At 43.0% G+C, this 72,089-nt stretch overlaps 2 protein-coding genes across 2 annotated transcripts; both read right to left on the reverse strand.

Annotated features, from left to right (window-relative positions):
- Positions 1-3,338: 3,338 nt before the first annotated feature.
- Positions 3,339-26,643, reverse strand: LOC143935761 (keratin, type I cytoskeletal 17-like). Its single transcript, XM_077459868.1, has 8 exons — positions 26,240-26,643; positions 21,724-21,806; positions 16,405-16,561; positions 12,343-12,501; positions 12,124-12,249; positions 9,326-9,540; positions 6,666-6,700; positions 3,339-3,581 (listed from the first exon to the last, which is right to left on the reverse strand). Exons 1-8 carry the CDS (start codon positions 26,576-26,578, stop codon positions 3,484-3,486), a joined length of 1,212 nt encoding a protein of 403 aa, XP_077315994.1. The 5' UTR covers positions 26,579-26,643; the 3' UTR covers positions 3,339-3,483.
- Positions 26,644-65,492: 38,849 nt separating this feature from the next.
- LOC143935762 (keratin, type I cytoskeletal 12-like) lies at positions 65,493-70,829 on the reverse strand. The gene is made up of 8 exons (XM_077459869.1): positions 70,345-70,829; positions 70,006-70,088; positions 69,753-69,909; positions 69,432-69,590; positions 69,215-69,340; positions 67,809-68,026; positions 67,621-67,658; positions 65,493-65,730 (listed from the first exon to the last, which is right to left on the reverse strand). Exons 1-8 carry the CDS (start codon positions 70,792-70,794, stop codon positions 65,633-65,635), a joined length of 1,329 nt encoding a protein of 442 aa, XP_077315995.1. The 5' UTR covers positions 70,795-70,829; the 3' UTR covers positions 65,493-65,632.
- Between the last annotated feature and the right edge of the window lie 1,260 nt (positions 70,830-72,089).

Raw genomic sequence — 72,089 nt, forward strand, 5'->3', positions numbered from 1 at the left:
TTTCCCCAATTTTGAAATTTTTGAATTTCCGAATCTTCAGATTTTCAAATTTTAGAATGTTCGGATTTTCGAATTTCGGACAAATACGTTAAACAGGTTTTTCGTTAATTCTAATATTTCCAAATTAATGAATTTGTTGAAAAACTAATTTGGAACAAAACAAATTGCACGCCTACCCCTTAGAGCAGTGATTCTCAACCAGGGTTCTGTGGAACCCTAGGGTTCCTCCAGAGGTTGCAAATGTTATGGTGATTTCAAGGCAACAACTGCTATTGAGATTAGCACTGTGGCCTTGTGAGATATGACATTTTGTTCTACTGTATGTCCTCACATGTAGTAGAGGGACAATTAAGCTTGACTTGACTTGACTACTGCAGAGGGAGATGCAACAGGTCTTGGGTCTTTAGGTATAACAGCAGTTCCACTATTATGAATCCAGGGAGCTAGGGAGGAAAAGAAGAATTAAGGAACATACACTTTACACTTTAGAGCTAGTGGTCATTTAGTGGATCCTCCACCAATTAATAATAAATGTATGCACATTTACAAAGTGTGAGATTGCAGTAAAGATTACAGTAAAAAAAACTTTATTAGCAGAACATAAAATAGGGGGGAAGGTTGGTTTGTGGCTTAACACAGTTTCAATGACCATTTCAGTTAACAGCTTCCTGACCGCGGGTCCCTGCAGACTCAATGTCCGCCGGGTGCCCGCAATTGTGTCACAGAGAGGTAGAACGGGGAGATGCCTTTGTAAACAAAGCATTTCCCAGTTCTGCCTTGTGTCATGACAGAGATCACTGCTCCCTGTCATCGAGAGCAGTGATCGCTGTCATGTGTATTGAACCCCAAACAGTTAGAATCTCTCCCTAGGGCACACTTAACCACTTCATTGCCCTCAAGTGGTTATCCACTTCACTGCCAGTGTCATTTACACAGTAATCAATGTATTTTTATAGCACTGATCGCTGTATAAATGACAATGGTCCCAAAATAGTGTCAAAAGTGTCCGATTTGTCCGCCATAATGTCGCAGTCACGATAAAAATCACAGTTCGCTGACATTACTAATAAAAAAAAAATTATAATAAAAATGTTTTTGTAGACTCTATAAATTTTGCGCAAACCAATCAATATACACTTATTGCAATTTTTTTTTTTTTTACCAAAAATATGTAGAAGATTAAATCGGCCTAAACTGAAGAAAAAAACATTTTTTTTATATATTTTTGTGGTATATTTATTATAGCAGAAAGTAAAAAGTTTTGCTTCTTTTTTCAAAATTGTCACTCTTTTTTTGTTTATAGAGCAAAAAATAAAAACGGCACCAAAAAAAAGCTCTGTCTGTGGGGAAAAAAGGATATCAATTTTGTTTGGGTACAATGTCGCACGACCGCGCAATTGTCAGTTAAAGCAACGCAGTGCCAAATCTCAAAAACTGCTCTGGTCAGGAAGGGAGCAGATCCTTCCCGGGCTGAATTAAAGGATACATTTTAGGCTAAATCCTTTATGTTCCTTTGCCCCTGCAAATACTCAGTGGGATTTGTTACCTGTGTCAAAACAAACATTGTGTTTCTCACAACATGACCTGTACCTTTCCCATTGTTCTGTGATAGCTGCTCCTGACAGTGCTGGGGGGCATACTGTGTACTGCAGGCATGTCCAAAGTCCGGCCCGCGGGCCAATCGCGGCCCGCGGCCCGGTTTTGAACGGCCCGCCTCGTAATCTAAACATATATATCTTTTGTGGCCCCCGGCGATCTCCCAGCGCCGGGGCCACAAAAGATATATAGTCTGGTTGCATTGGAGATAGGAGGCTGTACGAGCGCCGTGCACACAGGTGTATTTCCTGTTTACACGGCAGCCTCTGTAATAGGAAGTCCCATCTCCGCTATTGGACGTCTGTTCTGTCCATCAAAGGAGGCGGGACTTTCTCTTAAAGAAGCCGCTGTGTAAACAGGAGATTCTCCTGTTCTTTGGCGCTCGTTCAGCCCCCTCCATGTCCCCTCCAAGGCTGCACTGATGGCAATGGTAAGTACATTCCTGGCTAATGGTGGCTGCATTCCTGGCTAATAGTGAGTGAAATCTTGGCAATGGTGGCTGCATTCCTGGCAATAGTATGTGAAATCCTGGCTAATGGTGGCTGCATTCCTGGCTAATAGTGAGTGAAATCCTGGCTAATGGTGGCTGCATTCCTGGCTAATGGTGGCTGCATTCCTGGCTAATGGTTGCTGCATTCCTGGCTAATATTGGCTGCATTCCTGGCAATGGTGGGTGCATTCCTGGCAATAGTAAGTGAAATCCTGGCTAATGATGGCTGCATTCCTGGCTAATGGTGGCTGCATTCCTGGCAATAGTATGTGAAATTCTGGCTAATGGTGGCTGCATTCCTGGTTAATGGTGAGTGAAATCCTGGCTAATGGTGGCTGCATTCCTGGCTAATGGTGAGTGAAATCCTGGCAATGGTGGCTGCATTCCTGGCTAATGGTGAGTGAAATCCTGGCTAATGGTGAGTACATTCCTGGCTAATGGTGGCTGCATTCCTGGCTAATGGTGAGTGAAATCCTGGCTAATGGTGGCTGCATTCCTGGCTAATGGTGAGTGAAATCCTGGCTAATGGTGGCTGCATTCCTGGCTAATGGTGAGTGAAATCCTGGCTAATGGTGGCTGCATTCCTGGCTAATGGTGGCTGCATTCCTGGCAATAGTATGTGAAATCCTGGCTAATGGTGGCTGCATTCCTGGCTAATAGTGAGTGAAATCCTGGCAATGGTGGCTGCATTCCTGGCTAATGGTGGCTGCATTCCTGGTAATGGTGGCTGCATTCCTGGTAATGGTGGCTGCATTCCTGGCAATGGTGGGGGCTGCATTCCCAGCAATGGTGGGCGCGCAGATGGGCACTGACCCTTATTTTGCTTTACAGTTTTTTATTTAAAATTTTAAGGTTTTTTCCTGAAACTTCTCTCTTATTCGCCAATAAATACGGTATATCCAAATAACACGCCCGAGCTCATCTCTTTAACACACACAGCCACAAAGGCAAGAGAATTCTTGTTGGGCCGTGTATTAGTGTTCGAACTAACACACTTAGACCGAATTTTAATGGTTCAAAGAATGTCAGAAAAATGGTCGGCCCTCGTGCATGTTCACTTCATCAAATCTGGCCCTCTTTGAAAAAAGTTTGGACACCCCTGGTGTACTGTGTACTGGGGCCTACCTATAGGTGAAATATGAGTTCTGATAGGCTACTTCTAATTTTCTTTTGTGGAAAAAAAGTCAAACAATCCTTATTTGTGTTTACAGAATTTGTTTTACTCTTTTAAGCAATGAAAAATTACTACAAATTGTACTGCACAATAAAGTTTATTGAATATAAAAGAACATAGATGCACCCAGTTCCCTGTTGCATTGCATATAATATAATATAAAAGCATACACATATATATCTTTGACGAATAAGCACAACAGTGCTGTGAATGACGTTTGTGGTTAGACCTTCTCTTCGGTTTCATTCACTTTTTGTGATACGACTTTGCCGTTTACCACTTCCTCCACAATTGTAGTGACTTTCCTGGTTTTATTTGGTTCTGATGAAAACATGAAAAGGAAAGCGTGTTAAGCTCTTTATAATGTGTTGATGACGTTAAACTAATTTATTTGACTTTATTTCAACCCAGCAAAATCAGACAAGCGCAAACCTAAGGGTGATGTAAGGTTGATGCTGGGGGCAATTAAACAGCCTCAGGATTGCTAAGTGACCAGCCTCTAGCGGGTCCAGCAACATGTCGGTCCCCTGCTGCCCCCTTATTAGGGTCTCCCATGTTACTTGGTTTAATCACCCTTATGATATTAGTATAAATATGTAGTTAATCCATGCCTTAGTGCTTAAGATATATGCATATATAAATATATGTCTGAGGCCGCATACACACGGGCGGACTGTCCGCCCAACTAGGTTCGTCAAACAGTTTGACAAACAGTCCGTTCAAAATTAGCATGAACGGACTTGACCACACACGACGAACGAACAGTCCGCTGAAAACTTGCGCGATGACGTGAACAGCACGTACGACGGGACGAGAAATTCGAAGTCCAATACACTGCAATGCAACCTTCGCCGTGTAAATTCTTTCTGAGCATGCGCGAGACTTAGTTTATCGAACAAGCCTACACACGAGCGGACTGTCCTCTCAAACCAAGTTTCAGCGGACAGTCTTACGGAAATTCTGAAAAACTTTGTTCGCCAGACTGTCCGCTGAAACTGTCCGCTGAAGCCCACACACGAGCGGACTGTCCGCTGAAACACTGTTCAGCGGACAAAGTTGGGCGAACAGTCCGCCCGTGTGTACGCGGCCTGAGATATGCCTAAGCTTGCTGCTTGCCAAGCTTCTAAATACACAGTTGAAATGCATACTGGTGAACCGTTTTATGTCCCACAATATTTGTAACTTTACTCACATAACCTAGGAGGTGAAATCACTACTATTAGTATAGTTAAATAAAAATGCTGTTGCCTATCCCCAGCCTGTTGATTGGAAAATTAAGGAGCATCAACAAACTTATATAATTTGTATGCTATCCCCTCCTGTAAACATATTCACTATGTTAAGCCTCATACACACGATCAGACTTGTACAAACTTTCCTGTGGATTTTTGTACAAAGAGCTTTGGCTGTGAACTTGTATTGCATACACACAGCAGGACTTTTTCAGCCAACTTTCACCAAATCACGTGTTTTTTCTACTCTTTACCGCCACCTTTGGTCAACTTCTGTATTGTTGTCTGATCTTTTGCATTGGTTCTGAAAATGCGTATTTGTACTTTGTACAAAATTCCTATGGTTTTCTGTACAAACGATCAGACTTTGCTCCATCAGACTTTTGTTGCAGGAAAGTTTGTCCGTTCGCGCAGCCAACAAAAGTCCGATGAAAACCGATAAAGTTTGTTCGATGGAGCGCACACATGTTGCCTTAAAACAGCTAATTTGCATGTTTGTTGTCAAAAAGTCAGATCGTGTGTATGGGCCTTTAGACTGACAGCATTGTGCAATGCTCTGTTTGACTTACACCGCTGCCTATCACAGTCCTCAAGTAGAGGAAAACACAGGAAGCTGAAGCAGAGGCGATTTAGGAACTTATATTAGCTCTGTGTATAATAAATGTATGGACTTTTCTAATAAATACCTAACTGGGTCAAAATGGGTTTAATATTTGGCTTAAGTTCAGTTTTAGGCTGGGTTCACACCGCTGCGGCTAGGAGACCCGGATGTGATTCGCACCGCACTGCAGTGCAAATCACATCCGATTTCTGTAGCGATGCGAGTTCAGCCATACAGATAGTATGGCTGAATTTGCATCGCACCCGCCGCAAACTCGCACAGGACCCTTTCTTTGGTCCGCAGCCGAATCGGATCGCATGGGTGTTCACACCATGCGATCCGATTCCTGTCCGAGTTTGCAGATCGCACTGCGATATGCGGACTGATCTGGGGGTGTCATTAACCACTTCAATACAGGGCACTTTCACCCCCTTCCTTCCCAGCCCAATTTTCAGCTTTCATCGCTCTAGCGCTTTCAGTGACAATTGCGCGGTCATGCTACACTGTACCCAAATGAAATTGTTATCATTTTGTTCGCACAAATAGAGCTTTATTTTGGTGTTATTTATTCACGACTCCGTTTTTTTTTTTTGCGATATAAGCGCAAAAAAAGCGGAAATTTGGGAAAAAAACAATATTTTCTTTTTTCTATTTGAAAAGAAATCCAATAAAATCAAATTTTGTCATAAATTTAAGCCAAAATGTATTCTGCTACATGTTTTTGGTAAAAAAAATTCCGTTAAGTGTATAATAATTGGTTTGTGTGATCACGGACATATGTACGCAAATGATCATGTACATATGTGTGCAGGTGATCACGTACATATGTGTGCAGATAATCATTGGGACATGTGATTTTAGTGGGACATATGTGGGGGACATGTTTTTATTATTAGGGACATGTGTTTTTATTATTTGGGGACATGTATGTTTTGGGGACATGTGTGTTTTGGGGACATATGTGGGGACTGTGTTTTCACTGTGTGGTGTGTTGTGTGTTTACACTACACTGATGATCAGTGAGTAAAAAGCTGTGAAAAGCAGCCCATACTCACTGATCATCAGCCGGCTGCAGCGTTCTGCTCTCCTCTTCTCAGCGGTGACTTCCGTGTGAGGAGAGGAGAGCCGATTGCCTAGCAACCGGCTGTTTGTTTACATCACATGACGGCCGTGATTGGACACGGCCGTCATGTGATCAGGAGGGCCAATCACAGAGCCCTCCTGCCGATCTGAGATGTGCCGTGTCCGGGTGACACGAGCACATCGGGATCGCGCCGCTGCGCGGGCGCGCGCGCGCGCGATCCCGCTGCTCCTGAATGACGTTCCTGAACGTCCTATCAGGAGCAGGCGGCTCCCACCCGCCGTATATATACATTGGCCGGGTGGGAAGTGGTTAAGATTTCATTGACACTTCCAGCAGTCCGCATAGGGCAGTGTGAACTGCCGGCGGGAGGCATGCGATGCGGGAAAACGCAGCGGATTCGCGGCGTTCCCGCATCGCTCCGGTGTGAACCTGGCCTTAAACAAATCTTGTTAAGGCAACCTGTTCTCGCAAAAGACGCAATTACTTACCTTTCACTGGAACTGGTTCAGGTTTGTATTGCCATCTAAAAAATAGACAAGATTTGATAAAATTACGTTAATTTAATTTTGAATATAAAAAGAATGTGCTTGGGAGAACTATCACATATGTCCCACCATATACCAAATTCAAAAATTTAGAAAATCAAAAAAGTATTTTGTGGGAATATACAGGTATGCAAACGACACAAAAATAAATATCAATCGCACAGGAATAAAATATAGAATTTTATTACGCCATTATATTGGAAATGTATAAAAAAGAAATAGTGAAAAGGGTTCAACCAGCACTACTGTATACATCAATGAACCATAAATGAAATGCTCAAATCTCTTCAAACAGGGTCTTGTTCAAGTTATACAAGATAAAATCTTTTTTTAAGCATTTTCTGTGATCACGTATCCAACATGTTTCCGGGAACAGTGTGTGCTTACATATATAACAATTTTCAAAATATATCTGTTCCATATACCCGCTAAAGGAGAAGTATGCCCAAAGCTCTTTTGGACCTACTTCTCCTCTAGGTCACAGGAGTGCACTTAGTTCTGCCCTCCTTTGACCCTTTTTCATAGAGCAAGTTCAGGCTCTGGAGAGATCCCAACTTTAATGTCGGGATTAAACCAGATGACTGGTCCAGCAGCTGGCTCAACCTCTCAGCACACCAAAAGCCAGAGCCAGGCTCTTCGTCCCCCTCCACAGCTCTCCCCAGTGAGTGCTGGATGGGGAGAACAGAGAACCGGTGACTGAGAGTCACCGGCTCTCTGCTCACTGAAGACCAAGAACTGAGTGATCAGCAGTCTTTGATTGTTCAATTCTTGGTATAGAGGTTACAGGAGACAGCTGTAGATGGGACCATTGCTACAGCCATTTAGGTGAGTATGATTGTTTGTTTGTTTTTTTGATTCCCACACTTTTTTTTAAAGCCTTTTAAAAATGTTAATTGTTGACAAGCTCTTTTGAGGCATCCCTGTGTCAAGGTGCATTCCCTCGATCTAAATAATGTGCAGGTATCTGAGGCCAAAGTGGACTGAGGCTACTGTGTACTTTAATGGTACCGTACAAAGGGTAAGTATACATTTTTTATTACAAAAACATATTAAAACATACATATATCATGCAAAAGACAAATTAATTTGTCTTTAACATTAGGCTCTATAAAGAGCAAATATCCTTATTAAATGATAAAAAGAAAAAAAGAGGAGAAAAGTTATAGCATTCAAAAAAATGCATAGATAATACCTAAATGTATTATCTATGCATTTTCTCCTCTTTTTTTCTTTTTCTCATTTATAGAATTAATAGTGATATTTTCTCTATAATAAAATATATAAAATCTCCTGAAGAAGTGGTGATTTACCCATGAAACATGTTGAGTGTTCATCGCAGAAGGTATACACCTACTGACAAAGGTTATTTTCTAATGTCACCCCATCTGTGGTTTTATAGAGCCTAATGTTAAAGACAAATTTAATTTTGTCTTTTTTATGATACATGTATGTTTTAATATGTTTTTGGAATATAAGAAATGTATACTTACCTTTTGTATGTCAAGCCTTTGTACAGTACCATGAAAGTCCACATTAGCCTCAGTCCACGTTCCTCTCTATACATTTGATAGGACGTAGGTACCTCTTCAATGTTCTATTATCACTGGCACTTTTTCTAAATATCTGAGGCCAAAGATGGTCCACACCGATGTACCCACCAATACATTGGGTCCACTCCCAATACAGATCTGGCCCAGGTTATTTAAATACATGGTAGGAAATAGTGATTATGGTAGGGAGATCACAACGTTGTAATATTCAAAACGTAAGAGGCCAGGTGCTGACTCAACCCACCAGGCTCTGCCTATAATTCAAATATCATTTTTATTTAAACTGGCCCTTTAACAGGGCTGTTACTCTTCACTGTTCTGTCTGAAGCACCCATAAAATGTATTCTCACTCTAACTTTAGGTTCTCAACCTTGTCCGTAACAATAAGTCACAACCACCACTGACCCTGACTATTCCTACTACTAAAGACACTAAGAAGATTGAAGAGCATATTCTGTATCCTTCTAGTGCTTTTTATTTTTTGGTTTCCTCAGAAGAAAGAAGGAACTAAGGTGCTATGAACCCTTGTCTTATGTTGCCTCTACAGTGCATCACCTGACACAGAAACGTCATCACGCTTCATGGTAAGAATTACCTTAATGAACTGTAGTTACTTGTATCCCCTGTACGTGATTTCATTATACTAACCAAGAAATAAATGTTTATAAATGCAAGTCTTGTAGTCTCAAAAAATTAGTAGTACAAATGGCAGAAATTAAGCTTCTTCATAGCTTTGGTATGATTATCTTCCACTGTAGAATACATAGGTCAGTTACCCAGGAGCTCCATGTAGCAGCACTAATAAAAAGTAAACTAGATAGAAGCCAGCATGTGTGGTTTGTACATAAAAAAACCCTTTGGTAGAAAAAACTTCCCTCCAAAACTCCCAGCTATTAAAAGCTTGTAAGTAGACCCTGAACTTGCTTGGTGGAATATACTTAACTAAGGATCGGAAAACATATTTCATCACACATTTTTTCCCTTGTTGCTCTTGCAACAGTCTCTAGACTGAAGATGAGAATTCCCACCAATGTTTTGCCACTTGAAACTTACGGCTCTCCATCAATCAGTCTACGGTATGTCTCAATTTCCATTTCCAGACGGGTCTTGATGTCCATCAAAAGTTTGTACTCTGCATTCTGACGTTCCATATCACCGCGGACCTGGCAGAGCTGCTCTTCAACGTTTCCTACACGTACTTGTAGCTGTGACAGCTGTGTGCTATAACAACACTCTGTTTCTTCCAATGAGCCCTCCAAGGAGCATTTCTGTTTTTGAAAAAATACAAACAATAAATGCAACACACAGTAAATTATTAATTCCATGTTGTTTTGTTTTTTTCTGTTTAATTAATAAGATGTCAAACTGTATCTGCTAGACTGTGCTGGGTTTTTAGTGATACTGAATTGACAAAACTATGAATAATGATGTAAATAAAAAGAAAGAAAACAACCGGGCAATATTTAGACATCACTCTGTCCCATGCATACCTAAATGATGGGGGGGGGGGGGGGGGTGTCAACATGCCATTTGTGCAGATTCTGCAGCTTTAAAATTACCATCTGGGACTTAGGGGCATTATATAAGGTGTGGGCCAAATGGGTACTGAGACCTCTCACCTTGTCACATAGACTTGTGTCATGAACAGGGGTTAGGCTCAGAGACCAGTTGCTATAGCAGTAGTGGGACTTCTCACCAACCAGCGGGATAGGTATACAAGCGGGTCACCCTGGTAGATGAAGTGGGCTCATCTCTGAGGTGCGGGGTCTAAGTACTAACTGATTTTCACCAGCACTCTTGATGATGGAGATGAATTTAGCTGCGTGTTAGTACCAGGTCACGATTGCCCCACTAGGAGGTGAGCAAGCCGGGGTCCAGTAGTGGATAAAGCAGATAAGGATCAAACAGAAGCATAGTCAGTAACTGGCCAAAGGCCAGTCGAGGAACAAGCCAAGAGTGGTAGCAAAGATATCGATGGCAGAAGGGAAGACATAGTGAGATATTGGCTGCAGAGAGCACAATAATCTGCCAACCTGGAAGTGCAGTGACAAGGCTTAAGTCAGGATGTTCATGGGAGGAACTAAGAGTTCAAGGTTCAAAACAAACTTGGTTCAAGTTAGGATCCTTTAAGGAATTGTTCATGGAACTGTCCAGCATTCTAGGTAGCTCAGAAAGATGAGCCGTTGCCTGACAGAGCAGAGGTTCCAGGTTCAAATCAAGGACCTAACAAACTGGACACTGCTCACCTCTATCTACAGTAGCTGCCAATTGATATACGATACTTAAGTATTTTAACATAGCCAGTAGCTGAATAGAAGGGAGGCAAAAAATGCACTTACACAGCGGCCTCTTAGTGGCACTGTCTACTACTAGATGATCTGTTATATGATTATTTTAGTAAGAACTATTACTAAGTATTGTAAACAGGTGATGCTTCCATGCCATCACTTAAAATAGTGTAACTTAACTGCCGCAAACACCGATTGGCAAATCCGTAGCTAAAAAGGTGCAATGAATGATGGAGTGATGGATTCAAAATGAATATGTGTAAATAAACATCCAATAGCATAAAATGTACATACACAGAAAAACAAATAACTACAAATAAATAAATAATAATAAGTAATAGCAGCTATGTGCAAAGTGGCCACACTTGTGCCAACCAAGTAAATGTGCAGTGGCTGATATACTGTATAACAAAGTATAGTCCTGGTGCAGACACAGCAGTGTCAAATGAGGTGAAGGGGTAGATAAACCATCTCTTCCAACCAAAAAATAGTTGACTGGCATCTATTTCCTTATATTTGTTGTGACAGCTCAGTGCTTTATAGCAGCTCACCTTACTGCGTATGTTCGTGCCCATTAAAAAACGGAATGTGCACACAAAAAACTAGTGTGAACGTGCCCTCAGTCAGACTGAAGTACCCCAGGATTGTGCACAGTCCTATTTGCTGCCTTGACTGAAAATAGGTTAAAAAACACTGCATTAACATGATGGTGATTGTGAAGAATGCTCCTTACAGTTGTGGTCAGTGGGAAGAATTCTCCCCTTAGCCCTTGTACACACGGTCGGACATTCCGATGGAAAATGTCCGATCGGACCGTGTTGTCGGATAATCCGACAGTGTGTGGGCTCCATCGGACTGTTTCCGTCGGAATATCCGACCGACAAAGTTTTAGAGCTAGACTATCAAATTTTCCAACAACATGGTCCGATCGGACTTTGTCCGATCGTTTGTAGAGAATTCCGATCAGACAAAGTGCCACGCATGCTCAGATCAAATTCCTAGACCAAAGCTATTGGCTACTAGACTGAACGTAGTCCCATTGTAAAGAAATAACGTCATCACGTTGTGAACGATCGGATTTTCCGACAACTTTGTCCGACCGTGTGTATGCAACACAAGTTTCTGACAAAATCCGACGGATTTTGTTGTCGGAATGTCTGACCATGTGTACAAGGGCTAACAGATACAATGGTTAAAAACATCATTGGCATCAGTGGTTAGTCATCTGAGAGGCAGATATTGCTTATTGCTAAAGAAACTCATAGAAACCTATGAAGGGACCTTAGGGTTTCATGGAAGCTTAGCTGAGAAAGGCTGATCAAAGGATGTTTTTTCCAAGTTTCTTAAACTATAAAGAGTCTTCTGACTCCTCTATACATCTCCTGTTTTCTAAAATCCACCTACAGTTCTCTGGCTAAATGTATCCAAAAATGTGCATGGGTGACCAGAGGAAGGAAACTAAGGAAAAATCAAGAATTTATAAATTCTTGGGCTTGGTTAATCACCCTATTTATGGCAATATACAATATGGCTATAACGAAAGAATATATAGGAAAAAATTACCATAGCAAGTTGTGCTTGAAGCTCAATTTCCAGTTCTTGCAATGTGTGTTTAAGATCCGTTAGCTGAGATTTATGGGTTTCAACCAGCTCACTGCTGTGTGAGATCTCCTGGTTCAGTTCTGTACTCTGCCAACATAATAGACATAATTTATGAAAATCCAGATGATCAGATTCTAAGAAAAAACAAAGCCTAACCTGTAGCCTAAAGTTCAAGATTACCTTTTCTCTAAACCATTCTTCAGCCCTTTGGCGGTTCTGTTCTGCAATTTCTTCATACTGAGAGCGCATGTCACTGAGAAGTTTGCTTAGGTCAATACCAGGTGCTGCATCCATCTCCACACTAATACCTCCCTTCTGTCCTCGGAGAGCATTCATTTCCTGAGTGAGAAATTGAGAAAATCAGTTGTAAATCCATACTGCAAATGTTTTTTGTTGCACATTCCCAGGTTGCCAGCCAACGAATAGAAACTTTTATTGGTGTCATTGTCAGCTACAAAAAGAAAATGTATGCTACCACTAAGAGTCCATTCACACAGGGGCAACACGACTTCAAGAGAGACTTTGGGATATAACTTGGACAGGACTTGAGTATGAATCACAGAGCGATTTGAGGCAACTTACAAGACAACTTGAAGTTGCCTCCAGGACAGTGGCCAATCACATAATAATCAGCTCCGTGGGAGGGAGGGGTTTGCCTAGAAAACTATTTTTACTACCTGGAAAGTTGCTTCAGTTAAGCCAGGGGATCCGACTTGGAGGCAACTTCCATTGAAATCAATGGGTACAAGTTGCCTAGAAGTCAGATTGAAGTAGTACAGGAATCTTTGCTGTAGTCGGAGCGACTTCAGTAGTGTACATTAAGACGGCTCTCATTCACTTACATTGATTTTATCATGTTGCGCGACTTGAGGCAACTTGGGAGGACTTCAAGTCGGATTCAAAGTTGCCTCTGGGTGAATGGACTCTAAGGGTCCATGCATACTGGGCTTAAAAAAAACGCTGCTTTTATGCTGCTTCTACAGGAGTTTTGCGTTTTGCCTGTAGAAGCAGCTCAACGTTAACCCATGTGTCCATGCACATTACGATGTTTGGAGGCATATTTTAAGCTCACAGTTTAGAAACAGGAAGAAAACCCCTCCTGGTTTGCATTTTTGAAAGGAGTTTGACAGAAAAAAATGCTAAATGTTCCTACATGCTAGTACTAAAACACTGTATTTGAATGTTTTTTTCTGCCAAAAGAACTGGCATTTTTTTAAGCCCAGTGTGCATGGACCCTTATACTTTAGATAAAGTTTTGCTCACTGTTAGGCCGCGTACACACAGGCGGACTGTTCGCCCAACCTTGTCCGCTGAACAGTGTTTGGGCGGACAGTCCGCTCGTGTGTGGGCTTTCAGCGGACAGTTTCAGCGGACAGTTGGACGGACAAAGTCTTTCAGAAATTCCGAAAAACTGTCCGCTGAAACTGTGTTTGAGCGAACAGTCCGCCCGTGTGTGGGCTTGTCCGCTGTACTTTCGAAATGAGCGGACTGTTCCCGCTCGGAAAGTCCGCCCATTTCGAGCGCGTGTACAGGTAGGCGGGGCCCGCGAAGGAGACGTGGCGGGCTCCGCCGCCTGGAATGGGCTTAAAGGGGAACCCCAACGCCGAAAAAAATCGGCGTGGGGGTTCCCCCCAAGTCCACACCAGACCCTTGTCCGAGCACGCTAGCCGGCCGGCCAGGAAAGGGGGGCGAGCGAGCGCGCCCCCCCTCCTGAGCCGTACCAGGCCGCGTGCCCTCAACATGGGGGGTGCCTTGGGGAAGGGGGGGCCGCGCGGCCCCCCCACCCCAAAGCACCTTGTCCCCATGTTGATGAGGACAAGGGCCTCTTCGGGGTACATTGTACCCCATACTCATTCACATAGGGTGGGGGGCCGGTATCCGGGGGCCCCCTTCTTAAAGGGGGCTCCCGGATTCCGATAAGCCCCCCGCCCGCAGACCCCGACAACCAACGGCCAGGGTTGTCGGGGTCTGCGGGCGGGGGGCTTATCGGAATGTAGCTCTTTTACAGGCGGTGGCCCGGTCTTCTGTCGCCGCTGTCGTCGCCGCCGCCGCCGCCGCCGCCTTCCGTTCTTGTTCTTCTTCTTCTTCTCCTGGAGATGTTGACTCGACGATCTCTCCGGCCGGAATGCCAGAGCCGCGCTGTGCGGTCACTTATATAGTGACAATGGGGCGGTGTCACATGGTATATGTCACATGGGTTGGTCACATGGTGACCCCGCCCCCTTACGATGTCATAGTCCCCATGTGACATCAACCCATGTGACCAACCCATGTGACATATACCATGTGACACCGCCCCATTGTCACTATATAAGTGGCAGCGGAGCGTGTCCCTGGCATTCCGGCCGGAGAGCTCGTCGAGTCAACATCTCCAGGAGAAGAAGAAGAACAACAAGAAGAACAAGAACGGAAGGCGGCGGCGGCGGCGACGACAGCGGCGACAGAAGACCGGGCCACCGCCTGTAAAAGAGCTACAAGAAGGCGCGGTGGCCCGGCAGAAGAACCGAAGGCGGCGACAGAAGAACGGAAGACGGCGACAGAAGACCGGGCCACCGGACCAGGCGCGGTGGCCCGGCAGAAGAACCGAAGAGGGGGACAAGACCCCCGAAGTCGGGAGAAGAGGCCGGCGGCGGGGAGGAAGAAAGCCGGACTCCTCCGCTAGCAAAAGAGCTACACACACATAGCGGAGGAGTCCGGCGAGAAGACCCCCGGAGCTGTGCAATAAAATATTTTTTCTCTGTGTTGTGTTTTTTATTGTACTTTAGTTCACAGGTGAATGGGTAGGGGTACATTGTACCCCATACTCATTCACATAGGGTGGGGGGCCGGTATCCGGGGGCCCCCTTCTTAAAGGGGGCTCCCGGATTCCGATAAGCCCCCCGCCCGCAGACCCCGACAACCAACGGCCAGGGTTGTCGGGAAGAGGCCCTTGTCCTCATCAACATGGGGACAAGGTGCTTTGGGGTGGGGGGGCCGCGCGGCCCCCCCTTCCCCAAGGCACCCCCCATGTTGAGGGCACGCGGCCTGGTACGGCTCAGGAGGGGGGGCGCGCTCGCTCGCCCCCCTTTCCTGGCCGGCCGGCTAGCGTGCTCGGACAAGGGTCTGGTGTGGACTTGGGGGGAACCCCCACGCCGATTTTTTTCGGCGTTGGGGTTCCCCTTTAAGCCCATTCCAGGCGGCGGAGCCCGCCACGTCTCCTTCGCGGGCCCCGCCTACCTGTACACGCGCTCGAAATGGGCGGATTTGCCTCCGCCTTACGTGGGCGAGTCCGTTCATTTCAAAAGTTGAGCGAACTGTTTGCCCAACCTTGTTCGTCAAACAGTCCGCTCGTGTGTGGGCAAGTCCGCTCATGCAAATTTTGAGCGGACTGTTTGATGAAACTGTTTGTCGAACAAGGTTGGGCGAACAGTCCGCCCGTGTGTACGCGGCCTTAGTTTAGACCAGTTTTTAACCTGTTTCCCCATTTGCACCCCTTTCAAATGCAGAAATCAGTTTTTGAACTCAAAATTTGGTGATAAAGCAACAGTAATCTTATGGGTGTCTCTAAATATAAGAATTTGATGGCATGATAAACATCACAAGTGCCTAAAAGGATTGAAACAATTATGAAGGTTTAATCAAGAGGAAGGAAACTAAGGAAATGCTTGTTGGAGATCCAATTTCGATGCACAACAATGCTTTAGCTATTGGCCTACCACCACCATTCTTTAAAAACATCATAAATTTTGACAGTCCATCCTCCCATTCCTAGCAGTTAATAGCACAACTAGAACCTTCAGGGCCCTGGTGCAAGAAACCATGAAGGGCCTCCCGGCCAGGGCCCTTCCCTCCGCGCGGAGCGTCAGGGCCTGGTCGCAAGTGCAACCTTTGTGACCCTGGTAGTTCTGCTACAGGTGTCAGTAGATTTTTATTTTTTGTTTATTTATTTTTAGAATATTATTTTTTAACATCTTTTTAGGATCCCCTTTGCTTTTACTTTTGAGACAGAGAAAGGCGATTGAGGATCCAGCCCTCAATATCCTTCTCTGCAGCCTCACCTGCACTAAATGAATGAATGGGAATAGCTCTGTACAGAGTTTCCTGTTCATTCATAAATGGAAACATAGTAAACACAGTTTTCTATGTTTCAGTCATAAATGGATAAAGTCAGTGATCAGTACAGATCACTGATTCTCAATTCAGAAAAGAAAGGGGAAGGACCATTCAAACTAGCAGAAGAAAAGCTAAGATCTCCTTATTTACCTCTTCATGGTTCCTCTTCAGGCACTCAATCTCTTCTTTAAGGCTTTCAATCTGTGGTTCAAGGTTTGACTTGGTGAAGATCAAATCATCCAATACTCTACGGAGACTGCAGATGTCTGATTCAACACTCTGGTGGAGGAATGCCTCGTTCTCATATCTGAAATTAAATATCCCATTACATAATTTATTTGAGTTTTTGAGTTGATACCTCAGTCTTTTTATTTTTACGTTGTACCTAGCATAGACATTTTTGTACTTTTGTGTGACGGACTTGTGTACAGACGATACGAAAATCTGACAACAAACTACTGTCTGCCGAAAATTTACTAGCCTGCCATCCAGCATTTGTTGGCCAAAAGTTGGACAACAATTGTCTGAAGGAGCGTACTAATGGATTTTAGGCCAACAGTCTGTCATCACACAATCCCCTGCCAACAATCAGATCATGTGTGCAAGGCTTAAGAGATATTTTTCTTTATTTAGATATAAAGTTCTTGGAATAAGCCTTGAGCCCACTCAATATTTGGCATGCAACAGGTATAAAGGGGAATGATATCTGGGACCACAGCAGCAATACATATAAAAAGTCTTTATTTTTTGTATCCCTTAAAATCTATTATGAACAATAGGGATGAGTTCAGGTATGTTCGAATCATAGTCCAAACACGCCTGAACAATCCTGCCAGGAAGCCGTCACCTGTCGTCAGCCAATCATAAGCAGCAGGGAGAGGAATTCGTTGGTTGCTTATGATTAACATAGTACAGCTTCCTGGCAGGATTGTTCAAGTGGATTTGGACAATCAATCCAATCCAAACATGCCCATCCCTAAAAACCAAGTAATAAAATACTAAAATAGATATACTGGGGCCCCCGCAAATATGAGTGAAAGTCTACACAATAATTCAGAACTAATGCAGAAGATGCATCAACATTTTCTAAGCCAGGTTAGGAGCAATAAACCAAGTGTTCTGTGTAAGGCCCTGTACACACGGTCAGACATTCCAAAGTTTTTTTCTGACGGATTTTGGCCCAAGCTTGTCTTGCATACACACGGTCGCACAAAGTTCAGAACAAGGTGACGTACAACATGTACGACGGGACTATAAAGAGGCCAGTAGCCAATAGCTTTCGTCTTGTAATTTATTCTGAGCCTGCTTGGCCCTTTGTGTGTCGGAATTGTCTACACACGATCGGAATTTAAACGATCGGATTTTGTTGTCTGAAAATTTTAGATCTCAAACTTTGTGTGTCGGAAATTCCGACAGAAAGAGTCTGATGGAGCCCACACGTGATCGGAATTTCCGACAACACAATACGATCGCACATTTTCCATTGGAAAGTCTGATCATGTGTACAGGACATTAGAGTCCATTCATACCTAGGTGATCTATTGTAGTGCAGTGTGTTGCGTGTTGCTTTAAGTTTATTTGCATGGGCTGCCATTGTACCACATCAACTGAAAACTGTAGTGCACTATTTTTGGTAACACACTGCAACACGTGTGGTGTGCTATAATGCAGGTGCATTATTTTAGTGCATTTGGGTGCCAAAAAAAACAAATGGCACTGCAGTGCACAACACATGTACACACATGTAACGCATAGGTGTGAATAGGTCTTGTAATCCTAGCAGGTAGGGTGGCACTTTGGATGCCAATGATTTCATTCCTACAGGCACAAGTAATAGAAATGTCTTGTCTGTAAGTACACAATATTGGCTCCATTAACAGCCCATTCACAAAATGACCACATCACTGCATGTTTCTGCAATGCAGCTGCTCGTTGTGAATGGTTCCCCAAAGTACTGTACAATAAAAGGCAAAGCACAATACATCACAGATCAGCAGAACACGCATACCACATGATGAAAAAAATAAGGGTCATGTACATATTGCAGTCTGTTGGGGTGCATTGCCAGCCTATTCATAAAGAATGGGCTGACTTAAAGAGGAAGTAAACCCTGATGAGTTTACTTCCTCTTTCATTCCCTGCAAAGGTAAAGCATAATGGACTACTATGCATCGCATAGTAGTCCATTATGTGTCACTTACCTGACACAGGAGCCAGCGATGTCACCGCTGTCCCCTGTAGTCCGGCGCATCCATCTTCTCAGTGGGGTCTCGCTGCTCTGCCGCTGTCATTCGGCGAAGACGCGATGACGTCACTCCCGCGCATGCGCACGGGAGCCGACAGGCGCGGCATCTTCGTCGTTGACGGTGCCGTAGACAGCGGTACCTGTCTTTTGGCAAACATCTCCTAAACCGTGTAGGTTTAGGAGATATTTCTTGGACCTACAGGGTAATCTAGGCTTACCTGTAGGTTAAAGTGTGTTGTAAGGGTTTACAACCACTTTAACTCAATGCATGTTACAAGTCATTTCAATGTGTAAGAAGCACTAATGCAGTGGTCATCAACCCTTTCCTCAGGGTCCACTAACAGGCCAGGTTTTATGTATTACCTTGGGGAGATGCAGACTAGAATACTGCAATCACTAAGCAGCAAATTATATCACCTGTGATGTATTTCAGTTATCTTGCAAACCTGGCCTGTTAGTGGGCCCTGAGGACAGGGTTGATGACCACTGCACTAATGGTTCAGTTGGACCACTTTGGCTATAAAAGGGTGCAGTGTGCTCCTGAGAAGCTGTTCTAATCAGGCCTCGTTATATCATTGCTGTGGTTCTTAGGAGAAGCACCTGCTAACACAGAGCTTTTATGTAAACCTTCAGAGCCACATAATGTGGTGGAGTCTCTTTAGTAAAAAGCTTATATGTGGGTTTGTTTGATGGTGGAAATTCTATCTACAGTGTGTTCCTGGTCTCTAGTTATAATCAGGACTTGGTGGGACAGGCTCTCAACAACTGACTTGTCTGCGTTTGATACCCCCTAACTTTAAGCTCCATTCACACCTAAGCGTAGTGCACCATGTTTTTTTTTTTTTTGCTTTTTTTGTGTTCTTGTGGCACCATTTGAATGGGCCTCCCTCTGCTTCAAAAACACTCCAAAGGAGCTCATGTACCAAATTTTGTCAGGAGCATTTGGTGGTACAATTTTTGCTGCAATTTTAAGAAATAATGGCATTGCAAACGTGTCCTGTGTTTTGCTGCGATTCCAGTACACTCTAGAGCCTAAAGCTAGCTACACACCATACAAATTTTTAAATTTTTTTTTTGTACAACTTTCCTTTAGATGTACCAAAACCATATAAAATGAGGTTAAACCTAAACACTTTCAAATTGTATGCAATCAGGCAGGCCCTTGCATTACATAGTTGAAGGTAAATCTAAAGGAAATTGAACAATAAAAATTGTATAATGTGTATCCAGCTTTAAGCCTCATTAGCTTTTTATTCCTGTCGGTGTCCCTGTTGTTTCCTGTCTGTTGTCAGGGGGAAAGAAAAAAGGTCAAGCTCTTTTCACAGATAACATAAAAAAATGATGCCGCTGTAACCCTTCCCCATGCTAACCAAAATGGAATAAAATACTTTGGATGGACATATACTTGGGTGGCACAGTGGTGTAGTGTTTTAGCACTCTCGCCTAGCAGTAAGAAGGGTTGCTGGTTCATATCCCAACCACAACACTACCTGCCTGGAGTTTGCATGCTCTCCCTGTGCCCACATGGGTTTCCTCCCACATTCCAAAGACATGCAGGTAGGTTAATTGGCTTCTGTCCAAAATTGGCCCTACTACATGAATGGGAACCTTGGATTGTGGGCTCCTTGAGGGTAGGGACCAATGTGAGTGTGCAATGTACAGAGATAAGGACAATTGTAGACACCTCACTCAAGTTGAACTGGATGGACTGGTGTCTTTATTCAACCTTACTAACTATGTAACTATACTTGAAATGGATATACTGTGTACAATATGGACAGTATAGTCACATGTTTGAGCCTGGCATGTCTGCTGTAGAGACTTTGCTTGGGACTCAGATTGTTCTCACCTGCATGCCACTGCCTTCAATGAAGTTGGTCATTCATTTTTTTATTTCTAAAAATAAGGTTCCCATTAATGCTGACCGACCATCTGCTTGCACCTAGCGTTCCGTTTGCTCCTCCATTGCTTTTTTCAGCCACAGCACAGAAGAGAAGTAACTCCCCTATGTAGCTTATTTTGGCCAGACCGTACACAGAGCTAAGAACTCTCTACTGTTCCACCTCTAAGTGAGAGGACTGGAACATGGTGATTGGGTATTCAGGAACCCAGCTCTGCTTCTAGGTTTTAGGCTACGTTCACATACATTCCGACTTTGGGAGCACACAGGGCCGTCCTACTGAGCGGGCACCCCGGGCACTACCCAGGGGCCCCATCAGAGCCAGACAAATAGAAGTAGCAGTGGGGCAAGGGAGTCAGGCTTTGCGGGGACAGGCAGTCCGGCGGGCAGGGCACAAAGCCCATACACTAGTAAGGGGCCCGAGGCTTGGAGCGTCTAGAAGGGGCCGGCTGTCTGGTGGGGATCGGAGAAGGCAGGGGCAGTGCAGGAGAGCTCCGTGGCTATGCTGGCTTTTGGAATGTGTGTGAGTGTCATTGAGCTCTCACATCAGGCTCTTTGCTGCCACCTCTGGTAAATTCCTGCATATGCACCCTTCGTGTGTGCTGCACAAGAGCTGGGACAAGGAACACCACCTAACAAGTAAGGGCTGTTGTACAACTAAGGGGGGGGGTTGTGTGTTCTGTGTACATGTGTGTGTGCCTGTGTACATTTGGGTGTGTGTGTGCCTGTGTAAATGTGTGTGTGTGTGTGTGTGCCTCTGTACATGTTTGTGTGTGTATGTGCCTGTGTGTGTGTCTCCCAACATTTTGAGATGGGAACGAGGGACACATACTAGCAAATGTATGTAGACATAGAACATGCCCCCTGCCACACCCACTTAAAGGAGAATTTACCAAAAAAAAAGGTTAGTTAAATTCACAAGTGCTATTTTTACCACTACTATTCCTTTATATTGGCTTTTAAAATTGACAAATGCAGTAATTTTGAATTTAGATGAAAGGTTTGGCACTGGGAAACACTTTTTGAAAGATAAAAAATGCATTTTAAATACAACTATATAAATCAGACCAAAATGAGGGACAAATGAGGAGGAAAGAGGGACATTGCTCCAAATCAGGGACAGTCCCTCGAAATCAGGGACAGTTGGGAGCTATGCACCCCCCATGTTGAGGGCGTGTTGCCAGGAGGGGGATCGGGAGCTCGCTCGTCAACAGTTTTAGTAAGTCTCCCAGATACTGTCTAGGATTACAATCTTCTAGTTTGATTTATCTTCAAGTGATGATAAAAAGTCTACATGAAAAACAAGAATATGTATTTAACTTACTTCATTCTGAAATCATCCATAGCCAACTTGGCGTTATCAATCTGCAACACAATCCTGGCATTTTCTGTACTTTCCACTAAGATCTAGGAATCCAACAAAAAAAATAAAAGTATTAACTTTTAAGTTATTTTGGCAAGTCAAAAGAAATCCCTCACCCGAATCTTATATCTCTTAGGAACTCTGGTGGAAAGATCTATAATTCAGAATTTCCAACTCCCAAAGTCCTCATACGAATGATCACAATGATTATATATATATATATATATATATATATATATATATATATATATTTATATATTTGTTTAACATTATTTAAGAAAGGGAACTTCGCATACACCTAACCAAGAGTTGTAATACAGACCATAGTCAGCGGGAAGGGCACACACTAATTATATATTTTTTTAAATATCATTGTTGCACATGCAGCAGATAGCGTGATGCTACCTCTTCATGCAGGAGGACCTGGGAGTCTGGAAGGGGAAGAGTCAAAAAGTACAAGAGGGGAAACTTGTGAAAAAATTACCAGGGGAGAAAAGATGGTGATTGACTTCAATAGCAAGTATCAAAAACAGAAATATACATTTTGAGCCATATTTATGATATGAAGCAGTTAATCTGATAATAAAGTAGAATTTTATCCATAACAACCTGATAAAAGTTAATGTTGTTTATCAAGAAACATACATTTCACATTCATATTTATGGTACCAAATGACTGTGTGCTGTAAATTGCATTCAGCATTGTTCATGTTTATTCTTGCCGGAGGCAGACATTTTGCTGAAGTGTAGAGGCCCTGAGCAGCAGTATCGATCGCACAATGCCAAACAATAAAGTGCAATTGAGCATGTGCAGAGGAGGGTGAGACAGTGTATTACTGGATTTACTGGATTTTAACCACTTGGCATCCGTGCTATAGTCAAATGACGGCTACAGCTCCCCACGCCCCCCTTGTATGGCGCCTGCGCTGTGATCACCGAGTCACCTCGGGTGATCACAGATCCGAGTAAGGGGCCGGTCCCGGCCCCTTGCCATGTGATCAGCTGTCAGCCAATGACAGCTGATCACGTGTGTAAACAAAAGCTCGGTAATCTTTTTTTTTCCTCCTCACGCTGACAGCTGTGAGGGCGCCGTAGGGCGCCTGCGCTGTGCGCTGTGATCACTGAGTCACCTGGAGTGATCACAGATCCGAGTAAGGGGCCAGTCCCGGCCCCTTACCACGTGATCAGCTGTCAGCCAATGACAGCTGATCACGTGTGTAAACAAAAGCTTGGTAATCATTTTTTTTCCTCCTCACGCTGATAGCGTGAGGAGAAAAAAAAGCCGATCACCAGCTTATGTGCAAGGGACATCGGCCCCAAAGAGGAAGGCGGCACATCTGCCTCATCTGTGCCAATCAGTAATCCCTGCCAGTGCCCACAGTGCCACCTATCATTGCCCTTGAGTGCCACCTATCAATGCCCACCAGTGGTGCTAATCAGTACCTCATCAGTGCCACCTAGCAGTGCTGCCTATCAGTGTAACCTACCAGTGCTAATCAGTGCCCATTATTGTCCCCCATCGGTGCCCATCACTGCCACCTATTAGTGCCCATCACTGCCACCTAACAGGGCCAATCACTGCCACCCATCAGTGCCACCTCTCAGTGTCATCTCTCAGTGCACACCAGTGCCACCTATTAGTGCCACTTCTCAGTGCCCACCATGCCACCTATCAGTGCCCTTCAGTGCCACCCATCAGTGCCACTTCTCAGTGCCACCTCTCAGTGTCACCTCTTAGTGCACACCAGTGCTGCCTATCAGTGCCACCTTATTGGTGCCCATCAGTGCAGCCCATCGATGCCCATCAGTGCAGCCTATTGGTGCCCATCAGTGCAGCCTCATTAGCGTACAATGAAGGAGAAAAATTACCTATTTGCAAAATTTTATAACAAAATATAAAAAAATTATAATTTTTTTTTTTAATTTGGTCTTTTTACATTTTTTTTTAGCAAAAAAATAAAAACCACAGAGATGATCAAATATCACCAAAAGAAAGCTCTATTTGTGGGGAAAAAATGATAACAATTTAATTAGGGTACAGTGTTGTATGACCACGCAATTGTCATTAATAACATAGCTTCCAACTGTCCCTGATTTGTAGCAATGTTCCTCTGTCCCTCTTTCCTCCTCATTTGTCCCTCATTTTGGTCTGATCTATATCGTTGTATATAAAATTCACTTTTTATCTTTCAAAAATTTTTGTTCAAATTCGAAATTGCGGCATTTGTAAATTTTAAAAGCCAATATAAAGGAATAGTATTGTTAAAAAAAAGCACTTGTCGATTTCATTAACCTTTTTTTGGTTAATTATTTTTTAAGGGGGTGTGGCAGGGGGCATGCCCTATGCCTACATGCATTTGCTAGTAGGTGTCCCTCATTCCCATCTCAAATGGGAGGTATGTTAAAGAGGAAGTAAACCCTGATGGGTTTACTTCCTCTTTTTTTCCCTGCAAAGGTAAAGCATAATGGACTACTATGCATCGCATAGTAGCTCATTATGTGTCACTTACCTGACACAGGAGCCAGCGAAGTCGCCGCTGATCCCTGTAGTCCGCCGCATCCATGTTGCTGGTGGCGTCTCGCAGCTCCGACGAATCACAGCGGCGAAGCCGCGATGACGTCACTCCCGCGCATGCGCACGGGAGTCGCGTCTCGCAGCTCCGCCGCTGCCACTCGGCGAAGCCGCGATGACGTCACTCCCGCGCATGCGCACGGGAGTCGACAAATTAGGCAAATCCATTCATGGATTTGCCGCATTTAGTGCGCCTGCGCGCCTCTGTCTACGGCGCATGCGCCGTAGACAGCGGTGCCCATTTTCGGGCAAATATCTCCTAAACCATATAGGTTTAGGAGATATTGCTTGGACCTACAGGTAAGCCTTAATCTAGGCTTACCTGTAGGTCCAAGTTGTTTGGAAGGGTTTACTTCCTCTTTAATAACATGCCAAACTTTACTACATAACTACGTTGGTACATTCGTCCACCAATATGATTTTGGGAGTTTTTTTTATGGCATAGATGAGATCATATGGGTGACTGTTGCATTATTGTACTGTGTACTTTGCCTTAACTAATGGATTGGGGCATTCAGTAAGGCAGTGCAGAGAGCAAAGCAGAAGTGAACAGAGCAGTAATTCCTAGCAAGCAAATTATTTACATTTATTTCAATCTAATGACTGGAAAAATAATTAAAATGGGATCCTTTGGATTACTTTTTACTGTACTGATCAAGTCTGAATGTGTAAGGACATACACGATGCAGACTTCAAAGATGCTTTACTCCTAACTGAATACACAGAAAGAAAGAAAATCTTCAAGGCCAATTCCAAGTAATACATTTTCTCACCGAGATGTACGCTTAGAAATATATGTAGTCTGCCATTGCTGCTATTGCCTTCTGAAAATGCTACTTGTCTGGACATAACACTGATTGAAGGCTTAAATACTTTCTAATTCACTGATCTCATTCTGACGTCACTCTGTAAATGCTTGTGCTTGGCCACTTGGCCAGTGGCTCTGAAAGTATTCCAACCTGAAACAGCCAAAAAGCCATCATTTTCAGAAGCAGTTAAGCAATGGCAGCCCTTATTTTACCAACAGAGGTTCTCTTTAAGCAGAATAAACACTGAAATTTTATAACCCACTAAATATTTTCAAGCAGTTCTTGCAATACTAAAGTAGAACACTGTTGAAGTTATAATCATCATTTGCTATTTTTTTGTTAGAAAAACCCAACATTACTTGCTGAAATTACCTATCATGTTGGCCCATCTCTGCTAATGACAAGCATTGTTCTATGTCCCTCACGTAAAAGCAAATGTTCACTTAGGGTGCCCGCTGAATGGTCGGCTGAGGGAAAGTCACTGAGGATTTAGAGGTTGGACTTCCATTGGCATACCTTAAATGGAGCCCATGCTGCCATTTCTGACCAATTTGGAAAATACTAATTGCCAAGTTATGTTGTCTCATTTAGTGTGCACGCTGAATGGTCAATCGAGGCTGAGGAGAAGTCACAGGTGATTTGGAGGCTAAAAAACTTTAACAGGAGCTGATGAACCTGTCAACTTCCATTATTTTATTTTAAAATGAGCCTGTGCTGCCATTCCTGCCCATTTTTGGTCAGAAGGACTTGACTGGTTGTCATGTTATCCTTGCATAGTAGTTAGTGAATCCCTGTCCTGGAAAAACTAAGCAGATTATCAAAATAAAAAACTAAATTGTTGTCTTGGATCCGTGACTAACAAGTGAACCTTATTAATCAATGTATCAGCCAGGCAACTGTCATTTTCAGAAGAGGTTTAGGGATGTCTACCTAGGTATTACTCTGACAGGTTCATTTTAATAATAGTACAAAAGGGCAATAAACTGTGTACCCATAATTTAGATATAAATTATATTAACGATCTTTACTTTGGTTGATATCCTTCTAGAATGCTTAAAATATAATGGTTAATCTGTGAATTAGTCCACAAATGTACCTTGTGTTTGAGATCTTCAATAATGGCAAAGTATTTACTGTAGTCCCCGGGGATGTTTTTCGGCTGGTGTTTTAGGTACCATTCCTTGATCTTTGCTTCAAGCTCAGCATTGGCATCTTCTAAGGCTTTCACTTTGTCCAAGTAAGAGGCCAGTCGGATGTTGAGGTTCTGCATGGTCTCCTTTTCACCTGCATGCAAGAGGCCATCGCTGGAGCTATAATTGGCACCAAAGTACTCAGATCCTTTAGTCAGGTCTAAAGCCAAACTGCTGATTCTGTGGCCGCTTATACTGCCACCCACCGATGATCTAACTGACCCACTCTTCCACTGGCAAGACATGATGTTGAGTGTTAGCTCCAACTTCCCTGAATTTCAAAGAGCTACTGGTAGATCTACAAAACCTTGCTTGCATAGACTTATTTATACTTGTACTTTGGGTGGGTGTAGTACGTTCTTCTTCATTTTTTTACTATAAAACAACTCGTAAATCCTGGATGGATTAATATAAAATGAACATATGAATAGGTTCCTCATTTTGTTTTGTTTTCTGTCCTCGGGCAGTCTGGCTTGCTTTCATTGTTTCTGTTCAGTTTCTGATAGGTGTTAAATCCGTAGTATTTTTTTTTTAAACTTTGAAGTTTGTCATGTTTTCTCTGGCTTCATTAATGACAAAAAGCTGGTCGTGAAGTTTTATATACGATATTTCTAAGGCACTGTCTAGCCAAAGCCTTCAAGTCTTTTTGAAGTTGGGAATTGAGTCATGTATTAAGAAATAATGTGTCTTGCATTCTTGTGAATGTCGGATAACATTTAGTAACACCAATCAGAAATGTTAAACCTGGGAAGATACTATAGTATAGGTTTGCCATTTGGCTTTGTAGTACGTTTGGAGCTCCCATCCAGCCACAATATTTTACATTTTTTTACCTTGAAGTTTTGGTGTCCTAGGTACATTCCCATTACTGAAACTATCCGCATGGAGTTTATATATTCATGTTCTTGCCAACCCAACCACAAAGTAGTAGTTAAACTTGCTTCTGTCTAGAGCAGAGTAAATGGAAAATCCGATCCAGGTGGGGGCATATTCTCAGATAGCAGATACGGTATGTTTTATTAACCCCATCCCCCCATCCATATACAGATTTTAGCTTCATTTTTTTGTTTTACATCATTGGAGAGATTCCCCCTCAGATCTGTCCCATAGCCAACACAGGAAGTGAGACTAAATCCCCCTTTTGAGTGATTGAATCACTGGTTGTCACCGGGGTCACCAGAACTAGTATCCTCATTGAAAGTCTTTTGCCTCTGTTCCTGTTCTGGTGAAACCCCAAAATTTTAAATTATTTTCCCACTTTTAGCTACAATGGTAAACAGGAAAAATAGAGATGACAAATTTACCTAAAAAAAAAGGAAACAAAAAAAACCTGACAGGTGTTCTAATCTTCTCCACTCTGTCAAAAAAAAAAAAACATAGTTTTTTCTTAATTTTAATTAAAATTAAAATTACAGCTACAGAAAGTGTAATAGTAGGGTTGATTGCCTGCTAGCAGTATGTGGCAGCTACAAAAAAGGGTTTTTCAATCATCACATCAATATAAAAGTTTTCAAAGCACCACAAGTCAGTTGATAGTCCCTTAGGCCAGATTCACACCTATGCCTTTTTTTGCAGATTTGCACTACAGAACATGCTCCATAGGAAACCTTGTTAAATGGACTGTAGTGCAAATTTGCAAAAAGCACCCAGAATGAAAAGAGGTGAATCATGCCTTAACCACCAGCCCATAGCCGAATGATGGCTACAGGGCGGTTCGATAACTCTGGGAGGGCATACTATGACATGGGAACATCCATCCAGAGGACACGGCACATCACGGATCATGGTAAATGGCCGCTGACAGCGGCTGTTTACCACGTGATCCCTCCATCAAATGATGGATCGATCACATGTAAACAAACCGGCGTCACGTCCGGTTCCACTCTCCCCTCTCCATCCAGTGTGAGTGAAGAGGGAGGAGATTGGATGCAGCAGCGCTGTGGACTGGATATGTAGTGCCCACAGAGCTGCTCAGTGACAAATCCAGCCATCCATCCATCCCTCTGTATAAGCCATCCACGCTCATCCATCCCGCCATCCACGCTCATCCATCCCGCCATCCACACTCAGCCATCCCGCCATCCAAGCTCATCCATCCCGCCAGCCACGATCAGCCATTCCGCCATCCACGCTCAGCCATCCCGCCATTCATACTCATCCATCCATGCTCAGCCATCCCTCTGTTATTCTTATCCACCCATCCATGCTCAGCCATCCATACTCAGCAACACTCATCCATCCATGCTCAGCCATACTCCGCCGTACCCAGCCATGCTCAGCCATACTCTGCGATACCCAGCCATACACAGCCGTACCCAGCCATACACAGCTGTACCCAGCCATACACAGCCATACCGAGCTGTACCCAGCCATGCTTAGCCATACTCGGCGATAGCCAGCCATACTCAGCCATACTCTGCCATACCCAGCCATACTCAGCCGTACCCAGCCATACTCAGCCGTACCCAGCCATACTCAGCCGTACCCAGCCATACTCAGCCGTATCGAGTTGTACCCAGCCATGTTCAGCCATACTCGGCGATACCCAGCCATACTCAGCTGTACCCAGCCATACTCAGCCGTACCCAGCCAAATTTATTTTTTGAATAAACATGCTTTATCTTTTTTTTTTTTTTTTATATTTGGATCTTGGTGAATGGGAGAGGGGTACCCATGTGCTTATCTGCTGGAAGCAAGTCAGTTGTACGTAATTCCTCCATTCCCTGGCAGCTGCTCCTAGGCATTAGAGGCTTGGTGAAGTCTAGTACCTATCAGCAACAAGCTGATATTTTGGGCTTCATTTTGCAGCACCCATTCAATGCTGAAGACCTTTAATTACTGCAACTTGGATGCTGTCTATCATTTAGTGAAACAGTGAAATTATCTGTCAAATTGGGGGCATCTAGGTTGGGAGGGCTAAGCACGTTGTTTAATAAGAAAATTGGTGATTTGCATAAAATTTCAGATAATTATACATTTTGTCTGAATCTGCAAATTTTTGTGCCAGATGTGCTCGCTGCTTATTTTTTATCCTACTGAATAATTTACCTTTTTGAGTAGTTTGCTATAAATTATAAGCTCTTCTGAGGAAGGGACTGACTACTGGTGCTATATAAGAAAATATTAACACAGCATGTTCCCCTATAAAGTGTATCTAAAGCCAAAGTAATTTTGGTTTAGCAAATTAAAAATGTATTGCTAGGTGTAACAGCCGGCAGGTAAAATCACCCAATTGCATTTAGGATGGCAAATGTGTTCCAGATTCAGGCTCTATGCCACTGCGGAGCTAACCCCCAAATATAGGTTATATTCGTTTTTTTTTCTTTGCTGTCTGTGTACCATTGGGAAATTTTCCCTACACTTCCTGTCCCAGAGACACAACACAAAGTTATAGGATATCTCTCAAAGTGAGAGAAATTCCCATCTTTAACAGTTGTTCCTGGAACTTAACTCTCGTTCTTGGGAAATTTTGAGTTTACCCTCACTTTCTTTCCTGGTGACAATGATCATCAGAATAGAGGGGTGACTCTCCCCAACAATAAAAACTTAAGTACAGTCCAATGAGGTTGCCAAACAAAAGTCCAAAGTTTTTAATAATAAAATGTATTCATAGCAGAAAAAATCTGACGTGATTCTGGGGGTAAACTCACTCCTCTTCATCAAGGCTACAAAATAGATCTACATATACACATATAAAAGGCCATACATTATAAAAACATATGACCTTTATATTTGTACTTGTTTTGTAGCCCTGGTGAAGGGGAAGTGTGTTTGACCACTGAAACACATTGGGTTTTTCCTGCTGTGAAGCCATTTTATTATTAAAAAGATTAAAAAGATTTCAGGCCCACATACAATCTCTGTCCAAATCATGCTGCCTTAGCCTCCGCAACATTTCCAGAATAAGCCCCTTTTTAACTAATGACACCACCAAGCTTCTAAGTCTCTCCCTGGTCACCTCTCGCCTCCACTACTGCAACTTACTCCTCATTGGATTACCTTTACATAGACTATCCCCCCCTTCAGTCCATAATGAATGCCACTGCCAGATTCATCCACCTTACCAGCCATTCAGTGTCCTCCACCCCTCTCTGCCAATCCCTCCATTGGCTTCCACTGACCCAATGAATAAAATTCAAAGTACTGACAATAGTTTACAAAGCCATCCATAACTCTGCCCCCAGCTACATCACTAATCACTCTGCCCCCAGCTACATCACATCACCCAAAATACCAACTAAACCACTCTCTTCGGTCATCCCAAGACCTCCTCCTCTCTAGCTGCCTTGTCACTTTCTCCCATGCTCACCTCCAGGACTTCTCCAGACCTTCTCCCATCCTTTGGAACTCCCTACCCCAATCTGTCCGACTGTCCCCTAATCTATCAATCCAACCCTTTTCTTCAAAGAAGTCTATCCTAACTAACACTGTTTTACTTCCTCCATCAGCTCCTCCCCCCCCCCCCCACAGCTTTTATCTTTTGTATCAATTGACCCTTCCTTTTTAGATTATAAGCTCTAACGAGCAAGGCCCTCTGATTCCTCTTGTACCAAACTGTAATGTAACTGTAATGTCTGCCCTCATGTTGTAAAGCACTGCGCAAACTGTTGGCGCTATATAAAACCTGTATAATAATAATTAAAAATCTGGGACTTTTGGACATTTGTTTGGTGCTCTTATTAAGACTGTATGTATGTGGATTCTCACCTCTGGTCTCTTTCCCTGTTTTTAAAGGACGCCCCCGTTTTGTGGAGAGCTTCTGAATGGGAGCCAGTGTGCCCAATGGCAAATTTTGGTGACCCTTAGAAAATCTGAATCCAGTGCTCCAAAGAAAAACTTGACAGACGGTCTAAAGCCTAGTACACATGATCAGAAAATACCGCAGTACACTGCTTTAAAGAGCCGATCATGCAAAATTATCTAAAGGGATAAATGAAAAAGTTTTCTCATACGATACCAGAATGTACAATTTTAGTTTAATCAGTACAGTATTAATCTGGAAAAAAGTCGGAAGACCAAGACCACACATGCTCTGAAACGCAAGAATACAATGAAATAGAACACAACACATTACTTCACTTCTGAAGTTGTATTCTGCCGTACGAGAGTCTGCATAAATTTTGTAACCGCTTAATTTTCGGAAATGGAGACTAGAATGCAAAAAAATAAAATGGACGATCATTTGTCCGATATTCTCATCATGTGTACCAGGCTTAACTCTTCTCCACTCAAAAGCAAAAACAAAAGTTTTGTGTATAGATGCCCTTAAAATGAATTCATACATTATAATCACACTATACTAACCATATAAAATGCAACTGCTACATTTTTTCACATTGGTCAACATCATAGTATATAAGAATTTTGTTTTACGAGCTCATAAATCTAGTTTAATTAGGTCAATAAAATATACTGTCTTGATTTAACAAGTGCTGAAGTCTTACTCTGGGATTCCATGATGGTTACATTATAAGGTATCTGCGATATGAACTTCAAAACATGGAACATAGCTGACAAATGGCGTTCAACGTTAAGTGTGATGGATGTGTCAAAAAATACTAGTATTGCAATCTTGTATATCAGGAAGATTTAGCTGTCTATTGCTGGGGTTTGGCTATCAAAACGCAGCTAATCAAAGCTGCATTTTTGTCTGCCTGTCAACAACATTAACATTTATAGACAGAAAAGGTAAATAAAATAGGCTGTAATTATGACACGTCTGCTTCTTGTAATCTGCTCAAATTTAAATGTTAAGAATTGCCAATAACAAGCTTCTTGACAAGCTGTACACTCTTCTCTGGACAGGAGAAAAGCAGCATTAAAAATGTGTCTAAAGCCATATTTTTCAAAAAATGTTTACGCGCTTTCAGGCGCGTCAAGCGTTTGGGCGTTTATTAATTTCATTGACCAGAATTCACTGGTCAGAATAAAAATGTATTTTGGTGCGTTCGTATTTCTGCCCCAAAATACCTCTAAATTCTTATAAAAGGCCATGAATGTATGGACACCAGTTGGAATTTTTAAAGGCAAATAGACTGTGCATTTTGCAATGCAGTTGCTCAAGAGCTTATTAAACGAGGTAAAGTTTCACTTTACAAAGAATATTCAATCACATACAAGGAACATTTAAAAAACAAAAAACAAAAAACAGGATTTTTGCTTGCACATGATTGGATAATGGAAGTTAGCAGAATTTCCACTCATTTACTTGCTTTGGAACAATTGCAGTTGCACAGTGCAGTCTACTTACAATATAAAAGTCAAAAGCCTGTAAAATGGGCAATTGACAGTTGCAGTGTGCAAGAGGCCTTAAACTGCTTATTTGATCTCATTGGGGTTTCCTAATTAAGTTTTAATTTGGCAAAAATTAGGTCAGATTTTAATCTTTCCACACTGGTCAGATTGGTTAGTGATTTAATGTCTATTGGTCTCTTTCTTGAAGAAAAAGATTGGGCAAGTCAAAAATCCTTGCCTGGTCACCATTCTTTTTCCTGGCATCATAGGTTTGTGCACAGGATGTGCCAGATGTGCCTGGACACACTCTAATCACCCATGCACATTAGCATTATCTCTCTGTGAGCCAGCGGGAAGATAAGAAAAATCTCCCTCTTATCGGCTTTGTCATATGAGAAGTGCTTATGTATTACTCTTTCGCAATGCTGACAGGGAGATCAATGTGCCGTTGTTGTGTCGGATAGTGTCCGCCCTCTACTGCTTTTGCGCAGTACGGAGGACAAGGAGACGCCGAAGGTCTCCGAAGATGAACGGAGCCTGCGCACTGAGTCCAGGTTCAAGCCCCACCATCCAAGTGGACATAGAGTTAGAATAAAAAATTGCCGAGCAAAGCAAGGCTGTGCCCAAGGCAAGGCGAACGAAGCCAGCTAAGTGCCACCGTATGTCCACTTGCATGGTGGGGCTTGAATCTCCACTCAGGGCAGAAGGTACTAGCAAGTGCGCAGGCGCCATTCATCTTTGGAGACTTTCGGAGTCTCCTTGTCCTCCGTACTGTGCAAGCGCTGTGCCTTCGCAGTACGAGGCGGACACTATCCGATGGGGGGACAGTTTTTGGCAGAACTTCGGGCCATATATCTGTAGATACACCCAAGTGTTTTTGAGCTTTAGGGTGCACACCCTAATGCAATAGGCTGGGCACATCTATGCCTGCCATCAACAGTATCTGTACATAGTTCACCTTCCTCCCTCCATTGCTCTAAAGATAAATGCTAGTGTGATTTGAGAGCTCCTGTTTATTATGGATCAGGCACATTGTGAGTTGCTCAGATCATGTATGTACATCTAAGCATTCACTAAGACCCTTAACTTGACCCTGTCATCACTTTTCTTATACCCTGTAACTTCAAACTCTGCCATCTTGCTGTTCTCTTGCCACTGCAGGTTTTTCAGCACTTCCGTGTTCGTGAATATCTACACTTTCCAACGCACACTGTGGTTCCTCTCGACTTGTATGACACTTGGAAATGTCGAATCCCTGCAGCAGCCAGGGTGGTTTAACAAATCAGTGGAAGATACAGGATTAGGGTTGTCACCTTTTCTTCAAGTCAAACCCGAACACTTTAGCGGCGCACAGCAAATTTTTCTATAGTGTAAACTATACATATATTTTGCGATTAAATAACATTTCTAATCATATGAAGTTAATCAAAGTCCACAGAGTTCCCCTTTTCATCTGAATCCTCAGAGTTTCCTCTTACATCTGAACTCACAGTTTCCTTACACTGTAATAGGGGACTCTGCAGACTATGATGTAAGGGAGACATAAGGGATGCTCTGGGAAACCTGATTTAATGAGGAATTCTGAGAACTCTGTATGGAGAGGACTCTAATGTAAGGGGGAACACTGCGCCCTCTGATGTAAAGGGGAACTATTATGTAAAGGTGTCTCTGGTAACCAGAGCCCCACTTACATCAGAATTTTCTGTATTCCCCTTTATTCAGTGTTCCTAGAGCCCTCTTTACATCAGAGGTCCCACTTACACTTTAAGGGGGAGCTCTGTGGACTTTAATGTAAAGGGGAACTCTGATGTATGGGGTGCTCTGAGAACCCTGATTTACCTTAGTGTACTCACTCAGAGGCAGGAGAGAGTACTGGGGGGGAAGTTCAGTCACGAACAGGGATGGATGGGGAGCTCACTCACCCCTTGGTAGTCAGCACCTTTCATCCAGCTGGATCTGTGGCTGCTAGGCTTCAAATTTCCCACCCCCACTTCCCTTTCCTGAGGCACAGCGCTGGGGATTGCAGTGTGGGCAGACACAAAAGGGTAGGTGCGGGAGGAAGAGGAGCAGGCCTTCCCCCCTCTCCCACCTGGGGGGGGGGGGGGTGATAGTGCTGGCTTTGGGCAGTGTGAAAGAGAGTGTAAAGCCTCATACACACGATAGGACTTTGTACAAACTTTCCCTTGGATTTTTGTACAAAGGGCGTCGGCCCTGAACTTGTATTGCATACACACAGCAGGACTTTTTCAGCTAACTTTCACCAAATCATGTGTTTTTTCTGCTCTTTACCGCCACCTTTGGTCAACTTCTGTATTGTTGTCTGATCTTTTGCATTGATTCTGAGCATGCCTGTTTGTACTTTGTACAAAAGTCCTATGGTTTTCTGTACACACGATCAGACTTTGCTCCATCGGACTCTTGTTGCCAGAAAGTTTGTCCGTTCGCACAGCCAACAAAAGTCCGATGAAAACCAAAAAAGTTTGTGTCGATGGAGCGTACACACGGTCGGATGTTGCTCCAAAACAGCTAATTTGCACGTTTGTTGTCAAAAAGTCTGATCGTGTGTATGGGCCTTTACAGGCACTCATGGCTTAGACAACTGCATGCTCAGAACCAATGCAAAAGATTAGACAACAATACAGAAGTTGACCAAAGGTGGCGGTAAAGAGCAGAAAAACCACATGATTTGGTGAAAATTGGCTGAAAAAGTCCTGCTGTGTGTATGCAATACAAGTTCTCGGCCGACGCCCTTTGTACAAAAATCCAAGGGAAAGTTTGTACAAAGTCCTATCGTGTGTATGAGGCTTAAGGCTTAAGAACAAATATTCAACTGCCTATAGAAAACAACTAGATTTTCTTATATTTACTACAGAAAACTAAAATATGTTTTGCTACATTTTATGCTTCCATAGTGTGACAATTATGAGGTCTTATACACCCCAAAATGAGTGGAGAATGGGATGCGAGTCTTCGACAGCAATTTGATTCAAATCTTGTATCCTTGGGCAGGCAGAGAGCTGGCGCAATCCATATAACACCTCCATACTTGAATAAACCAAATCAAACAAGGATTAAAGCGTAACTCCGTTTTTTTGACAAAAAAAATCATTCCCCCCTGGGTGATCTTTGTACATTGCAGTGATTTTACCAAACTTTGTTGCAGCTTCCTTCCTTTTGTTATTTTGAAGAAATTCATGTTTGTTCCTCTGTGCCCATGTGAGTCTAATGGGAGTGGTTTCATATTTATCAACCAGCTGCTGCATAATCAGAACTCTAATGAGGAAAATTGTAGGGTCTGCATCCCTTTAGACATAATTTCCTATTGATAGTATCTAACCAAAAAATTTTTTTTTTTTTGCAGGGGATGTCTGAAATTTGACTTGTATATTAGTGCAGACTTCTCGGAAAATCAGTGAGCCAATCACACAAGCAGGAGATTATATTTTTGGGGAGCGTTCTGTAAACATTTTGTGTACAGAACACCTCCAGGTTGCCATATTGCATGGCACTTCACAGAAAATTACAGAGCTGCAGATTGAAAAGGGAAGGTAATTTTTAATAACATTCGATTACAATATGATTTGTGTCCCAATTATATATTCTATATTATTATTATTTTTTGCTATTATTTCCCATGAAGGTGGAGTTACCCTTTAAATTAAAATAAACAAGGATCATAAATACTGCTTAGCTCAGTGCCATTAAACCCATTAGCAGGATGTCGCTTTAGCATGCCAGCTAATCGCTGTTGTAAAATTGCACCAAAACTTCTATCAGTAACATAAAAGGTACTTAGCAGGAATCTGGCAAGCCAGAGCACCGATAGGCTATATTACATTGTGTTCATACTCATTTTGCCACTAAGACCCCTTTCACATGGGGTGGACTCAGTGGAATCTGTCCACTGATTCCCGCTGAGCAGGCGGATGGCTTGTCCGTGCCCACTCTGCTTATCCAGAGCAGACACAGACACAGCCTGGTCTCTTCTATGGACGGGTGGATGTAAGCAGACCCTCTGTCTATTTACACCAAACTGCCATCCAAGATGCAGAATGGATCCCCTTCCATCTCCTTTTAGTGGATCGGATTGGATGTCAGCGGGTGTCAACTTTCCATAGAGAGCAATGGATGGTCTGATGGGGTCTGCCTAAAAAACTGAAAGGCGGACCCAACTTGTCCACCCGTGTGAAAGGGACTTAAAGCATTTGTTTTCTGTAGAATGCATTTAACCTGGTTGATCCTGCTGTTTACTGTTCCTCCCTTCTTGTCTGTGTTGTTTGTGTTCCTGCTGCAGCCATTGTGACTTCTACTGAGCATACTCCAGTATCAGTTCCCTTCTAAGGCGTTCACTTCCTCCTTTTTTTTTTGTGTAGCCCTAAAGAGACTCTAGAATCACACATGTAGGCATATACGCAGTGGTAAATGACAATCTGCTCCTTCATGTCCTCCTATTGCTAAACACTATGGGAGTGGGCTATAAGATGTTGATTGAGGGAGGTTTTACCACCCTGTTTGTCCCAGCACATACACACTGCAGATACAGGCTGGAGGGGTGCGACGCAGTCTGTGATTAGCAGAACCTCCTCCAGATTTCTTTACAATGTGAACAAAGTAAACTTAAAGTCAACTAAAACTCTGCCGACACCGAATTAAGGCAAAAAATAAATAAATAAAAATAAACATTTAGTTAGAAATATAGACTTGTAATACGTTTTAAAACTTTTTTTGCTATTAATAATTTATTTTGATTCTGAAAGTGGGTTTTTGTCATGTGACTGGCACATCACCAATCAGCAACCTTTTTTGGCACCACAGGGGTGGCACTTATTCACACAGTGTGTGGTGACAGGCGTTTTACTGCATTGTAAAATGTCTGTCACCACAAGGACACCCAGGAAAAAATGTTCCTATGTTCCCCATTTGCCTTATGGCTGCTCTAAAATGCAGACAGATAAAAGGAAAATGAATACCGCGCTAAAACCGAAGAAAATTATTAATAAAAATAAGAATATATAATAGCTGCAGCTCAATTTTACAAGATATATGTAAACACAATTATAAAGCAAAAGAAAAGCTGCGCACATAAATTGAATTGTGTGTACCAAAAACGTAACACCAACTAGAAATCAAATAAATTTCATTAGAATAATAATGAAATTCATAACAAACCATCAAAAATTTAATTAAATTAAACATTTTTAACAGTCTGTGTAAATTGTAAATCGTCTTTATAATTGTCCCCTGCGGACTATTGTAACATATACTGTATGTCAGATGTCAACGGTACTGTTATGTTATGGCATCATATAATTGTTTAATCATATAATTGTTTATGACATGTACTAATTCAAGTTCAAATAAAACCTTTTTTGATAAAAAAAAAAAAGAGCTCCAGCAGCTCTCTGTTCCCATGTGAATTCCTGCACGCCCCGATTTCTAGCAGGCCATGAACGGGTACCAGTCCACGGCCCAGGGGTTGAGGACCTCTGCTGCTACAGAGCATACATCAGAATAGTACTAGAAACTCCTCCATCAGATATTTCCCTGATGGCGGAAAAAGGTCGTATGACTGCTGAACAGCAATTATTAAATAAGATACCCAATGCTTTTTTATTTAAAATTATTATATTAAATACAGTGGCATGATCTTTACACATAAATAGAATGGATAATGGCAAATAAACATTATATATTTAGTATCACGTTAATGGTACACAGGCATTATAAAATAAACTATCAGGATGACCTTCCCTATTATAATAATAAAAAAAAATGACCTACATAATATACATAAATGTAAGTTACCCCCAAAGGAGCCGCTTGATGATTGGGTTCCTTGGTTGCTGTTGAAAACGGCGCTTCAGGTAGTACCACACCCACCAACAAGCCTAGGCTGAAGAAAAGGATGCTTCTTTGGGCTATACGTCCAAAGAGCAAATGTTAGCTACAATAACACCCCATTTGCACCTGTAAATGGGGCCTTTAGTGACTACATGCGGGAGACCCAGCGGGGGGTTTCCAGCGGTTAGCTGCAGGCGGCAGCCCCATTGACAGCAATGGGAGGCTGAAAGCTCCCACAGCTAATTACAACCAGCCTCATGTAATCGCTTTTTTTTTTAGTTTTTTAGCATCCACCTCTCCCACCAACCTGGAATCTTTACACACTTTTTAATTTCTGAACTGTCTATTTGTGCTCTCTGGCCTATTTGGCTATTTCATTGTAGCTTGGATGTCTTCATTGGACGCGTGAGTAGACTATGAACACATATGCATCCTTTGATCCAATTGCTGTACTGTTTGATACAAATACCTATGTAACTATGCTGTTTAAAAATATGTATGTTTTTATATTCTAGATTTTTACATTTAGAATAACTTGTATATTTGATCATCCCTGAAGAAGGAGTGGGGTACACTCCGCAATGTGTAGGATTCATCGAATGTATATGATTATTTGTTACATGTCCATATTTTGAGTGCATTTGTTCTCTGTGAGATATTGGAGATACTATACACTCGAAATATATTTTTACTACATGTCTGACAATCTATGCCTTTAAAGTCCCACCCCATGGGGAAAACTTGTACCATGTAATCGCTCATGAAGCGATTACCTGCAAATGATCAGTCCTGGAAGGAGCCAGTCTGTGTCCAGTGCTATCATTCACAGGTAATCATTCCATGAACAATTAAATGCGAGTGGTCATAAAGTGGCCCTTTACTTTCAATAGGGCTGCTGGCCCCAGTTAATTAATGGAAACCCCATTAGGTCTTCCATATACAGGGCTAACGGGGTCATTAAATACCAGAAGTGCATTATGTAAATAGTGCAGAGTTCAGGGGTGCGCTGCATACAGAATGCAGAGTTTAGCAGTGCACTACACACAGAGTGCAGAGTTTAGCGGTGCACTACACACAGAGTGCAGAGTTTAGCGGTGCACTACACACAGAGTGCAGAGCTTAGCAGTGCGCTGCATACAGAGTGCAGAGTTTAATGGTGCGCTGCATACAGAGTGCAGAGTTTAATGGTGCGCTGCATACAGAGTGCAGAGTTTAGTGGTGCACTGCATACAGAGTGCAGAGTTTAGAGGTGTGCTACTCACAGAGTGCAGAGTTTAGGGGTACGCTGCATACAGAGTGCAGAGTTTAGGGGTGCGCTGCATACAGAATGCAGAGTTTAGCGGTGTGCTACACACAGAGTGCAGCATTCGGTCTTCTTTCACAGCTGCTTACCTCTGCATCCCCCATCCACATCTCACGTTTACCCCTCTTCAGCACTGACCTTCTTGCAAGCACAGAAGCTGGACTTTTGTGTATTCAAGTAATAGTGGTCAACAGGGAGCAGAGGGCCTGAGCCAGAGGTGGTGGAACTGAGTTCCACCAAATTCCGGCTGAAAAAAAGCCCTGCTCATATATGATCTTTAAGGGCCGTCTAAGGGCCCCATTCATAAGTGTGATTGCTGAGAACAGAGAACAATTGCAAACAAAAGCAAATATCACTTGCGCAAATAACAATTTACAAAAAAGGTATTCAATATCGCAGGGTACCCGAAACCTGGCTCAAGGGGCAAAGTCTGCACCTCCAAATCCTGACTTATAGGGGAGTCTCAAATATAGAATATATGTAGTGAAGCTCTTCCTTATCCCCTCCTTCTGACCAGCCACTCTGCACACTCGCAGCTGGAGAGAATGAGATGACAGCTGCTGCAGCCTTTCAGTGTCCCCTCCTTTCTCTTCCCTCTCTATGAAGCTGTTCCAATTGATTGCAGAGGTGTAAAATGGTCACTGAAGCATGCATGGGTGGCTGTTGGTTGCACAGGGCATTTCAGCTGTATGGCAGCGGCACAGTGATCGGCTATGATAAATATTTTTTTGCGCTATGCATGCACAGCTAATTTTATTTTTCATGTTGGAATGCTCTTTGAGTGAAATTACAATTATTTACTTGTGTTCAACTCACAAAACCTCTAAGCGCCCTTAAATTTTTCTTTTTTTAAATTAGAAGTACAGCTAATTGCTTTTCTACCATTTTGCATAAATGAAGAAGGTCTCAAATAGATGAGATATCAGTCCTAGCACTGAGGAGGCCTGTGAAGAGATCCTCCGGTCCCTCCCTCTCTCTCCCTATCACATAGACTGACCCAGATCTTTAGTCTCCATAGGGTATATAGGACCCCCATATTTTTGCATTTTATAGGACTGAGATCTGATCTGCCTGTGCCAGATGTGGTAATCCAGATACTCTTATACATCTTTTTGGCGGGTCCCAAACTCCAGAGATATTGGGGGGAGGTGGCTGGCACACTTAATGGTTTTCTAGATGTAAATATTCTTGTTGAGCCACTCACATGCCTATTGGGTTATCTTGATTATTCTTGTTATACTTCCCCTATCTTGAATACAGTGCCGGCTGGTGGAATATTCTTTTTTGGGGGTGGCAAACAGTATGCCACCCCCCCGTCGGTCAGTTGGCACTTACCCCATCACTGGCGGCTTCCCCCTGCTTGGTGGGGGCGGCCTCCCGTTCTGCTCTCCATCACAGGCAGCTTCCCGTCCTCCTGCTCTCCATGGTGGCAGCTTCCATTACCTCCCTCCTCCTCGGCGGCCAATCGGGAGTCTTCTCTTTTCGGCCAGTTGGAAAACAGGTCTCATACTTATACTTCTGATTGGCCGGATTGAGGATCAGTGTCTCAACAGCGAATATTAATTCACTGTTGTAACACACCTGGGTGGGCTCTGGTCTCATGCTCTGCGACTCGAGCTCATCCTATTTTGAAGCCTTTTTGAGCCTCTGGCTCTAATCCGGTGCTTCAAAAAAATTCCCCTACCACTGACATTCATGCACCTGGTGCTATGCATGCATCTATCCATTATGCATATAGGGGGTGGCCTGGAGAGATGGGGCGACGCCTGGAAGCCCCTAATGGATGGGCCACCACTGGCTGACCGACTGCCAATCAGCACTCTCAGACAATGGCTGAGAGCGCTGAACAGAGTGTCCGTCAGGGGCCATCCCCCTGTCAGAACACAATAGCTCAGCAGGCAGTGGCTCATGGTCCCTGCCTGAAAAAGGCATCCATCCAGACCTAGCTGAGATTGTGCTAAGTCTGAAACCTATGCTAGCTCATTCTGGAAGTGATAATCTACAAGAAAGTGTGTGCTGGAGGTAGAAGAGGAGAGAATGTATATACTGGAGTGTACATAGTTCAAGTCCCTACAGAGTTTTCATTGATCAAATGGGCATCCCATATGCACCCTTCCCCATCCACGTTTCATTCCCCTAATAAAAAAAAAACAAGCAAAGCTGCAAGGATTGCTTCTTGTCTCTGAGTGACTGGAAATTCAAGTGCCTGGCTGTACAAGGTGGGAGACAAACACACATTCACCAGCGGCCCTTACAGGGGTAGCGCTACATTTTATTTTTTATTATTTTTCCCCATTTTATTTTATTTATTTTTGACATTTTTTTTCTATTTTTTTTCACTCACACTCCTCAATCTCCATCTATGCAGCCTCATCTTATGAATGAACGCAGTTAGTGATAGGTACCAACTGGACAGGAGGGTTGACGGGGTTGGCATATACTGGTACCGATCCTCTGTATTCTCCTCCTGAAGCCTTTGAAAGCTGGCAGGACGGAGAGGAAGAGAAGCAAGCTTTTAGTGACTGCAGAAAGAAAATAGAGGGGATCGGTTCCAGTATACGCGCCCCCTACTGCCCCTCCTGTCACAGTGTAAAACCGAATGGCAAGAGTTGCCATTGTGAGTCATATGACCCCTGAAGCTATGCCAGTGGTCACCAGTCCCCTAGTGCAAACCCTAGCTGCCATGGTGCAACCCAAACTGCAAATACATCTTTTTATTCAATGGTCACAGACAACAGGACTATCCAAAATAATAAAAAAGTGGTAGAGTTTAATTTTAGAGGGAAGCAATCACCATTCATGATGTCAATGCTACACGTGTAGTTCATGTACAGGCATGTCCCATGATATCTCTTACACAAGTCTGCGTACTACTTAGTGGCCTCCACAAGGAGATAAGCCTTGCATTCACATACAGAAACTTTTATTACAACATAATAAAATCTTCATTATGATCCACCCAGTAGAGCTCTGTTCGCAAAACGGAATTTATAATACATAATTATTAACAATTATGGCAATTGTACTCATCCCTGTCAACATTTATCTTTCCTCATGAGATGGGAAATGGGCTGAAACTCCTTCTGTAATCCTTTAAAAATCCTCTAATTTTAAGATATTGTGCCGTGCGAAATGACTGATGGGTGTGACGGATAATAAACTTGGTTCAGACATATCTCTCCTGCTATTGCCAGACAATTCTATTTAGAAGCCACAGACATCTTTAAAAGATGTAAAGCAGATAATGAGAAGGCAAGATTCCAATGTATTTTTATTAATCAAGGCGCTTTATGTACCTTTAAGACATTTAACCGAGGATCTGTTTCAAAGGTCCAACCTCCTGTTCAACTGATGTCACAAAAATACTGAACATTACTCTATCCAACATAACTCCAATGGGTATTTTTAGAAGAAACCTTTTTCGAGAGAAACACAGAGGTTACCATTTCTGACCTCTCTTTACATATGCTAGCTATCTTCCGGTCATACTTCCATAATTTGAGCCACTAACCTAGATCAAGTATGCCAATAAAGACCTTTGGATATGCATGAAAAAGAAAAAGAAAATAGGACTGCGCTACGAAAAATAAGTGCTACAGGGTTAAGAGCTGCCTCTACCATTTATTTCCAACCATTTGGATGGAATAAAACGTGTGAAAGAAGTAAGGGGTAGAAGTGGCACTATCCCCTAATGAATCCAAAAGAGAGATTTGCTGTCTGAATGCTTTTACCAAAATATATTTTTTTTCTTTTGATTAGAAAAAATCTGTAAATGCTTTTCACAGAATATGTCTACCTTCAGTTATAAAAAAATTGAGAAAATAAATTAAAGGATTATTTGGGATTTTTTGAAAAGTTTTTGATGGTGCATTTTGGGTTACTCCAAAATTTTGAAAAATAATTTCTTCCTTTAAAGGCCAACCTCAGAGTTTTCTATGTAAAAAGAGCCTATGCAATAACTAAAAGCAACCAAAAATGGTTGATTCCAAAGAGATTCCACATGTAAGTGAAAAACAAAAAGTGAATGTGTGCAATATTTAAATATTTAGATATAAAGTCCTATATTCAAATGATGAAAAGTGGTAGGTATAGGTGTAAAACTTAATTAACTTATAAAAGTGAAATGCAAAAATTAAAATAAAAACTAGTGTTTAACCCTCTTTGTGGTGTTGGAAATTTGTGGCTGTTAAATAGTTGTGACAGGCCTACGTGCCTAATCAATACCTTATTGTTACAACCGTGTGTTGAAAACTATGTAAAAATTCAATATTAAAAATCTCTGTGTGAAAAAAAAAAAAACCCTTACAAGTTACAATAATATTAAAACAATAAGTGCATATATAAATGTATAAATAAATATGTAAACAGCTAAATTTATAGTCCAAAAACATGACAAAAGTGACTCGTGCACAATGTTGCAAATGCCGTGACTGCTTCTTAACCACTTGCCGACCGCCGCACGACGATGTACGTCGACAGAATGGCACGGGCAGGCATATGGGCGTACATGTACGTCCCTGCCTTCCCGCGGGTGGGGGGCCCGATCGGGCCCCCCCCCCCGGTGCCAGCGGCGGTCGGTATCCATTCAGGAGCGATCCGGGATGAGGGGGCGGCCATTCATTCATGGCCACCCCCTCGCGATCGCTCCTGACGAATGGAAGTGCAGCATTACATCACTTCCTCTCCTGTAATGTAAACACAGGCAGAGGAAGTGATGTAATCTCTCCTCGTGTCGGTCTTTTTCGTTCCGGCACCGAGGAGAGAGGATCGGTGAGTTGCACCTAACACTACACTAACAGTAGAACACGCCAGGCACACTTTTCACCCCCCCTTCACCCCCCGATCACCCCCCCAATCATCCCTGCACCCCCAGTCACAGTGACACCAATTGCATTTATTTTTTATTTTATTTTTTATTATTGCATTGGTGTCATTTGTGACTGTAATAACTGTTAGGGCAGTTAGGGTTAGCCCCCTTTAGCTCTAGGGTACCCCCCTAACCCCCCCAATAAAGGTTTAACCCCGTGATCACCCCCCGTCGTCAGTGTCACTAATAAGCGATCGTTTTTCTGATCACTGTATTAGTGTCACAGGTGACGCTAGTTAGGCAGGTAAGTATTTAGGTTCGCCGCAGCTTTTTATAGCGTCAGGGACCCCCATATACTACCGCATAAAGCCCCCTGATTGCCCCCTAGTTAACCCTTTCACCAGTGATCACCATATAACTGTTACAGGTGACGCTGGTTGGTTAGTTTTTTTTTTTTTGTTTCAGGGCACCCGCCATTTATTACCTAATAAAGGTTTAACCCCCTGATCACCCGGCGGGTGATATAAGTTTGAGGGTCAGATAAGGTCTGCGTCGCCCCAGGCAGCGTCAGGTTAGTGCCAGTACCGCTAACACCCACGCGCAAAGCATACATCTCCCTTAGTAATATAGTATCTGATCAGATCTATATTAGCGTTGCCAGCATTTTAGGTTTGCCAAAACGCATTGTTAGCGGGATCAGCCCAGATACCTGCTAGCACCTGCGTTTAGCCCCTCCGCCAAGCCCAGCCCAGCCCACCCAAGTGCAGTATCGATCGATCACTGTCACTTACAAAACACAACACACATAACTGCAGCGTTCGCAGAGTCAGGCTTGATCCCTGCGATCGCTAACAGTTTTTTTTGTAGCGTTTTGAAACAGTCGCTGACAGGCTAGGTGCTTTTTTACCTGTGAGTCTCACTAGTGTACCCCTAAATTTAGAGCCCAAAATGGCAAAGCGAAGGTACACTAGTGAAGAGGCCTACACGTTTCTGAGCATGACAGATAGTGAAGAGGACGTCACTCATCTGTCAGATTCAGGCTCAGAATACGATCCTGTAGAGGACAGCGGCTCCATGACAGATAGCTCTGGCGACGGAGATGAGGTCCCTGTTAAGGACAGGTGTACCCGATCCCGAATGTATTCTGTTGTTCGGGTGGAGGAACCGCAGGTCACTCGTATGGAGCAGAGACATACTAGAGCCGCTCATCCTTCTGGTGAACTGGCAAGCACCAGCGGCATCCAGCACTGCAGTAACACGTGGTGACGTGGCGAGTCCCATAAGTGCAGTTCAAGCTGGCGAGGTGGCAAGCACAAGTAGTGTCCCGCTGCCACCAAGACAAAGACAAAGACAGGCCCGTCGTACCCATAGTGCCCTTCCTGCAGAATTCGCCTATCCTAATTAGGTGCCCACCACTTCTGCAGAACCCGTACTTCCCCCATTCACTGGCCAACCTGGCATTAACGTGGAAACAGTTGATTTTACGACACTTGACTTTTACTCACTGTTTTTCACCGAAGATCTCTATAGATCTATTGTGGACCAAACCAATTTGTACGCTGGTCAACACATCGCCACTATTCCCCAGTCCGCCCTTGCCAGACAATGGAAACCAGTTACGGTTTCCGAATTTAAAATCTTTCTGGGCCTCTCCCATAACATGGGCATAACCAAAAAGAGTGAGTTGCGGTCATATTGGTCCACTGACCCAATTCACCATATGCGCGTGTTCTCTGCTTCCATGTCCAGGGCACGATACGAGCAGATTTTGCGGTTCATGCACTTCAGCGACAATGAACTCTGTCGTCCTCGTGGAGACCCTGAATACAATCGGCTCTACAAAATTCGGCCCCTCATAAACCACTTCAACCAACGTTTTGCAGACTTGTTTACTCCCCATCAAGTTGTCTGCGTTGATGAGTCCCTGATTAAGTTTTCTGGTCGCTTGTCATTCAAACAATACGTTCCCAACAAGCGTTCCAGATACGGGGTCAAGATGTATAAGCTCTGTGACAGGGCCACAGGCTATACACGTAGTTTTATGGTTTATGAGGGTAAAGATAGTCACGTAGAGCCGGAGAACTGCCCTGACTACATAGGAAGCGCTGGCAAGATAGTGTGGGACATGGTGTCACCCTTATTCGGAAAGGGGTACCACTTGTACGTGGACAATTATTACACAAGCGTGCCATTGTTTAGTCACTTGTTTGATCAGCAGATTGGAGCATGTGGCACCATGCGACCTAATCGCCGGGGCTTTCCCCAGTGGCTTGTAGAGTCCCGTCTTAGGCTGGGGGAGAGAGCCTGCTTGCGCAGTAATAATTTGCTCGCTATGAAGTGGAGGGATAATAAGAATGTTTTCGTTCTTACCTCCCTTCATGCAGACACGACGGTCCAAATTCCTACGGCGACTGGTATTGTGGAGAAACCCCTCTGTGTCCACAAATATAACCAAAATATGGGAGGGGTGGACCTCAATGACCAGTTGTTGGCGCCGTATCTAGTTGCCCGTAAGGCCAGACGCTGGTACAAAAAAGTGTCTGTTTATTTATTCCAATTGGCTATACTGAATGCTTATGTGCTACACAAAGCTTCAGGACGGACTGGATCCTTCCTTAAATTCCAGGAGGATATCGTCAGAGCCCTTCTGTATCCAGGCGGTGCTCCGCCTCACGTTCCCCAACCAGATGCAGTAAGCCGGCTGCATGAGAGGCATTATTCTTATGTCATCCCGAGTACCCCTACCCAACGAGCCCCCCAAAGAAAATGTCGTGTCTGCAGAAAGCGCGGATATAGGCGTGACACCCCTCATTATTGTCCCCGCTGTCCTGACAATCCTGGTCTTTGCATTGGTGAATGTTTTGAACGCTACCATGAACTAGTTGAGTTTTAGAGTAGGGTACAGCATTGCACAGGCTAGGCACACGTTCACAGGGTCTCCCAAGATGCCATCGCATTTTTAGAGACCCAAACCACTGGAAACGTTACAAAAGTTACATAAAAAAGTGTTAAAAAAAAAAAATGTAAAAAAACCCAAAAAAAACAAAAAAATATAAAATAAAAAAACCAAAAATAGTTGTCGTTTTATTGTTCTCTCTCTCTCTATTCTATCTCTATTGTTCTGCTCCTTTGTACTGTATTCTATTCTGCAATGTTTTATTGTTAACCATTTTTTGTTTTCAGGTACGTCATTCAGCTGTAGCGTGGATTTATTTATCTTGACAGCAATGCTTCGGCATATATATATTTTAGGCACAGATTGTGTTAAATGTGTTATTTTTTGCTATTTTTTTTTGTATTTGCTTTGCAGGTATGGTAAGTCCTACTGTTATACTGTAATGTTACTTTGTTTTATTGTTAACCATCATTTGCTTAGCAGGTACGCCATTCTGCAGCAGCGCGGATTTATTTATCTTGACAGCAACAGTGTTTTGCTCCCACGATACATAAAGCTGTGACTCCAGCACTGTCGGAGGTGATTTCACCACCACAGTTAAAAAAGAGCATATATGCCGAAGCATGGGGGCATAAGGGGTGGAGGAGCGATCTGCTCCTACCTTTTGCGGGAGGATGCCCCCATGCTTCGGCATATATAAATGGTGCATGTATGCCCACCATTAGAAGTGGGTGGATGAAGGGAGGTATCTAATGGTGGGCATACCCACCAATCAATATTTTTTTTTCGTTCAGCCCACAGGCTGCATGAAAAAAAAATTACAATATATGCCCAACCAGTTCCAGCAACATACTGGTATGTTGCTGGACTTTGAGTGCTTATACCAGAATGATGCCTGCAGGTTTAGGTATCATCTTGGTATCATTCTTTTCAGCCAGCGGTCGGCTTTTATGTAAAAGCAATCCTAGCGGCTAATTAACCTTTAGACTACTTTTACAAGCAGTGGGAGGGAATGCCCCCCCCCGCACCCTCTTCCATGGTTTTCTCAGGCTCTCCTGTCCCAACAGGGAACCTGAGAATGCAGCCGGTGGTTCCGCCAGCTGACCATAGAGCTGATCAGAGAAAAGAATGGCTCCAATCATCTCTATGGCCTAAGACACCGGAAGCTACGAGCATTTCATGACTTAGATTTTGCGGGATGTAAACAGCGCCATTGGGAAATTGGGAAAGCATTTTATCACACCGATCTTGGTCTGGTCAGATGCTTTGAGGACAGAGGAGAGATCTAGGGTGCAATAGGTCACTACCTATTGCAATCATAAGGGATATTTACATTCCCTGAGATAACAATAAAAATCATAAAAAAATATATATAAATGAAAGGAACAGTTTAAAAATAAAATAAAAAAGCAAAATAAATAATAAAAAAAAAAAAAAAAAAAAAAAACACCCCTGTCCCTCCCTGCTAAGGCGCAACGTCGAACGCAAGCATTGGTCTGGTGTCATATGTAAACAGCAATTGCACCATGAATGTGAGGTATCACCACAAAGGTCAGATCGAGGGTACTAATTTTAGCAGTAGACCTCCTCCGTAAATCTAAAGTGGTCACCTGTAAAGGCATTTAAAGGCTTTTAAAAATGTACGTAGTTTGACGCCGCTGCACGTTTCTGCGCAATTTTAAAGCATGTCGTGTTTGGTAACCATGTACTCGGCCTAAGATCATATTTTTTATTTCATCAAACATTTGGGCAATATAGTTATTTTTAGTGCATTAAAATAAAAAAAATTGTGTTTTTTCCCCAAAAAATGCGTTTGAAAAATCGCTGCGCAAATACCGTGTGAAAAAAAAAATGAAACACCCACCATTTTAATCAGTAGGGCTTTTGCTTTAAAAAAACACTTCATGTTTGGGGGTTCAAAGTAATTTTCTTGCAAAAAAAATATTTTTTCATGTAAACAAAAAGTGTCAGAAAGGGCTTTTTCTTCAAGTGGTTAGAAGAATGGGTGATGTGTGACATAAGCTTCTAAATGTTGTGCATAAAATAACAGGACAGTTCAAAACCCCCCCAAATGACCCCATTTTAGAAAGTAGACACCCCAAGCTATTTGCTGAGAGGCATGTCGAGTCCATGGAATATTTTATATTTTGACAAAAGTTGTGGAAAAAAGACATTATTATTATTTTTTTTTTTTTTTTGCACAAAGTTGTCATTAAATGATATATTGCTCAAACATGCCATGGTTATATGTAAAATTACACCCCAAAATACATTCTGTTGCTTCTCCTGAGTACGGGGATACCACAAGTGTGAGACCTTTTGGGAGCCTAACCGCGTACGGTACCCCAAAATCCAAGCACCACCTTCAGGCTTTCTAAGGGTGTAAATTTTTGATTTCATTCCTCACTGCCTATCACAGTTTCGGAGGCCATGGAATGCCCAGATAGCACAAAATCCCCCCAAGTGACCCCATTTTGGAAAGGAGACACCCCAAGCTATTTGCCGAGAGGTATGGTGAGTATTTTGCAGACCTTCATTTTTGTCACAAAGTTTTGAAAAACAAATGAGAGCTGCAAAATACTCACCATGCCTCTCGGCAAATAGCTTGGGGTGTCTACTTTCCAAAATGGGGTCATTTTGGGGGGTTTTGTGCTATTTTGGCATTTTATGGCCTTCGAAACTGTGATAGGTAGTGAGGAGTGAAATCAAAAATTTACACCCTTAGAAATCCTGAAGGCGGTGCTTGGTTTTTGGGGGCCCCGTACGCGACTAGGCTCCCAAAAAGTCCCATACATGTGGTATCCCCGTACTCAGGAGAAGCAGCAGAATTTATTTTGGGGATTAATTTCACATATGCCCATGGCATGCATGAGCAATATATCATTTAGTGACAACTTTGTGAAAAAAAAAAAAAAAAGTTTGTAATTTTCCCGCAACTTGCGACAAAATATAAAATATTCCATGGACTCAACATGCCTCTCAGCAAATAGCTTGGGGTGTCTACTTTCTAAAATGGGGTCATTTGTGGGGGTTTTGTGCCATCTTGGCATTTTATGGCCTTCAAAACTGTGATAGGTAGTGAGGAGTGAAATTACAAATGTATGCCCTTAGAAATCCTGAAGGCGGTGCTTGGCTTTCGGGGCCCCATAAAGCTAGGCTTCCAAAAAGTCGACCACATGTGGTATCCTCGTACTCAGGAGAGGCAGCAGAATGTATTTTGGGGTACAATTCCACATATAACCATGGCATGTGTGAGCAATATATCATTTAGTGACAACTTTGTGTAAAAAAAAAAATAATATTTTTTTTTTGTCATTATTCAATCGCTTGAGGCAAAAAAATAAAATATTCAATGGGCTCAACATGCCTCTTATGAATTTCCTTAGGGTGTCTACTTTCCAAAATGGGGTCATTTGGGGGGGGGGGGGGGGTTTGTACTGCCCTGCCATTTTAGCACCTCAAGAAATGAGATAGGCAGTCATAAACTAAAAGCTGTGTAAATTCCAGAAAATGTACCTTAGTTTGTAGATGTGACAACTTTTGCGCAAACCAATAAATATACAGTTATTGACTTTTTTTTTACCAAAGACATGTGGCTGAATACATTTTGGCCTAAATGTATGACTAAAATTGAGTTTATTGGATTTTTCTAATAACAAAAAGTAGAAAATATCATTTTTTTTCAAAATTTGCGGTCTTTTTACATTTATATCGCAAAAAATAAAAATCGCAGAGTCAGTCAAATACCTTTAAAAGAAAGCTCTATTTGTGGGAAAAAAAGGACGCAAATTTCGTTTGGGTACAACATTGCATGACCGCGCAATTACCAGTTAAAGCAGCGCAGTGCCAAATTGTAAAAAGACCTCTGGTCATTGACCAGCAAAATGGTCCGGTCTGAAAGTGGTTAATATGCTGAAAAGTCCCCGTGCGTTTTTCCGTGCAAAATAGTGGTTTTGCACTCACCAGATACCCTGCCCCTGCAGGGGTGAATGTGCCTTCACAGTATTCTGGCAAAAGCATTTATAGATTTTTTCTAATCAAAAGAAAAAATATATTTTGGTAAAAATATTCAGACAGCAAATCTCTCTTTTGGATTCATTAGGGGATAGCGCCACTTCTACCCCTTACTTATTTCACACCTTTGGATATGCATACCTATTCTAACTGTTTTATCTGCCAAAGAAAAAAGTATTTTTGTTCAGATAGTCTTAAGATTTACCTAGACCTGCCAACAGCATAGATAGGTTGGTGACCAGCTTGTGATTGGGTAGCAAAGGAACAACATCAAATCCATAAGATCCTGTGCACACAGCACACCTGATTGTTTCCTAATGCTGCCCCTCCCTCTCCCAGTGCTACTGTATTAGGGATTACAAGAGGCTAAAAGCAAGTCAAATTCAATTACCGTATTTATCGGCGTATAACACGCACTTTTTTCCCCTTAAAATCAGGGGGAAATCGGGGGTGCGTGTTATACGCCGACCTCCCGCCCTTCCTAACCTTTTCTGCCACTCTCGGTGGCTTTCAGGTATTTTCGGCCGTTCTCGGGTATATTCGGCTGTTCTCTGCTATTTTCGGCCATATTCGGCCGTTCTCGCCGGCTTTCGGAAAGCCGAAAAGCCACCAAGAACGGACGAGTGCGGCCGAAAATAGGCGAGAAGAGCCAAAAATAGCCGAGAACGGCCGAGTGCGGCCGAAAATACCCGACAAAGTATAGTCAAAGAAAGTAGTGGTGCGCTGTACTGGGACAGGTTCAGTCTGCCCCACAGGACAGTATATTGGAAATGGAGAAGATTGGACTGTGTGTGTCGTGACGTATGTGATTATTAGGGTAAATAAATACAGTATCAAGAAGATTTGGCAGAAACTGCGATCAGCTACTCAAAAGGGTATAAAGCCTATATGCGTATAGGTCTAACACACAGTCTATTAAAAATTGTGGTTCCTATTTATAATTGAACAATGGTGACATTCATTGTAGGTGCGTCAATCCACATATAAAATAAATAAAGCAATACAGCAAAAATAAAATAATATAAAGATAAATCAAAATATCTTTCAATAGTGCAAAATATAGCGATTAACTGCAGAAATCGCATAAAGTGCCCATGCTTAAATGCGATAAAAATACGTGAATTACAAAGATATATAAGTAAAAATCTCAAGTGTCCATTACAATATGCCTATTGTGGCCATTTGTTCCAAGAAATCGCATAAAGTGCTAATGCTTGAATGACATGGTGCAAATAAACGTGAAGAAAATTGCAATAAATGATAGTACTGGTGATGGTGGCGATACTGTATTTCCCATGATCCTGTGTAATCTGATTATGTCCCCTTACCTTACTACTGTAAGGTAACAGCATGTGACAAATAGTGATGGACGAACTTCCGACGGGACGTTTCGCGAACGCGGCCGATAGTTCGAGAACCGTAACGTTCGCGGCAGGCCCCATTGACTTCAATGGGAGGCGAACTTTGCAAACCTACAGGTCAAATTTGCAGCCACAAAATAATTACTAGCTGTGCAAACATAGTCCCACCACATGGCCAATGACATAACACATGTATGAGGTGAATCTGGGATCGACAACTACAAGCATTCTTTTTTTATATGTGAAATTGTTGTGACAATTCAGGACTGTGGAGCGCATGAAGGCAATGGAGGAGAGGGAAGGTCAGGGTAGGCAAAGAAGAGGGTGCAGGAGATGATCACCAGCAGCGTGACAAACAGCAATGACACCTGCACCGTGATAGAGTGATCTGACACCAGCACCGTGATAGAGAGCACTGACACCAGTACCGTGATAGAGAGCACTGACATCAGCAGCAATGACACCTGCACCGTGATAGAGTGATCTGACACCAGCACCATGATAGAGAGCACTGACATCAGCAGCGTGACATACAGCAATGACACCTGCACCGTGATAGAGTGATCTGACACCAGCACCGTGATAGAGAGCACTGACATCAGCAGCGTGACATACAGCAATGACACCTGCACCGTGATAGAGTGATCTGACACCAGCACAGTGATAGAGAGCACTGACATCAGCAGCGTGACATACAGCACTGACACCAGCACCGTGATATACAGCACTGACACCAGCACCGTGATATACAGCACTGACACCTGCACCGTAAGCAGCCCCAGGAGGAAGTCAGCATAGCACAGGGATGGTGGGAGCCCCTCATAATGAGCATAGCACAGGGATGGTGGGAGCCCCTCATAATAAGCAGCCCCAGGAGGAAGTCAGCACAGCACAGGGATGGTGGGAGCCCCTCATAATATGCACAGCAGAGGTACAGCCCCAGGAGGAAGTCAGCACAGCACAGGGATGGTGGGAGAACCTCATAATAAGCAGCCCCAGGAGGATGTCAGCATAGCACAGGGATGGTGGGAGCCCCTCATAATAAGCAGCCCCAGGAGGATGTCAGCACAGTATAGGGATGGTAGGAGCCCCTCATAATAAGCAGCCCCAGGAGGATGTCAGCATAGCACAGGGATGGTGGGAGCCCCTCATAATAAGCAGCCCCAGGAGGATGTCAGCACAGCACAGGGATGGTGGGAGCCCCTCATAATAAGCAGCCCCAGGAGGATGTCAGCATAGCACAGGGATGGTGGGAGCCCCTCATAATAAGCAGCCCCAGGAGGATGTCAGCATAGCACAGGGATGGTGGGAACCCCTCATAATAAGCAGCCCCAGGAGGAAGTCAGCACAGCACAGGGATGGTGGGAGCCCCTCATAATGAGCATAGCACAGGGATGGTGGGAGACCCTCATAATATGCACAGCAGAGGTACAGCCCCAGGAGGAAGTCATCACAGCACAGGGATGGTGGGAGCCCCTCATAATAAGCAGCCCCAGAAGGAAGTCAGCACAGCACAGGGATGGTGGGAGCCCCTCATAATAAGCAGCCCCAGTAGAAATATGAGACCGCTCAACCTCTTCAAACAGGAGGGTATGGGCATATAGTACGGTGTGCTTTCTTGGACAAGGAAGTGAGCCAAATGAAGAAAGAGGGCCTGTGTGCTCGATTAAAAAAATCGTTTATAGACATATACATGGTCTACTGGACACATATGTTGAATTCCTCCGAGATCCATGCCTCATTCATTTTTAGAAATGTGAGGTAGTTAACACTGTCATGAGCTAGGCGAGTACGCTTATTGGTCACGATCCCCCCTGCTGCGCTGAACATCCTTTCGGACAGGACACTGGAGGAAGGGCAAGCCAACAGTTCGATTGCAAATTGGGCAAGCTCTGGCCAGAGGTCAAGCCTGCCCACCCAGTAGTCCAGGGGTTCATCACTCCTCAGAGCGTCCACATCGGCCGTTAACCCGATGTAGTCGGACACCTGACGTTCTAGGCGTTCCCTGATGCTGGATCCGGATGACACCTGTCGATGGGTCGGCTGAAAGAATGACCTCATATCTGAAGTCACCAACACATCTTCAAACCGGCCTCTTCTTGCAGGCGCTGTTGGATTGGTACCCGCAACTTCTTCTCTGGGAGTGGGAATTGCTCCTCTGCCAGCGCACGCAAAAGCAGAATGCAGCATTTCTCAAAGCAAGGCCTGGAAGTGCTCCATTCTGACAGCCCTTTGTGACGGCGGTAACATTTCCGCCATTTTGTGTTTGTACCAGGGGTCTAAGTACGTTGCCACCCAGTACTGGTCCTTGACCCTTATACTTTTTATACGGGGATCCCTATTAAAACACTGGAGCATGAAGGCCCCCATTTGCACTAAACTGGAAGCGGTGTGGTGGCCTGGCTCCTGCTCATCATCCAGGATAATGTCGTCCTCTTCATTCTCCTCTCCCCATCCACGCACAACAACAGGGATCCCAGAAAGGTTTAATGCATGCTCTTCTTGCTCCTCCTCATCCGCCCCGGCACCATCCTCCTCTGACTCCTCTTCAGACTCCTGTTGTTCACTTGTCTCAGATAGAGTAGCCCCCCCTGGGATTTCATCCAGCATTGCGACTTCCTCATCTTCCCGCTCCTGCTCCTCCACAGCTTGATCAATGACACGACGCAATGCACGCTCCATAAAGAAGGCATAAGGTACCATGTCACTGATGGCGCCATGGCTGCGACTGACCAGTTTGGTGATCTCCTCAAATGGGCGCAGAAGTCTGCATGCGTCGTGCATGAGCAGCCACTGGCGCGGTGAATAAAAACCCTGTTCCCCAGAACCTGTTCTGCCGCAGAGTTCATACAGGTAGACGTTAACTGCACGTTTCTGCTGGAGCAGCCTATCAAGCATATAGAAGTTGAGTTCCATCGCGTCGGGCAATCGCAAATAAGACATCTGACCGGCAGATTGTGCCACTGAATGTCAGCAAGGCGAGCCATGGCCTTTGTAAGATCTTCTGAAATGGGCCGAGATTTTCCTTGCCTGCCGCAAGATGTCCTGGACCCCAGGGTATTTGACAACGAATCGCTGCACGACCAAGTTTAAGACGTGTGCCATGCATTGCACGTGCGTAATTTTGCCCTGTTTCAATGCGCTTAGCAGATTGGCACCGTTGTCACACACCACTTTACCAATTGTCAAATTGAGCGGTGTTAGCCACTGATCTGTCTGTGAACGCAAAGCTGAAAGGAGTGCCGGGCCAGTGTGGCTCTTGGCTTCCAGGCACAACAGACACAGCCCGGCATGGCAATGTTTCACCTGGCATGTCGAATAGGTTCTGGGGAGCTTGGGCGGTGCAGCGGAAGAGACACTAGCAGCGGAAAAGGAGGAGTCAGCCGAGGAGGAGAGGGAGGAGGATGGAGTAGGAGGAGGAGGAGAAGAAGAGCCAGGCCTGCATGCAATCCGTGGCGGTAAAACCAAATCTACACGGGTGCCACGGGTTACATGCTTGACGGCTGTCAGAAGGTTCACCCAGTGGGCAGTAAAAGTGATATACCTTCCCTGCCTGTGTTTGCTAGACCACGTGTCTGTGGTCAGATGTATCTTGGCACCGACACTGTGTGCCAGAGATATATTCACTTGCCGCTGAACATGGCCATATAGCTCTGGGATGCCCTTCTCTGAGAAATACTTCCTTCCTGGGACCTTCCATTGTGGTGTTCCAATGGCCACACATTTTCGAAAGCACTCCGAGTCCACCAGTTTATATGGCAGTAGTTGGCGGGCTATTAGTTGTGACAAGCCAGCCGTCAACCGTTGGGCAAGAGGGTTATCCGGCATCATCATTTTTTTACGCTCGAACATTAGGCCCACGGAAGCCTGCCTTTTTGCAGAAAAACATGAGCTTGGAGTGATGGAAGGTGGAGTGGAGGACAATTGTGAGGAGAGAGGAGAAGGAGAAGTAGAAGACAAGGCTGGAAGGTGAGAGCCTTTGTGTATTCCGTTGCTCCCACTGGGCTCGGTGATGGCTGCTCATGTGCCTTCTTAAGGCGGTCGTCCCTAGGTGAGTGTTGGGCTTACCGCGACTAATGCGTTGACTGCAAAGATTGCAGATGGCAACGCTATTGTCAGCAGCGGACACTTAAATCTATAAAAAGAGTTTATGATAATGTGATTTACTGCCTAATCAGTTGTTTTTCATATGAATGGCAAGATATCATGCATACCTCGGACAATAATACTTAGGTCTTCATTTATTTGGTAATAGTTATTCTAGTCCTCTGAACACTTTATGATAGTCTGCTTTACAGCTTCTACTAAGTGCTGCTTGGATGGCCATTTACGATCAGGCTCATTAACAGGCTCTGCAGATATCTGATCAACATGTTTTAGCTAGAATTTGTGATGGCCTGATTCTTGTCTTGAGTTTTGTGTTCTAGTGTGAGGGTGCAATCTTGCGTGTGACTTTGAAAAGTTGTTGCAGCATAAACATCATATTCAAATCTAAGCCCCTATTTACATCTGGGAATTTGGTAGTTCGAAGGTCCAAAACACTAAACAAGGCAAATCTCATGTTAGTCAACTGTCTCTGTCAACTAGACATGTGCATTCGTTTTCGTCCGAATGCATTTTCGTCCGAATTTCTGCTATTTTCGTTTTCGTTTTGACAAACGATAACGAAAGCACAGAATCCGAAAAACAAAAGATCCGACATAAATAAATGCTTTATTTTCGTTTTCATTGTTACAACAGTTCGATATAGAATAGGAGATTCAACGTGACTCTGACAATAACAAGCTGTGGTCGAATGTGCCTAACCTTACCTCTATTAGTCCAAGATTATATAGAGAAAATATTCGACAGAGAAAAAAGATTTGACAGAGAGAAAAGATTCTGCAAGTTACTGTCCTAAAAAGTGTTTGGGGACCCGGGTCCTGCCCCAGGGGACATGTATCAATGCAAAAAAAAGTTTTAAAAACGGCCGTTTTTTCGGGAGCAGTGATTTTAATAATGATTAAAGTGAAACAATAAAAGTGTAATATTCCTTTACATTTCGTAGGGGGGGGGGGGGTTGTCTATAGTATGCCTGTGAAGGGGCTCATGTCTCTAGTGCTTAGAACTGTCCCTGCACAAAGTGTCATTTATGCAGGAAAAAAAGTCCTTTAAAATCACTCGCAGCTATTATGAATTGTCGGCTCCGTAATACAGAGAACACTCATTGAAAGTCATTGATAAAAAAATAAATAAATAAAAAAGCGTGGGGGTCCCCCAAATTCAATTACCAGGCCCTTCAGGTCTGGTATGGATATTAAGGTGAACCCTGCCTCAAATTTAAGAAAAAATTTGACGTGGGGTTCCCCCTAAATATCCATAACCAGACCCTTCAGGTCTGGTATGGATATTAAGGGGAACCCCGCGTCAAATGTAAAAAAAAATGACGTGGGGGTCCCCCTAAAAATCCATACCAGACCCTTTATCCGAGCACGCAACCTGGCAGGCCACAGGAAAAGAGGGGGGGATGAGAGAGCGGCCCCCCCTCCCTCCTGAACCGTACCAGGCCACATGCCCTCAACATTGGGAGGATGCTTTGGGGGTCTGTGACCCCTCAAAGCACCTTGTCCCCCTGTTGATGAGGACAAGGGCCTCATCCTCACAACCCTGGCCGGTGGTTGTGAGGGTCTGCGGGCGGGGGGCTTATCAGAATCTGGAAGCCCCCTTTAACAAGGGGACCCCCAGATCCCGGCCCCCCTGTTTAAAATGGTAAGGGGGTACAAAAGTACCCCTACCATTTCACAAAGAAAGTGTAAAAAATAGTTAAATAAGACAAACACACTTTTGAAAAATTTATTTATTAAAAATAAAAAAAAATAAAAAAAAGATTCCAGCGGTGGTAATCTACTCTTGCTATCCAGCGACGGACGGTCATCTCTCCGATGAACCCCGGGTTTCCCCTTGCGTCAGAGGGGGCGGGGTCAGGTGACGGGTGGCCCCGCCCTCCGTATATAAGAAATGTCAGGCCGCCGGAATCCTTGCAGTGTCTCCTCCATGGAGACAGAAGAAGGATGGATTCGCTGCGCTGGATGAGATAAGCCATCGCTGGAGAGATGACCGTCCGTCGCTGGATAGCAAGAGTGGATTACCACCGCTGGAATCTTTTTTTTATTTTTTTTTATTTTTAATAAAGGAATTTTTCAAAAGTGTGTTTGTCTTATTTAACTATTTTTTACACTTTCTTTGTGAAATGGTAGGGGTACTTTTGTACCCCCTTACCATTTCAAACAGGGGGGGCCGGGATCTGGGGGTCCCCTTGTTAAAGGGGGCTTCCAGATTCTGATAAGCCCCCCGCCCGCAGACCCTCACAACCACCGGCCAGGGTTGTGAGGATGAGGCCCTTGTCCTCATCAACATGGGGACAAGGTGCTTTGAGGGGTCGCAGACCCCCAAAGCATCCTCCCAATGTTGAGGGCATGTGGCCTGGTACAGTTCAGGAGGGAGGGGGGGCCGCTCTCTCGTCCCCCCCTCTTTTCCTGCGGCCTGCCAGGTTGCGTGCTCGGATAAAGGGTCTGGTATGGATTTTTAGGGGGACCCCCACGGCAATTTTTTTTTACATTTGACGCGGGGTTCCCCTTAATATCCATACCAGACCTGAAGGGTCTGGTTATGGATATTTAGGGGGAACCCCACGTCAAATTTTTTCTTAAATTTGAGGCAGGGTTCCCCTTAATATCCATACCAGACCTGAAGGGCCTGGTAATTGAATTTGGGGGATCCCCACGCTTTTTTTTAAATGTATTTATTTATTTTTTTATCAATGACTTTCAATGAGTGTTCTCTGTATTACGGAGCCGACAATTCATAATAGCTGCGAGTGATTTTAAAGGACTTTTTTTCCTGCATAAATGACACTTTGTGCAGGGACAGTTCTAAGCACTAGAAACATGAGCCCCTTCACAGGCATACTATAGACAACCCCCCGCCTACGAAATTTAAAGGAATATTACACTTTTATTGTTTCACTTTAATCATTATTAAAATCACTGCTCCTGAAAAAACGGCCGTTTTTAAAACTTTTTTTTGCATTGATACATGTCCCCTGGGGCAGGACCCGGGTCCCCAAACACTTTTTAGGACAGTAACTTGCAAATTAGTCTTTAAAATTAGCACTTTAGATTTTGAACGTTGGAGTCCCATAGATTTTAATAGGGTTCTAAAGTATGCTATATACTAGCTCCATCGAATCTTCTTTATACATTCGACAGACACCATAAGCCTTCAAAGACAGATTCGATCGTAATTCATGTGGATTTTCGGACTAATGCAATTTTTGAACGAAATAAATAAAAACGAATTTCGGGAGTAACTAAATAAATTAAGTTTTCGGACGAAAACGAAATTACGAAACGAAATAATTTACTCTGCACATGTCTACTGTCAACATCTGAATCTACGGTTGGCAGTAATTTAACATGTGAAGCTCAAAAAGATAGATGAGCTACTTTTCAAGCAATATGGGGCATTTTTGGCCCCACTGACTTCAGTTGTAGCGTGCAAAAAAAATGAAAACACATGTAAATGTCCAAAAGAGGTTCCCATATGGCACTTCCTGCTTAAATTGTTTACAATTTGACTTACCTATTCTACCCACTCAGTTTGGGGGCCATCAAACCTCAATATCATCACAGAAGGATTATGCTTATCCATCTAGATATTACAGCATTCAGATGTTATAAAATTGTTATGGCTTTATCCATGCCATAATTCTCAACATTTTCAGTAATACTAGAGTTAATTTATCACTCAGCTCAAAAATGTATAAAGCATCCTCATTATTTTCATTTTCATATAACTAGTAGATTCTCAGAATAGTTCTTGGCTATGCTCCTTATGTTGTTGAAAGAGTCAGACTTTGATTATTTTAATGTTGACCAGATTTATATATTGGGTCATCCACTCCATACTTATATTTTAATTATGATCAAAGGTTAAATTAACAACCTTCTTATTTAAAGCAGCCTTAGACTTTGCCAATGTTTTCAGGAACCGCTGCCAACTATAAACTGTTTAGCTTGTGAAAAACCCATTGGTGCAATATCAATGAGCACAATTTGTACTCAAGGCTTCCCCCAGAGACCCAGATATGCTACCACTGGGTGCTTTCAAATAAATGTAGCCAGATGATTATTTAACTTTTTTTTCCTTTGTGTATTATTGATATTTTTGTTCTTGTTTTGTCCTACGCCCCGTGTGACGGGTTGTCTCAGTGGTGTTAAAATATAAAAATTTTATTTAAATAAAATCTGACTGAAAAAATGAAGGGTAATGCCCTGTACACATGGTCGGACATTCCGACAACAAAATTCATCAGATTTTTTCCGACAAATTTTGTGCCAAACTTGTCTTGCATACACACAAAGTTGATGGAAAATCTGATCATTCCTATCAAGGTTACGTATAACATGTATGTTGGGATTATAAACGGGCCAGTAGCCAATAGCAGTGGTCTCTTAATTTATTCTGAGCATGCGCGGCGCTTTGTCTGTCAGAATTGTCTACACATGATCGGAAATTAAACAATCGGATTTTGTTTTCGGAAAATTTAAGATCCTGCTCTCAAACTTTGGGTGTCGGAAAAAGTCCACTGGAGCCCACATACGATCGGATTTTCCGACAACACAATCTGATAAGACATTTTCCGTCGGAAATGCAGACTGTGTACAAGGCATTAGAGAAACATTGTGTGTGACTGGATGGTGAACTGCAATATTGCTGGGACTAGTGAGCTGCTTCTATGTGAATTTACTATATGCTGCTAGAGGAGAAAGACTGAGCCCTTTTGGAACTGAACATACAGCCATATAGTAGCTTTATTGCTGCATGCAGGCTTTACTATGACTATTTTCATATGCACCAACAGTATAACTGGGCCCCAATGCTAGCCAGAGTTAGGACTAAAGACTGTCACTTTACAGCTGCTACACAGAGACCTTCACCTATTGCTAATAACAAGAGGTAGCTCTCAGAGACATTGCACAACATCTTAGCCATTCTCCTAGGAAGCACTCTAGATTAGTTATAGTATAATTATTCACATTTCAGTTCATATTTATATGCACTGCTTATTTCTAATCTGGCTGATTTATGAGTTGATTCTAGTCTAGTGTTACAGAATTCTAACTTAAGTCACTTCAGCCTAAATATCACATTGTTTATCTGACTGTCTCAATCTTTCCTCTGTGTGCTCATTTATGCTCAAACCAAGATTTGCTCTATCCCATAGTAATACATTAAGTGAATTTACTACTAAACAGTCTTATATCAATTCCCTGATACTAATTTGCAGTCAGGTTAAAGATATCCACACCTGTGTTCCTATACGTGTGTGTAGCAACATTCACCCAACCAGGTGTGCCAGAGAGGCTGAGGCACAGAACAGAGAGCCCAAATGACCGTGGGTCCTTTGGGGTAACGCTATATAAAATAAAGTGGAGCCAGGGTCTGAGTCAAAGCCTGTGAATAAAGGCATATTTCCCGTTCAGTGAGTCATGTTAATGCACTCTGCTGGGCCGTTGCCCTATATCCGCACCAAGGGGGAGGGATGAGGTATAGAGATTGGGTTCAGCTGTTTTGGACTTTTAAGAAAATGTAAAAATGGCTGAACTTATTTTCAGAGACAGAAAGGAAGAATTTCACTTGGTCTGCTGGTGGCTTTCCAACTCTTCCAAAAACCATTGTTATCTTGGTCTTTCTGTTCACTATTCATTAGAGGCTTCTTTAGAGATGGCAGCAATTGGAGTAAAACTTGTTCTGGTCCAGGAGTAACTGCTGTAGGCTGCACTACTAGACATGTTATATATGTGCATAATACATTTATACATGACATGGTGTAACGATCTGAATTATTGTAGTTGTCCATAGAGTCCAATCAGAAAATGGCTTATGTTTTGGACCTACATTGTGCCACCAAAAACAGATGTTTTTACCTGTTTCCTATGTCTCCCCTTTTCATTTTTTGTACATCACTTATACTTGTTCTAAGCTACAAAATAAGGCAAGGGTACATGAAGTCAGTTCGTACCCTGTTCCTGAGTTGAAATGCGATGCGAGTCATATTTTAATAAAAAATATGTATGTTTTGTTATATACCTGAAACCTATGTTTTACCAAAAGTTTAACTTTCTTTATAGGAAGAACCAGTAAATGGAAGCAATAAGGCACCTCATAGCCCCCTTGTGAAGGAAGGAAGAGCTTTTTGTCCCGGAAAAATCTCTGAATTTAATTTTTTACTTGTTAACAACCCTTAAAGAAAACACCTTTTACTTAGAGCTCATGTGATGTTAAAGGTAAATTGCAAACATAGTAATAAAATCATTTGCCATGGTTTAGAACTTGGCATCCTGGTCCCTATCCTTTCAGTCACTGACCTGAAACAGGAATACAGAACAGAAGATCAGGCTTTAAGGCCTCACTGGCTACATGCTTATTCCAGGTCCATGATTCAGATCAGTGAAACCAGAGCTGGGATTACAGAGTTAGAGCCTGTATATTTAAGAAAACACACTCATATATTTAGTGTGTATAGCAGGGGTACTGAATTAAAATTCACGGGGTCCGGTCAGTAAAATTTTCTTCCCGCGGAGGTCCGAATGTCATATTGGTCATGACTCAGATCCTTCACATTACAGCCTCCCGTGCACGTCAAAATAGTTTTCTATTGCCATTGTAGATACCTGGGTTTTTCTAGGGCAGAAAAACAGATCTCTGCACAAGTGTGGACAAGCCCTTACATCAGTGCCCTCAGTCCCCCTTCACATCCCTCCCTTTTACATCACAGTGCCCCATCAGAACCCCCCCCCCTCCAACCCATTACAGACTCTCTCATCACAGTGTGTCCTTTTAAAGACACCCCCATCACAGACCCCTCCATCACGGAACCCCCCACCTCATTACAGATCCTCTTCACTACAGACCCCCCTCGAGCACAGATCCCTCTATCACAGATCCTCACTCCATCACATATCCCCCCATTACAGACCCCACTCCATCACAGATCCCTCCATCACAGATCCTCACTCTATCACATATCTCCCCCCATCACAGATCCCCCTAATACAGACCCCACTCCATGACAGGACCCCCTCTCCATCACAGACCCCCTCTCCATCACAAACCCCTTCTCCATCACAGGACCCCACTCCATCACAGACCCCTCTCCATCACAGACCCCTTCTCCATCACAGACCCCTTCTCCATCACAGGACCCCTCTCCATCACAGGACCCCTCTCCATCACAGGACCTCTCTCCATCACAGACCCCCTCTCCATCACAGACCCCACTCCATCACAGACCCCACTCCATCACAGACCCCTCTCCATCACAGACCCCACTCCATCACAGACCCCCACTCCATCACAGGACCCTACTCCATCACAGGACCCTACTCCATCACAGGCCCCCTCTCCATCACAGGGCCCCTCTCCATCACAGGACCCCTCTCCATCACAGACTCCCTATCCATCACAGACCCCACTCCATCACAGACCCCTCTCCATCACAGACCCCCACTCCATCACAGGACCCCTCTCCATCACAGACCCCCTCTCCATCACAGACCCCACTCCATCACAGACCCCTCTCCATAACAGACCCCACTCCATCACAGGACCCCACTCCATCATAGGACCCCACTCCATCACAGGACCCCTCTCCATCACAGACCCCACTCCATCACAGACCCCTCTCCATCACAGGACCCCACTCCATCACAGGACCCCACTCCATCACAGGACCCCTCTCCATCACATACCCCCTCTCCATCACAGACCCCTCTCCATCACAGACCCCACTCCATCACAGACCCCTTCTCCATCACAGGACCCCACTTCATCACAGGACCCCACTCCATCACAGACCCCACTCCATCACAGGACCTCACTCCATCACAGATTCCCAGATACAGACTCCCTCCATTACAGTCCTCCCTCAACATTACAGAGTCAGACTGTCCCTTTCATCATCGCAGCATTCCCCGCTATCTCCCCCTTCCCACACTGCCCTACCTTATTCACACAAGCCGGCATGGCAGGTCCAGACAAAGGGCGGGACTTTTCAAGTTAAAGGGGGGTGATTGGTTGCTGTGACTGCCCCACTGCCTAGCAATCAATCACCCACTTCGTAACGTGATAAGTCCCGCCCTTTGTCCAGGCCTGCAGCACTTCCAGGCTTGGGTGAATAAGGTAGGGCAGTGTGGGGAGGGGGAGAAGGGTGGAGTGCTGCGATGATGAAAGGGAGAAACCTGCCACGCCTCCCATGTAAATCAAGGATTTTAGCGGCACCGGCAGGCTGGCAATCCGACAGAGGGGAGAAAACATGCAGGCGACTATTTGTGAGGCTGCGGGCTGGATATGGCTGCTACTGGGTCCGGATTTAGTCCGTGGTCCACCATTTAGTGATGCCTGGTGTATAGTAACCACACAAGAAGAGAAATTAAGTTTAATACATGGCACTATTACTGTATATGCAATACCCTGTAAATGAAGGTGTTTTTAAACAGATGAGATTTAAAGCTAATTTATTACCAGAAATAATCAAGTGTCTAAACCAATTTGCTTCTAACTAGATCTTTCTTACCCAAGTTAGATAAAATTTATCCCAAATGACACATATTTAGAGACACTTTTTGCATCAGAAAAAAAGCTTTATTAACCAGAAATCAGAACAGAAGATAGAAGCACCTCATATTATATTAAGCAATATTAGAATTGAAGAAACAATACTCTAGTTAGCTCCATGAAAACATCAGAAAAGTTTCCAGAGACTGTAGGCGTAAATGATACAGGAGGGCTTCTTGATACCAATCAGACCTTCTCCTCGCATTCCTTAACTTGCTGGCACACTGATTCTCCATCAATGAATTCCTCAATAATGGTTCTTATTTTTCTAACCTTGTGTGGCTCTGAAAGGACAGCATTTGCATTAGTTACTGAACATTTTCAGTTACAGAATGTGCTAAAGTATGTGTAACATGGTTAAGGTGTGTGCCTTCTATACACATAGTGAATGTGACACAATTTTGGCACTGATGTCTTAAAGTGGCCTTGGGTCTTTCTCTTGTATTATTCTTGAGTTGGTTCTCGTGTTCTGTAGGTTACATTTTCTAGGGTATATGGATGTGGCCCAGGATGGATTTCTACAGTCACTTTAGACTATGGCCTAGGGCTGCAAGGGGCACATTGCAGCCACCCATGCATATAAAAGGATCCAGACTCCTTGTCTAACACTGATTCCTCTTTATCACTACACTTGCATAGCTTAAACATTTTTCATATCCAGTGTACTGGTTATATAGTTACATAGTTAGTCTGGTTGAAAAAAGACACAAGTCTATCTAGTTCAGCAAATACAATTCCGGATCTATATTCATTGAACCCAACTACTGGAGGACAAAGTGGACCATTTTTCCTTCTTTTATAATCATCAGCTAAGGTCTACTGACATAGCATACACATAGTGAGTGTGACACAATTTTGGCACAGATGTCTTAAAGTGGCCTTGGGTCTTTCTCTTGAGTTGGTTCTCGTGTTTTGTAGTTTACTGAGCACACATTTTCTAGGGTGTATGGATATGGCCCAGGATGGATTTCTACAGTCACCTTAGACTATGGCCTAGGGCTACAAGGGGCACATTGCAGCCACCCATGCATATAAAAGGATCCAGACTCCTTGTCTAACACTGGTTCCTCTTTATTACTACATTTGCAAAGCTTAAACATTTTTCAAAGCAAGTGTACTGGTTATAGAGTTACATAGTTAGTCTGCTTGAAAAAAATACACAAATCTATCTAGTTCAACCAATACAATTCAATGCTTACAAATCTAAGGTCTACTGACATAGCATGAGTAAATGGTCTTTTTCAGTCTCTCCATTCTCCTTCCTACCTTGTGCAGTAATGAAGTTTGGAACTTGTTAGTATGATGTTACTCAACTGAGGTGGAGGGTGTGTGGTAGATGGCAGTTGTCATAGGGGACAATAAGTATACATCCAGCCCTGGATGAGAGACATGAGTCTCAAATCTAAACCACTCTCTAATGTTCAGCATAATATGTTGGTCATATGATGCCATGTGTGTTATAATTTTGTATGCACTTTTCTAATATAACTATTTACTTTAGAGATACAAGGCCCAGCAACAGGGTCATTTATTTAATTCACCCATCTTCCCAATGTTGTCATATAGGGGTAAAGAGACAGTCCTCAGTCCTGTTTATGCTCCAACAAGTCAGTGTGAAGCTAACATGGGTTATTTTTACTTCTTTCCAATGTAGTGGTGAAGGAAAAAGAAAAAGGTGAGTTCATGCTGCTGGGGTGGGGGTATCAAATGACCGTGTACGATAATGTCCATTTAAAAAAGTTCTGCCCCTTGTGTCATGTGACTACTGTGGTACAAAATAATTTTTATTTGTACGAAGACAGCATGCAGTTTGCTTAACATTCAGAACTACTCTACAGACCACCAATCCAGAGCAAGAAGGAATGGTTTCATGTTTCCTAAACTAAAGAGTCTTCTGACTCCTCAACATCCTATGCAGCCCCTTCACTTATGCTTTTCTTGCTGAGTTTAGCCACAAATGCCCAGAGATGGCCAAAAGTCAGACACAAAATAAAGGGAAAAGTAAGCCTTTACAAAGTTCCTGTAAACATAGATATTAATAACACGTAACAAAAAATATATTATCTAACATGTGAGCAGTCATTAATAATGATTGTTAATCCACCATAACATATTTTCAGAATGATTCACTTTTACTAAGGACTATAAAGAGAACAATACTTTAATCGGCTTACCTTTAGGAACCTGAATGTGTTGAGTGGGGTTGACTGAGCTATAATAAAGAATGAGAATAGGAATATCATTTTTAGACTGAATTCTCAGTTTGCCAAGGGCTGTTATTACCATATACTGATAGAGTTAAGTATAAATACAAATCATATATACAGTATAGATAACAATGTCTTAACAAAACTTTTCTTACATGGGTTGTCCATCAAGTAAGCAGCGGTAGGTTTCAATTTCTCTCTCCAGTCTAGTCTTGATGTCAAGAAGTTGATCATACTCTAAACCTTGTCTCTCCATATCTGTCCTTACGTCACATAACTGTTCCTCCAAAGAGCTTATTTTTGCCTGGATTTGCCCAAGTTGCATGCAGTAGTTACCCTCTGTTTCAGCCAAGGAGCTTTCCAGTGTTCTTTTCTAAAGAAAGAGACCATTCAATGTGTATCTAGTCCTTAATATATAAATAGATAGCTCAGTATTACCAGACTTACACTTATACTGTTTGGATGATAGCTTACTATTTACTTTGCTTAAAGTACATGCAAACCCAAACACTAACAAATCTTATGAGGCCGCGTACACACGGGCCGACTGTCTGTCCAACTTAGTCCGCTGAAACACATTTCAGCGGACAGTCCGCTCGTGTGTGGGCTTCAGCGGACTTTTTCTGTGGACAGTCTGGCGGACTAAGTCTTTCGGAATTTCTGTAATACAGTCCGTCCAACTTTGGTTTCAGCGGACAGTCCGCTCGTGAGTAGGCAAGTTGGATGGACTAAGTATGGCGCATGCTCAGAAAGGATTTACACGGCCGAAGGTTGCATTGCAGTGTATTGGACGTCGTATTTTTAGTCCCGTCGTACGTGCTGTACACGTCATCGCGCAAGCTTTCAGCGGACTGTCTGTTCATCGTGTGTGGTCAAGTCCGTTCATTCAAAAGTAGGACGGACTGTCTGTCGGATTGTCTGACGGACTTAGTTGGCCAGACAGTCCGCCCGTGTGTATGCGGCTTCAGTGTTAACATAATTTCAAAAGTAATTTCCCATTTCCCCAGAAAACCCGCACTGGACAATGATGTGCAGCTGCTGGTGGAGTGCATGTATGTGGACTGTAAGGAGGCTGTAGGAGATCAACAGTCCTAATATGCTGTATTTTTTTTTTACATAAATTGGATTTATTTGATACACAAAATGCTCTAGAAAACGAAATGTCATTCATGTGGGGTTTACATATACTTTAACCTGTTGGCGGTGATCGCAACTTAGAGTCCGTAGATAGATCTTGGCTATAGCAATGTTCAACTGGAACCAAATAATTTTTGACCAAAGGACATAACATAACACAAACTTTAAAGCAATACTATTAAAAAGGTTGAATACATCTGGTTTAGACTATGTGTATTTACATACACAGAGGAAAGCATTTAAAATATTTTTTTAAAACAAAAAAAATATAAATAAAGGTAAATGCCATTATATGAAATACAAAAATCCCTCCTAACAAAGAAAACTTTTTTCTAGATTTTTCTAGGTAACCACATCTATAGCAAATACTAATTGAAGATAGAGAATGGTAATAATATAAACATGTTAAGTATTGTAGCCTTACCGTTGCAAGGGCAGCTTGTAGTTCAATCTCTAGAGCTTGTACAGATCTCTTTAGATCAATAATTTCATTTCTACTAGATTGGACCTGCTCAGCACCAGATGAAATTTCCTGTTTGAGGGCTCGACTCTGAAACACAACCATCAAAGATTTTGGAAACAGAACTTAAAATAGTTTAATCTTCATTTATAATGGCAGTAATTTGGCTTCCTTTTTTTACCGCTTCAAGGAATTGAGCTTCAGCCTCCCTTCTGTTCTTATCTGCTAAATATTCATAGTCAGATCTCATATCATTCAGGATTTTGGAGAGGTCATTTCCCGGAGCAGCATTCATCTCCACAAAAAGTTGTCCTGTGACTCCTTGGTAGCTCTTCATTTCCTGAAACAAAAAAATAAAAAAGATATAGTTGAAGTGTCTCAAAGGGCTAGGTCACTTTTTCGATTCACAAGAAAGACTAAAACTTCTAGCACAGTGTATGATACAATAGTACATGTAAAATGGCAGAGTGTAGTAAAAGACATTGTGAGGACTTTATGATACCTCTTCATGGTTCTTCTTGAGACACACAATCTCCTCCGCCAAGCTTTCAATCTGAGACTCAAGGTCACATTTAGCCAAGCTGAGGTCATCTAGCACTTTGCGCAGGCCATTGATATCAGCTTCAACATTTTGACGGAGACACTGTTCATTTTCAAACCTGCAGGGCAGAAAATGTGATAATCCATGTGCAAAGTAAACAATACACAACACCGACATATTAGTTGTCTAAAAAAAATTTTGATCAGAAACTTACTTGAGCTTAAAATCATCGGCTGCCAAGCGGGCATTGTCAATTTGGAGGACAACTCTTGCATTATCCACAGTGGCTACCTGAATCTATACAAAATGACAAATGTTTCTAATCAAATCTGTTTAGATGATGTGATTTAATTAATTAATTTTATAATGCATTGTTTCTTTATCCAAGGAAAATATTTCATCTGTTTGAATATTGAATACATGAAGGCAAACATTTAAAACATTTCCATAAAGTACCTTTAATAAATATATAAATACAATCATTCTCCATTTTAGTTTTTAGCTTTCGTGTACAGTTACCACAATAATGCTTTAAAGTAATTATTTTAAATACCTGCTTCTTGAGATCTTCTATGGTTTGGTAATATTTGCAGTAGTCCTTCACTTGCTTGTTATCATTGCTGTGTTGTTCATACCAAGCCTTAATTTTGCATTCAAGGTTACTGTTGGCGTCTTCTAAATCTTGCACTTTGTGCATGTATGAAGCCAAGCGGTCATTAAGATTTTGCATGGTTTCCTTCTCACTTCCAGTGAGGAGGCCATCTCCACCAAATATTGCACCACCAAAGCCACCAGGCCCACCACCAATGGATCCTGCACTAAAGCCACCAACAGCTCCTCCACTCAAGCTCCCACCACCAAAAGCACCTCCACTTTGGTTGGCACTAAAGCTTCCTGCACCACATGTAGCTCCAGAATTTCCAAGAAAGGAGCAAATGGCTGTTCCATAATTTCCAGCTCTGACAGAGCGTCTTGAGGAAGCAGATGTATTTGAGTAATACATATTCTTGGTATGGTAGCCCTCCAAGTAGCTATATGAAAGAGATAGCAAGCTTATTCTATGATAAAATCATTAGTCTTTATATACAAAATCTTATGGGTGGTTCAGTTTCCTACAACTTCCAAACCCATGTCTGGCTTTTGAATTCTTGATGAAAGGTTAATTGAAAGATAAAGTTAGTGTGTCCACTTGGCCTACTTTGGAGAATGCCTTAGGCTGCTTGTTACGATAAAATTATATAAGGGTGGAGCATGGATAAATATTTTTTTCTTTAATCCTTTAAATCTAGACAATTAATTTATGTTTTGAAACTCTTTACCCTCCCAGAATTATTTTTATAGATGAAAATTATGTGTGAATCGGCAAGCCAAATGCCATCTAGAGATTGCATGACTGATGATTCTTGAGAAACGATACCTCAAATGTTAATCACTACCGTAGAAATGTCAGATGGGCATAAGAAGTTTTATGGGATTGAAAATACTTCATAATTAGTTTACACTTTTTTTTTACGTGTACACAACAGCAACCTATAGAAACATAAAAGAGTGATGGCAGAAAAAGACCAAGTGGTCCCTTGAGTTTGTCACTTTTTAGTAACCATTTTATCGAAGTATAGATCTATGTTTGTCCTAAGGATGTTTATATTCATTTACTGTTGACTGACTTGCTACTTTCAAGCATCTTTGTTCCAGCAAAATAATACCTTTTAAGATTAGTTTTGAACTTTTTAGGTTAAGTTCATGTCCCAGTGTTCTTGATTAGGGACGAGCTTCGTGTTCGAGTCGAACATACGTTCGACTTGAACATTGGCTGTTCGCCCGTTCAGCGAATTCCGAACGTTATGGGCCATTCGCGCCAAATTCGTGTGGCGCTCACGGCCCACAATGCACTGCGTCATCGCAGTGCATTGCTGGCTCATGATTGGCCAAGCATGCACTGTGACCCCACATGCTTGGCCAATCACAGTGCCAGCAGCGAGGAGAGCCATGATTGGCCACAGGCAGGATGCCTGTGGCCAATCATAGCTCAGGCTGTGTAGTACACGCCCCACACTATATAAGGCCGCCAGCGCGGCGGCTTTGTGTAGTGTGTTGGCGTCTGAAGCAGTTAGTGGGTGTTCTGTGTACCTTCAACACAGTATACACCGATCGTTATCGGCCGATTTTCGATCTTGCTCTTCTGTAGTGGTTGTTGTCTGCGTGCCCTGACCGCAGTATACACCGCTATATTCACCTCACCTATATAGCTAGTGATCTATCTTTTATAATAGAGCTTGCAGTCAGTAGTGTTAGGAG

This window comes from Lithobates pipiens, unplaced genomic scaffold, assembly GCF_037356315.1.
Source record: "Lithobates pipiens isolate NorthernLeopardFrog02 unplaced genomic scaffold, aLitPip1_a1.2 Scaffold_28, whole genome shotgun sequence".
Classification (NCBI taxonomy): domain Eukaryota; kingdom Metazoa; phylum Chordata; class Amphibia; order Anura; family Ranidae; genus Lithobates; species Lithobates pipiens.

Excerpts from the sequence above, each read along its gene's own strand:
- LOC143935761 (XM_077459868.1), bottom strand. The coding sequence starts at position 26,578 with ATGTCTTGCCAGTGGAAGAGTGGGTCAGTTAGATCATCGGTGGGTGGC. Across the intron at positions 16,562-21,723 it reads ATGGATGATTTCAGAATGAA|ATATGAGAACGAGGCATTCC; the intron begins GTAAGTTAAATA and ends ATTTAATTTCAG. Across the intron at positions 12,250-12,342 it reads AAGAATGGTTTAGAGAAAAG|AGTACAGAACTGAACCAGGA; the intron begins GTAATCTTGAAC and ends TTATGTTGGCAG.
- LOC143935762 (XM_077459869.1), bottom strand. The coding sequence starts at position 70,794 with ATGTATTACTCAAATACATCTGCTTCCTCAAGACGCTCTGTCAGAGCT. Across the intron at positions 70,089-70,344 it reads TAGAAGATCTCAAGAAGCAG|ATTCAGGTAGCCACTGTGGA; the intron begins GTATTTAAAATA and ends CATTTTGTATAG. Across the intron at positions 67,659-67,808 it reads TTACTTGATGGACAACCCAT|CTCAGTCAACCCCACTCAAC; the intron begins GTAAGAAAAGTT and ends TCTTTATTATAG.